This window comes from Triplophysa dalaica, chromosome 3 (genome assembly GCF_015846415.1).
Source record: "Triplophysa dalaica isolate WHDGS20190420 chromosome 3, ASM1584641v1, whole genome shotgun sequence".
Taxonomy (NCBI): Eukaryota; Metazoa; Chordata; class Actinopteri; order Cypriniformes; family Nemacheilidae; genus Triplophysa; species Triplophysa dalaica.
Genome location: NC_079544.1, coordinates 2,889,283 through 2,951,083, shown reverse-complemented (window position 1 = coordinate 2,951,083; position 61,801 = coordinate 2,889,283). Strand labels below are relative to the sequence as shown.

The 61,801-nt window shown below is 39.7% G+C and overlaps 5 protein-coding genes and 1 long non-coding RNA gene across 6 annotated transcripts; 3 read left to right on the top strand and 3 right to left on the bottom strand.

The window, feature by feature from the left end:
* Nucleotides 1-3,322: 3,322 nt before the first annotated feature.
* ccnl1b (cyclin L1b) lies at nucleotides 3,323-7,820 on the top strand. The gene is made up of 11 exons (XM_056743903.1): nucleotides 3,323-3,648; nucleotides 3,888-3,962; nucleotides 4,039-4,148; nucleotides 4,233-4,350; nucleotides 4,650-4,714; nucleotides 5,613-5,712; nucleotides 5,849-5,953; nucleotides 6,082-6,223; nucleotides 6,315-6,414; nucleotides 6,515-6,607; nucleotides 7,072-7,820. Exons 1-11 carry the CDS (start codon nucleotides 3,409-3,411, stop codon nucleotides 7,421-7,423), a joined length of 1,500 nt encoding a protein of 499 aa, XP_056599881.1. The 5' UTR covers nucleotides 3,323-3,408; the 3' UTR covers nucleotides 7,424-7,820.
* Nucleotides 7,805-15,632, bottom strand: klhl6 (kelch-like family member 6). Its single transcript, XM_056743899.1, has 7 exons — nucleotides 14,813-15,632; nucleotides 14,538-14,703; nucleotides 12,060-12,509; nucleotides 11,265-11,502; nucleotides 10,915-11,117; nucleotides 10,176-10,389; nucleotides 7,805-8,582 (listed from the first exon to the last, which is right to left on the bottom strand). The coding sequence occupies exons 1-7, from the start codon at nucleotides 15,091-15,093 to the stop codon at nucleotides 8,281-8,283; spliced, it is 1,854 nt and encodes a 617-aa protein (XP_056599877.1). The 5' UTR covers nucleotides 15,094-15,632; the 3' UTR covers nucleotides 7,805-8,280.
* A 137-nt stretch (nucleotides 15,633-15,769) lies between these two features.
* On the bottom strand, nucleotides 15,770-29,952 carry pak2a (p21 protein (Cdc42/Rac)-activated kinase 2a). The gene is made up of 14 exons (XM_056743902.1): nucleotides 29,559-29,952; nucleotides 22,262-22,494; nucleotides 21,298-21,401; nucleotides 20,895-21,039; nucleotides 20,688-20,809; nucleotides 19,800-19,923; nucleotides 19,599-19,662; nucleotides 18,825-18,873; nucleotides 18,640-18,752; nucleotides 18,415-18,532; nucleotides 18,236-18,335; nucleotides 17,956-18,152; nucleotides 16,461-16,598; nucleotides 15,770-16,372 (listed from the first exon to the last, which is right to left on the bottom strand). The coding sequence occupies exons 2-14, from the start codon at nucleotides 22,446-22,448 to the stop codon at nucleotides 16,286-16,288; spliced, it is 1,548 nt and encodes a 515-aa protein (XP_056599880.1). The 5' UTR covers nucleotides 22,449-22,494; nucleotides 29,559-29,952; the 3' UTR covers nucleotides 15,770-16,285.
* A 138-nt stretch (nucleotides 29,953-30,090) lies between these two features.
* On the bottom strand, nucleotides 30,091-32,262 carry ing5b (inhibitor of growth family, member 5b). The gene is made up of 8 exons (XM_056743966.1): nucleotides 32,118-32,262; nucleotides 31,705-31,776; nucleotides 31,452-31,618; nucleotides 31,267-31,378; nucleotides 31,061-31,154; nucleotides 30,773-30,914; nucleotides 30,584-30,645; nucleotides 30,091-30,473 (listed from the first exon to the last, which is right to left on the bottom strand). The coding sequence occupies exons 1-8, from the start codon at nucleotides 32,152-32,154 to the stop codon at nucleotides 30,434-30,436; spliced, it is 726 nt and encodes a 241-aa protein (XP_056599944.1). The 5' UTR covers nucleotides 32,155-32,262; the 3' UTR covers nucleotides 30,091-30,433.
* Nucleotides 32,263-43,262: 11,000 nt separating this feature from the next.
* LOC130418063 (uncharacterized) lies at nucleotides 43,263-43,993 on the top strand. The gene is made up of 3 exons (XR_008906270.1): nucleotides 43,263-43,375; nucleotides 43,478-43,563; nucleotides 43,670-43,993. It is a non-coding gene; the product is annotated as an uncharacterized LOC130418063 (long non-coding RNA).
* A 1,283-nt stretch (nucleotides 43,994-45,276) lies between these two features.
* LOC130418050 (NACHT, LRR and PYD domains-containing protein 3-like) lies at nucleotides 45,277-54,127 on the top strand. Its single transcript, XM_056743993.1, has 10 exons — nucleotides 45,277-45,452; nucleotides 45,730-45,791; nucleotides 46,156-46,266; nucleotides 46,445-46,496; nucleotides 48,952-49,156; nucleotides 49,509-51,276; nucleotides 52,559-52,732; nucleotides 52,909-53,082; nucleotides 53,523-53,696; nucleotides 53,861-54,127. Exons 2-10 carry the CDS (start codon nucleotides 45,766-45,768, stop codon nucleotides 54,036-54,038), a joined length of 2,862 nt encoding a protein of 953 aa, XP_056599971.1. The 5' UTR covers nucleotides 45,277-45,452; nucleotides 45,730-45,765; the 3' UTR covers nucleotides 54,039-54,127.
* The last annotated feature ends 7,674 nt before the right edge of the window (nucleotides 54,128-61,801 follow it).

Sequence of the window (61,801 nt, the reverse complement as noted above, 5' to 3'; positions counted from 1 at the left end):
ACATTTACGCTGTGCCTCATAGGGGGTGAGGTGGGAATTGTACTCAACATGACATGGGCAACACCAGATCTGAACTGTTTCTATAAATGGCTTTGGGATTATGAAGTATTCGGAAACTGTGTCCTATGACGCTAGAGTTTATAGGTCAATCACCCTATAATAAAGCACCTGTATACCAGAGGGAAGCTTTAAATATATATACCATCAAGAAAAGAACGTGTTTATAGTTTAGCATACACTTCATGTGCACTTGAATACAAAGCAGGCACAGAAAACTTTGCGCACCTTTTTCGCTTATATACCGCTGCCCACACCCAATTTAAATGGTCTCACCTTTGCTCCCACACATACATTAGAGAATGGAAACTGAACTCAGGTCTGAACTGTGGAGCACTGAGGAGAGAGGTGAAAGATTGATTATGTTTTCTGTCAGCACAGGAATATGAAACTATGTTTACAAGGTGGCTAATTCATATTAGGCGAACAATAAACAATTCTGAAGTCTCACTATTAAACATTACCATAGCTGGTACAAAAGCAAATCGGTAACACTTTAGTATAGGTACCAATTCTCTCAATTGACCAGTTGCTTATTAGATGCCTATTTTTAGCATATTGGCTGTTTATTATTACTTATAAAGCACATATTCAACATTACAATATTCTGCTTCCCTAATAGCTAAACCTAACAACTACCTTACTAACTATTAATAAGCAATAAATTAGTAGTTTACTGAGGCAAAAGTCATAGTTAATGGTTTATAAATACCGAGAATTGGACATTAAAATAAAGTGTGACCAATTCATACTAAAAAGTACAAATGTGACCATGGACCACAAAACCAGTCTTAAGTAGCACAGTTACATTTTTGCTAATTGCCAAAAATACATTGCATGGGCCAAAATAATAGATTTTTATATTTTGCAAGATATTTACATATATGTTCTATGAAGATGTTTTGTAAATGTCCTACTATTAACATTTCAAAATTTTCTTTTTGTGAGTAATATGCTATGCTAAGGAATTCATTCGGACAACTTCAAAGGCAACTTTCTCAATATTTAGATTTTTTTGCACCTTCAGATTCCAGATTTTCAAATAGTTGTATCTCAGCCAAATGTCGTCCCATCCTAACAAATCATACATTAATGGGAAGCCAATTCATCCAGCTTTTTTTACCCTTAAGACCAGGGACTCCATACAAATTAGCTTTGTAAAATGCTGGAAACACGAGAAACCTTGAGGTGCCGGCTCTAGCCAATTTCACAGAGATGCCCTGATGGCTGCAACACAAACCTTTCACACAAAACACTATATTGTTTTAATACTGCAGTGATGTCATTTCCTTTCTGTAGACGTAGATTTAGAAAACAGCCACCTAAAAGATATCTGAATCAGATTGATTTACTCTAGAATGTCTTGTTCATAATGGTGGTTAATCTCAGAGGGCTGTGTGAGGTAGACTAGCTTCGACAGTAAACGATACAAGATGTCTCATGGACATTGAACTGTAACATAAAGCACAGAGAAAGAACCCAGCCAGAGTATATAGACATATGGTTAAAGATGCAAGTAAAATCTGTCAAGTCAACAATCTTCTTAAACAAAATTTTCAGCCGAGTATGTCAGATGATAGATAGTGATATTAAATCGCACCGAGATCCCTAACAAGGATTCATTCAAACCCTCACTGTGGAATATGTTCTCCCCTGAAGCAGCGAGGTGAAACTAACCAGATCCCAATAGTGCCATTCAAGCGAGCAGATCTGGAGCGCATTATACATCCCACAGTCTCTGACAGATAGGATGAATAATCGCCTGCTTAAAATGTACCAGTGAGTGATTTATGGAAGAAGAAGATGTTCTCTCCTGGAACACTGTGCTGTTCAGCTGCCAATGATACATCATATGTGTGAGGGAATATGATACCTCCAGCCTGCATGGCTGGGTGGATTATACCTATTTTTAAAATGAGTTACAAACATTTGGTTTAATAGCCTCCATTTATAGAAAGACTTTCAATTAAATCATCTCTCAGTGCGGGTGCTTTTACCCGAAAGTTTTCTTAACGTTCGTAAACATTCCTGTCACAACAATGCATCTGCAACTAAAGCATTTAAACGAACTGCAGTATTTTTACAGGAATATCAAAATTCAGCCTGGTTTCATAGACAAGGTTTAGCCTAAACCAGGACTACGCCGTAGTTAATTTAGGTTATTTAAATCGCTTTTATTAAAATGCCTTATAAAAATATTACTGATGTGAGACAAAACAATGGCACTGACATGTTTTAAAATATGTCCGGGCAAGTTATTTTCAGTAAAGACAGCTCAAAATTAAGTTTAGTCTAGGACTAGCTCTACTAGTTTGGGGCATATTTTCTATTTTAAATTACCAGAAGAACATAGAATTGGGTTAACATTTTTGTTCGTAAGACATTTTGTGTACTTGTCTACTATGCTCCTGCCGACATGCATTTCACAAAACAACTCAACTTTATTTATATAGCGCTTTTTACAATTTTCATTGTTACAAAACAGCTGTACATGAGACATATTGACTATAAGCGAATCAACTAAAGTAATATACCTATAAAAACAAGAAAAAGATGAAAACACAGAAGACAGACATACCCACATACAAATGCTCCACGCAAACAACAACCACAGACAAATTACAAAAAGAAATTCAATCAAATATAGCCTTCTATTAATGTGTTCAATTTAAAATGTTATTTTCACATAGAAAGAGAAAAATAGAGCTTGCGCAACTTTCCGTGAACACATTCTGTGTCGTATAAGAAGGCAATTAAAACAATTATAATTTTTTCCGGAATAGTTTGTATTATATGTAATCAAACTTCAATCAATGTACATTAGTGGCCAACAGTGGTTTACAAATGCACATATTTGCCCTTTTTGTCAATATATTCCTAAAATATATGTTTTCTGTTTTATGTAATATTATGCATTTAAAATCTAAATTGATATGCAAGCTGTGCTTGGAGTATAAACTAAAGATCAACCAAATGAATGTGTGACACACAGACATGCGCAAAGCTTACTGATGCATGACACAGAATAGTTAGAAAAAAAAAGTATTTATCACAAGAGGAAATGTTAAGAACTAATACAATGGTAGTTTTTTTGTTTTATTACAGTTTGCCATTTTTCTAAATACATTACCAAGTTTCTTCAATTTACTCCATCTGTCCTGAAGGGGCTTTTAAACACGTCCCAGCGTGGGAACGCGAACCCTACAAGATCTCGCGAGACGGGATTTTGAATTTCGAAACCAGCAACGCACGTCACTTCCGCCGTTGAAATGCGTCACGCGAGACGTAGCCATTTCCGCTTGGCAGCAAGACGACAGGTCTACGTTTTGTGATCCTTTTCGCGGTATTAAGATGTCTTTGGGTGTTTTATCTCCGAGTCTGAACATTCCGCAGAGCAGCTACGGCATTCTTATAGGCGATAAACTGTATTCGGAAGTGTTTCTGGCCATCGACAACTCGATCGTAGGCGAGGAGAGACTCGGCACGACACCGTCCATGCTAGATGGCCTCGACCACGAAACAGAAACGGATCTGCGGATTCTCGGCTGTGAACTCATCCAGTCCGCCGGGATCCTTTTGCGACTGCCGCAGGTCAATGTGTGATTATTTATGTACGGTTTTATTGGCGATTAAGGTTATGTTCGTGATGATGTCATCAGGGTCGGCTAACTAACAATTAGCCGGTATGTCGAAACCGTCGGCCTTTGTCTTCAAGCGCGAGACCTTCGGTGACGCGATCGTGTGTTTTGTGTCGCATGAATAACTTTATTTGTTTTAATTGTGTGTAAATATCGTTTTTTAAGTGTATTGTTGTTTTCGCTATACTTTAGGTGGCGATGGCGACTGGTCAGGTTCTGTTTCAACGGTTGTTTTACTCGAAGTCCTTCATTAAACACAACGTTGAGGTGAGTGTGAAACACACGTGTAAACCGAATGATCGTATTCAGTGAGGTGACGATTTTGCTTGACACTTTTCAACAGATTGTCGCCATGGCCTGTGTGAACTTGGCCTCAAAGATCGAGGAATCTCCAAGACGAGTGAGAGACGTGATCAACGTCTTCCACCATCTAAAACAAGGAAAGAGTAAAAAGTAAGTTGCTGCATTATCGCAGTCAATGTTGTTAACAATGTTTTGTTCAACTTGGGTGTGTAACTTTTTCATGTGTTAAACCAGGAGCATCCCACTCATCCTTGATCAAAATTACATTAATACCAAGAACCAAGTGATCAAAGCCGAGCGTCGTGTGCTGAAGGAGCTGGGCTTCTGCGTCCATGTAAAACATCCACACAAGGTCAGTCTAGGTTGCTGATATGTTATTAAAGGGACAGTCGCATTACACTATTCATTCATATGTGCATACATGAGAATATAAACACACGATTGTGGAGAAGTTAAGCGTTTCGGGGGCTTTAAGTTAAAGTGCGGTCCGTTCGGATCGATCGTGTATCAAAAATAAGATTTGTACATCACAGTATGACCTTTTCAGGAAATTACACAAACTGCACATTTTATTCCAATGCCTTTAACCAAAATACATCTTATAAAGTCTGGAGTTTTACAATAATATCATTTCTCTCGCATCTCTTTTAGATCATAGTCATGTACCTGCAAGTTCTTGAGTGCGAGAAGAATCCGATGCTGGTTCAAACCGCCTGGTAAGTGTGTTTTTGTCATCATAGCTTATCAATCTGCCCTTACTTTATTATGACATGGAATTTTATTTCCCTTTATAGTGGACACATTGGATCAGGTTTATGGTTGGACTGGTGTTGTGTTTCCACTAGCAGAGTCAGATAGTTGTCATTGATTTGCTCATAAGAAAGATAGTTTATCTGAGACCAACCGATGTTTGGTGCTCAGGTATCAGCAGAACTAGTGGAAACGCTGCATTATTAAACATGAATTGCGTTAATGCTTGGTTTAACGGCAGGTAAGAGAGGTTCACATTATTCCGGCATCGACCCCTTGTTGTTTAAATCGTGTCATGTTCACGTTTGCTTGTTGCGCACATCATTGAGGTTGAGGCTTATGGAGAGCTCTGTTTAACTTTGTCCTTTCTCTACTCTTTGATTAAAGGGTAGCCCATGGTGGTAAGTGTCACAGAAAACGCCCAACTCCTCAGGCACAAGACCCAGGAACCCTTCCACCTCATTGGCCGGCCTTTGAGTCCCCCAGCCAATCCAATGAGAGCTCTCAGCGGAGGTTCTCTGGATGGAAGGCCGTGTCCACCAGGCAGCGTCAGCCTGTGTTGGACCTGGGGGGTCCAGGATTTGATTTGGTTGTTGCCCTTAGTTAGAATTTGAGCTCCGAATGCTTTTTTTTAGCAGGGAGACGGTATGTTACCTTCTTCATATGAATCAAATCAGTCTGTCTCTCCTCACACTTTTTGAAAAAGAGTATGAGATTGCTTCAGTTGGCTAAGATTAGTTTACTCCATCATGGGTACGTTTGAAAAAAAGAGAGGGAAAGGACATGAAGTTATGAGTCTCCCGATGATGATGTGTGAGAGAGAGCATTGCAGTTGTTGTATAGGTGTATCTCCATGTTTTGCAGGAACTACATGAACGATGCCCTCAGAACCAACGCCTTTGTGAGGTTTGAACCCGAGACCATTGCGTGTGCCTGTATCTTCCTCGCCGCCCGAGTGCTAGAGGTAAGACCTTGGATGAGAGTTCAAAAATCACTTTAACATTTTTAACCATGATTCAGCATACAAAACACTAGCTGTAATATTGGATCATGTTGTTTTTTAGTGATTAACATTTCATGTCTCTATTGTATTTCTTCAGATTCCTCTTCCCTCCAAACCACAATGGTATCTTCTCTTTGGAGCTACTAAGGAGGACATCAAAGAGATATGTGTCAGCACGATGAAGCTTTATTCGAGGAAAAAGGTACAACGCTCGACCAATAACTGACTTCATAAACTAAATATTTGCTGGACATCTGCGGTATTTCTTGTTTTTCGTATCTCTGCTTGCCGTTTTGGAATATCTTGTTAATACCTATATTTATTTCTCAGCCAATCAGTGAGCATCTTGAAAAAGAGGTAGAAAAGCATAGGCTGGCCATGGAAGAGGCTAAACTGAAAGCCAGGGGACAGAATCCCATCGGCACCCCAGCACTCTTTGGCGTCGGTGGATTTTCCCCAGCATCAAAACCTGGTAAGTTTGTTTGGCTGTTTGTCTTCCTGTTGACTATGATTTTTGCAAGTACTTGTCAATTCAAAGGCAGCTAATTTGTTTGCTTTTTCAGGTTCTCCACGAGAAGTCAAGGCAGATGACAAATCGCCAAACTCTAAACTAGCGAAAGAGCCTGAGAACAGACAGTTGTTTCCGAAAAGCCCTGTGAATGGGTAAGCATTTTAATATGTGGTTTTATATCTAAACATGATTTGCAGATGTTAGTTACGCTATGTAATTTGCAATATTGTTTTGTCTTTGCTTTGTTTATAGGAGCGTGAAAAAGGAGGAGAGCAAAGTGTTTCAGAATGGCAAGCACCACAGTCGGTCGAGATCTCGATCTGTATCTCGCTCTCCACGCAGACAGTAAGCTTTTTATTTGTGCTCATTTGATCTTACCGTGTCGTGCTGATAGTTTAGTGAATTTAATTTACATTAAAGGGATAGTTCCCTCCAAATTAAAAGGAAATCTGTCACTTATTCTCTTCTTCATTATATTTGTAAAGCCTCTTATTTTTGGAGGTGAAACACAAAAGATATTTTGCAAAATGTCTAATATAAGTCAACGGGGTTAAGTATTTAATTATCAAGATTAAGAATATATTGTTTTGAAAATCATACGGGTTTGACAAAACGGTAAATTATGAATAAATGACTTGTGTTTTATACTGACATTTCTGGGGCACCATTGACTACCATTGTAGAAAAAGTAGATTTTGGAACGGTTAGAGTAATTCATGACAGAATAAAAAAATTTAAGATTTTGTACCAGTTCTGTAATCTCACTCTTAATGCCGATTCAATAACACAAACATTACTGCTTTCTTCAGCCGAAGGAGCCACTCCGGAACATACAGCTCTCACAGCAGCCACAGTCCATCTCCACGGCAACACAAAGGTCGCAGGGCATCGCCGATTACACAGGTGGTGGCGGAGCACAGACAGAGTGAGTCCAGCAGGCATGGAAACAAAAAGAAGAGGACACGGAGCCGTTCTCGCAGCAACTCTCGCGACAAAGTCCGCGAACGTGACTCTGCGAAAAACAAGCATGATCGCGGCAGCGGTCACCACTGGGACCACCGTGATCGAGAGCGTGACCGGGGCCGATCGAACGATCACGGACGAAGCAAACATCAGAGCCGATCACATTCTGGACACAGCCATAGCAGACACAGGAGATGAGAGGCATCATGGACTAAACACTTGCTTCGAATCGTGATTTTACAGACTTCTTGGTTACCTCTTTGAGATGTGGATGTTCACAACGAACGGCTCTTGCTCATGACAGGCTCACGTAGAGTTCTTTAGGCAAGGCAGTGGTGCCTTTTATGTGTTTCACCGTTGCATTTTACTTTAAACTTGAAAGTGGGAAAATGACAGACCGCTAAAATCTGCTTATATCAGGGATCACTTTTGCACAGAGGAGCCTTACGAGACCTGTGCGCGTGTTTATTTTTCAAATGTACAGCTGTATTGTTTGTGCGGTGTATATACAAAGCTTATTTTTATGATGTCAGAAACGAAAAACTTTTGTATTCATGTCTTCACAAAATAAAACTGATGGTTATTACTTGAAAAATCTGTTTTTTACTTTAATGCTTTTTGGGTTTAATGAAAATCACAACAGCAGCAAATGAGTGACATGTGATTTTTTTCACATTTGGATGTTATAGTATTCAAAATTTTAACCACACAAATACATTTTTTATACAAATAAACAAATAAAATAAGCTTTACATGAGTTGTATAAATATTAATAAAATTGCGTAAAAATACTGTTTTATGTAGTAATGGATCTTGACCCGAAAGCAAATATTTGTTTGTATGCGGCTCAGATACTTAGCAATCCTAAAATCCTCCATTTGACAACTTTAACATATATTGTTATCATTATGATCACAACATGCAATCTTGCTACAGTTTTTATGTAACTTGCATTTCCGTAAAGTAGTCTTAAACTGATATGCATCATGAAAAACACTTTACAAATAAACTTCTTGTTAAATTTGAATATAATCTAATGTATGTTGTTGCATGTGTCATGCCGTGACTGTCCCTGGTGTTATCCTGCGTATATGTGTGTAAGATTTCCTGAGAGTCACGCTGCCGTGATGGGACACTCCACGTGGCAGCACACACTCCTCTGTTAACTTCTTCGCCTCCGGGTCCCAGCAGAGAACAGTAGCGATGACCTCATTCTTATCATCGCGACCGCCGGTGATGAAGATCTTGTTGTTGCAGGCAGCGATGCCACAGCTGGCCCTCTCACATCTCAGATGAGTTATGAGCATCCAGGAATCTTCAAGAGGACTATAGGAATATAATGCCTTCATCGCTCCACCTTTATCATAAAGTCAGACAGATTAAGATTCTAAATTTAATTCTCTGTGTGGTCTATTAAAGGGATAGTTCACAAAAAACAAAAGATTCTTTCAATAGTCACCCTCACATCATTCCAAACCTGTATAACTTTGTTTCTTCTGCAGAACTCAAAAGAAGATATTTTGAAGAATGTTGGTAACCAAACAACATTGTCCACCCCATTGATTTCCATTGTACGGACACAAAACCACAGAGAAATTTCTCAAAATACCTTCTTTTTCGCTCCATGAAAGAAAGATTCATTTATACGGTTTCAAAGTAAAACATAAACAAACATTACTGTGCATGCGCACGTTAGTGGACTAACTTCTGTTTTTTTACGTTATTTGTGATAACAATCAAAACCGAGAAGAACTGTTACTTGGCTAAACTTGTTTCTCCAATATTTTGAATTTGGACTGCTATACCAAGCTCAACCGCTAGATATCAATGTGCCATTCGGTTTGTTGAAATGCGACCAAACTACACTACCCGTTCAACAAATTGTTGATTTAATAAAATGAACGTACAACAAAATTCAACAAATTCCTATTATACAATTAAATAATAATTTAAATTCACATTAACATAATAAAATAGAAATCGTTATATTATAGAGCCTGTTAATAGACGTCACGCCGCCTTGAAAGTTGCGTCATCTTGGGAGGATGACTGCTCGCGCGTTTGTTTTTCTAGTTTAATTAGGAAATCTAACTGTGGTAGGTCTGTCTTGCTGTGTTAAAAACTGCAATAACATTACGCAGAGTCGATCAGGAAAAGCACATGGTTATTTCACATTTGAATTCTCCATATATCAAACAAAACAAGTAACGGTACATATCAAAACAATAATAGCAGTGGAGTATGTTCCTCCCAAGATGGCGGCGCAACATAGGAAATGACGTTCGCTTCACATTCTCTATTAGACACTAGCCAAACACAGGGCATGTTGGTGGGAACTGTCTGTCTTCTAACTCTAAAACTATAGATGTAGCCTATAATAAAAAAATGTCAAAGATTTTTTTATCTTTGCCCATTGTTCATTTTCGAATTGGTTCACAGATTGTATGGAATGGAAAGAGGTTTGGCTACTTCCCAATCGAGATTTAATCACAAACAAAATTAAGCAAGAATCGTTTAAACTTATTCATAGAATCTACCTCACAAAACATTTCCTTGTGAAATTTTAAAAAGATATAGATATGAATTGCACTTTTTGTAATAATCGCTTAGAAACTATGGTTCATTTATACTGGTACTGCCCATTTGTGAAACCTTGTGGGGACAATGTTTATCATTTTATTATCAAGAATGTTGATGGAGATTTTATTTATTTTGGAAGCATATACTTTTTGGTGTTTTGGAGAATCATCAAAGAATTTAACATACTAGCTATTGTATTTATGTGATTCATTTGATTCTCTTGTTAGCTAAATTTTATGTACACCGATGTAAATTTTCTTTCCTTACTTCCTGTTTTATTTCCTTTAAAAAAGAAACGAGAACATTTAATTTCTGGGTGAACTATCCCTGTAACTTTGATTTTCTGAAGTCCTAAAACGAGAGTACAAACCAACAACGTAGATATCGTTCTTAAAGGTCACAGCGTTTGTGCATTTGGCCTCAGTGGGCATTGGGCATTTTAAGTTCCATTTGTTTAGCTTTGAATCAAAGCACTGCATGTTGTTTGTGGCCAGTTTGCCGTTGGGCCCTCCACCGATCACAAAGATCATCTTGTCGTAGCTGGCGGCAGAAAAAGAGCTTACGCTGAGCATGAGTGGCGCTGCCTTTAGGAAGAATCAAAACAAAATGGATTAACAAGATTCCTGCGGAGTAACTCAAATTAACATGATAATGCAGAAATATAATTTCTCTATTATTGATTATTAAATATATATGACAAATATATAAATGAGTACATTTCGTATATGATGTAATTGAATATTACTTCTGTTAATGCACCACATGTAAACATGTAATATTGCCGTATAAGACGCCACATTCGACCAATCTTGGAACAAAAAACCTTTTAGCTCCTTTGTATTCCAGAGTAAAAATCCACACGTTTTCTAATACACGACAACATTGGCTGTAAAAACGGCAGAGAATTAACAAACAACATTTGATATTCATACATGCGTACAACAGTACAGACGGACACTCAGTTTGGTGTTACGCGCCAGCGACCTACATAAAGCGTCCCATAGATACATCAACTAATGAGGCATCTATGTTCATATATCTATGGCAGTATAAACATCACTAATGTAATAGGAAACAGTGATTATGAGCCACAGGTCATCCGCACTCACCTCCGTCCAGCTGTTGTGAAATGGATCGTAGGCTTCGACACTGTTCAATCTATGGATGCCATCGAAGCCACCCAACACATAAACTTTTCCTCCAAGAACTGCCATCTTGTGCCTCCAGCGCCCTGTGTTCAGAAACTCGATCTGAATCCACTTGTTTAGGGACGCATTATACTTCCACACATCATGCAGTGTTTCCTTGCCACCTGTCGCAGACGATCGATCAGATTTATCGAGAAAAATCGTATTTTGCATCAATGCAACTTCATAGTGACACGTGCACTTTGAGCACCTCAACTGCTGTATGACATCATCCAAGATGTGCAACAGTGTAATGCGTTATTGTTGCTCACCAGATATGTACACTTCATTTCTGAAGGTGACACAGGCAAACTCCACCCACTTCTTGTTTTCGTTCTCCGATTCCATGTCTGTGTTTGGTAGTTTTGCCACCTCTAAGCGGCTCCTGCGCAGCGGATCCAGACAGGTGACCTCGGATACAAACTTCTCATCCTTTGTGCATCCTCCGATGATCATAAAAACCTCCGACTGGAACTCCCGCACTCTCGGTTTGGTGCGCTCCGAGATCACCTTTAAACCAAGACACAGGGTGTTTCAATAAATGTAAAAGCGTGTTTAAGCGTGCAGCTGTTTGAACGGTTTGAACTGGAGCTGTGGTTGTGGTTTGTCTGCCTTGGGAAGTTACCTAACATTCTTTCCACCGTTTGTTCACGATAATACGAGAGGAACATTTCCTCTCACTAAGAAAGTATGGTGACACAGTTATATAGTTATGTACAGGGAAATTAAAAGTCTTTCATCGTTCACTCACCCTCGTATCATTTCAAATCTGTACAATACAAAAGAAGATATTTTGAAGAATGTTGGTATCCAATTGACTTCCATTCAATGACACAAGCCACCGAGACATTTCTCAAAATATCTTCTTCTGTGTTCCGCAGAAGAAAGCAGGTTTGGAACAACACGAGGGTGAATAAATGACAACATTTTTATTTTTAAACAAACTCTCCCTTTAGCCTTTGGTTTTACTTCCCATATTTGAACGTCACATGACCTGAACGCCGTCATGAGCACAGAAAACTTAAATGGCAAAGAAAGGTCACCTTAAAAAAGCCGTTACTACTGACCTCGTTTCCTGAGAGGTGATAAACTCGCGCCTCCTGCAGGAGCGGAAAGGCCTCGGCACATTTGCGGATCAAAGGATCTCCTTCCACTCTCTCCACAAAGTACCACGGATCCAACAAAGGCAGCCGCACGTGCATGAGAACTTGGGGCAGAAAAGGCAGTCGTTCCTGCTCCCGTGCCCTCACCCAGCGGAGGACAGTCTCAAAAACCTGCTCCTCTTCTGTTACCCCCAGATCATCCCGCTGGAGCAGACTGACCAGCACGTCTACAGGGAGCTCCAGGATCTCATCGTGGTCCATGACTTGAGAGAAGTTCTGCATGATGTAGCCGTGGACTTGAACTTTCAGAGGGTTCAGCGAGTGGACGTCAGCTAGATTCAGGATCCCTACGCAGTTTTCAGGGTGTAAGGCCTCCGCTAGATAACTGGCACAGGCATCAACCAAACGGGGAAACTGCAGGAAACGTGAATTTAAAGCTTTCTGCATCTATTGTTATGCTTTTATGATATATTCAACAGATTTAGGGTTGGTATCCATCTTATTATAATTAGAGAATCATAACTTGCGTCGTAAAATATACAATAATTTGCGCTTTGTATGACATCAAGCAATTAAACAATTAACATTAATTAAATGTAATATAAATTGTTTTTATGAATTGAAAAAACACTAATTGTATTAAAAGATATTGAAACCACTCAAGAGTTATTGATTCTTTGTTGAGGTCAACCAGAAGTTACATTTTGGCCACAAAACCTTTGTTTATGTTGTTGCAACCGTCTATATATAGCAAACATATGACCCACCCCAACTATCCATGTGTGACCCAGATGTGATGACTAAAACTGACTCTGAATAGAAATATATCCTCTTGGTAAACAACGTTGTTTTCACTTCCCTGTTGTACTTCATATGTTTGTGAGCTGTTTGCTTTCTTCTAAAAAAAGGAAGATAGAATAACAAATACCACACCGTGGCATTGAGGAGGTAAAAAGTGAAATCACTGTGATGTTCTCAACATCTTTTATAGAGATCATGTAATATGCATCCCACTAATAGTAGTTTCACAATATGGGCAGTCACAATATTAAGTTTTTGTAACCTGACTTTGGTCAAAAGAATGAACAATATTGTTACAATATTCATATTTGTAACAAAATTCGACACATTCACCTTTATTTTGTTTATTTTGTGTTTTCTTTGGGCCATGAAACAAACTTGGGGCCGGTTGCATAAACATGGGCCTAGTCACTAAGTTAAGAGATCCTCTTAACATCAAGTCTCACTGACAATTGTTAGGACTAATAAGTGTAACTTTTCAGATTTCAACAAGACCAAGCTTCCTTTTTATATAACTGAATTGAAGAAGTTAGAACCGGTCTTGAAGAAAAAAATTGATATGAATAACAAATAGTTCATGCAATCAGCCCTTCCTTGTTACTCTAGTTCTTAAAGTGATAGTTTACCCCGAAACTATATGATATTATCATTTATTCATCCTCATGTCATTTTAAACCTGTATGGCTCTCGTTCTTCTGCAAACACAAAAGAAGATATTTTGAAAAATGTTGGTAACAGATTGTTGGTTGCCATTAACTTTGTGCCCATACAACAGAATTGAAGGACCAGCATTTTTTTGTTGTTTGCAAACATTTTTCAACATATTATTTCATGTTTTGGAGAACAAAGAAAGTAAAACAGGTTTAAAATGACAAGAGGGAGAATAAATAATGAGAATTTTCACTTTGGGTTGAACTTTCACTTTAAGGCAGAATGTTAAACGGGAGCAAAACTGCCACCAACTACACGAAACTGAGGTTCATCATTTATTCACCCTCATGTCATCTCAAACCTGTATGACTTTCTTCTGCAGAACACAGAAGAAGATATTTTGAAGAATGTTGGTAACCTAACAACTTTAGACCCCATTGAATTCCAAAACAACTGTGACATTACTTAAAATATCTTCTTTTGCGTTTCACGGCATAAATAGCCGCATAAAGTTTTTTAATCAGTGTATGGGTAAATAAATGATGACCGGATACCTGCACTGGATTATTTATAAGATTATCATATATGTGAGGGATAATGTATAGGCAGCCGGTTGTTATCGCAGACCATGTGATCAGGACCTGAGGGTCTTGTATCACACTGAAGGGGCTTATTTTGTGATAACACCCGGCTGCTTGTACATTATCCCGCTTACTACACGGCTACTTTCCACATGAGAAAATAACTGGACATAAAATGTGAATTGTAAATTGGCTCATTTTTAGTTCATCATTAGTAGGCCAATTAAGCGGTTGTTACACCCCTTAGAATGTTGCGACTGACCAATCAGAATCAAGCATTCAAATGATCCGTGAAATAAGCAGCATTAACACATTATCATTAATAACACTTAATATCACAGTTATTGTCAATATGGTATAATGCGACACCCCGTTCTACAAAATTCTTTCTAGATGTTACAATACAAACCTGAAACAGACTGGCAGCCTCAAGCGTCTTCTGAACATTGTCTTTAGTGATGGTGACTTTACTGGTGTACGTATATTCAAGAAGAATTCTCATGGTGTCAGCGTCAAGACCTTTAATATTTACACTTTCTTCATGCTTCTCTCTTAAGTCATTGCAAAACATTGCTCTGCAAAAGGTCCAATGGTTTAAATAAATCGTTAAAGTTCAACAATAAACTTAAGCACAAGTGTAAAAACAACTCGTTTGTGGACTCGTGACACAGAAATCTCTCTGACCTGAAATAATGACTGGCTGCCGCAAGAACCACCCGATGGCAGCAGAAGCGTTGGCCCTGGACGTGGAGTGTCACGTCCGTTAGTCTCTCCTCGAGGTGAAGATCACATAGTCCGTTCTGTAAATGTCCTGCAAACCCAGAGTCTTCAAATACAACATGACCATCTTCCTGGTTGCCTTGCGTTGAGCTCTCCAGCATGCTGAGACCTCCGGCTGAAGCCTCAGCATCACTCTTAACAGCCGAAGGGCATTCAGAGTTATTTTCTAAAGCATCAGCCATCATGAGGAGCTCAGGGCGAACACAAAACGTACTTATTGTTTCTCTGAATCAAGACGAACACCATGAGACTAACCGAACCGAAGATAAAAGCTGAATTGATCTTTCCTAACGCGCAAGCTTCCTGTTTTTGAAACGGCTCTGAATTCACATTGTTGCGGTCTGGTGTAAAAGAGGAAGTCTACGAAGAACTCGGTGGCCACAGGAGTCACTCGGATGAGGACTGTGCCTCTGTTGACTTCCTCTTTAAAACTGTTAGTTAACGCGACGTTCATAAATGATCAGGACAACAAATGTGCATTTACAAAAGAATGAGATTCGAAAGAAGCGATAGTACAAGTTCTAAAAATGTTTGGTCCAAGTGTGTTTTAATAATAATTTACAAATGATGTCGCAGGAAGGTTTCATCAACCAAAAAGGGAATTAAGTATAAAACGCGTTCAAAACGTGAACATTTGAAACGTTTCTTATTGAAATGTAGTTTTTACTCAACAGGTTTTAGACTTAACATGCAGGGAAGATAGCAAAAACATTAGAACATACATTAGATTCCGGCATTGTGTCAGACTGTTAGTTAAAATATAAAACACAGTATACATAAACACATAAATAAGACAACAGCTTGTGAAAAATGTCCTGATTCCTGTTTTGTTTTCCGTTTCTGCATGCGAATCAAAGAACACAATATACAAAACCATTTAATACACGTCAGGTTATTCAGGCAACAAGTACCCGACGACAGAAACGGTTCATTTCATTTCATACAGCACAACTGTTCCTTTCCATTTTGAGACAACTAAAGGCAAACAGGTAGTAGGCACAAGTGACAGGTCATTAGGTATTACAATTCTTCCCACAAAAACTTTGTTAGGCCAAAATGAACTAATACTCATGTCGTAACTAGTACAATTCAACAGAATCGGGATAGAAATTCATGAAACGTCCAGACACGTACTGACGAAACCTGAAAGAAAATGAAAGACATCAGTAGAAAACGAGAGGGTTTACAGTTTGGGGCTCTTCTGGTAGTTCAGCCCCTTCAGGCACTTGATAAAAAGAGATTGGCATGATGATTGTGCAAGTCGGTCGCCCCCAGGTGGAGAGAACTAAAGTCCTCGGCAGAAAAAACGAAGTTCCTCTTCTAGGGCCAGATGAGAGACTGTGCCGGAGTGATGGAGGTCTTCACAGCAATCGGAGGCTAGCGACTACTCTTCATTGCCTCCTTGGCTGCTAGTATAAGAGGAGTGAGACTGGAAAGAGGCTTGGCCAGCTTGAGGAACGGATGCTACAAAGGAAACATGTCTTGTAAATCTGATTCTTCAAGTATGAGCAGATACAAACAAAATTGAGTAGTTGTGGGTTTAGAGTCTTACTTGGAGAAGTTCCTTTCCTCCACCTCTCTTCTCCACGTCCATCTCAAGACAGCGGTTCAGGAAGTCTCTAAATATGGGCGACAGCTTCTCTGGGTTCTGAAGTTCAGGGGTGCCGTTAGTGGCGATGAGGTACAAAGCCTGTAGACAGAAAGAATATGAAGCAAACATAGCACACGGCATGATGGCAAACAATGGACAGGATGTGTCCATCATCTTATTTGCAATGGAACACTGCAAAAAATGACTTTGTTTTAGGGCTGTGCGATATTGAGGAAAATGTGATAGCATGTTAAATAATGCGATATTCGATACGATATTTTTTTGTATTAAAATATACAAAAAAATCATATAACCAACATATGTTTCACATTATTTTAGGAAAAAGAAAGCATCATTACAACTTCTGAAAGATTGCTGAAAAATACTGCCATATCTTTGAGGTTCTTCTTCGTTTTGGCACTAAATCTTCAGCAGCAGCTGCGGATGGCTCGGGATGGCTCATCTTTGCACGCTACGAAGGCTTTGCAACGCAGATTGTTGATACACATTTGCGACATTTCTATATATTGCACAGCCCTACTTTCTTACTCAATATGTTTGTCTTGTTTTCCAGTACAAATGTCTTAAAATTCTTGAATCAAGATCCATTTTCTCGATGAGCAAGACGACCTAACAAAAGTATGAAATTTCATTGAATTTGTATTTAAAACAAGCAAAAAAAATCTGCCAACGGGGTGAGAGAAATAATCTTAAATTAAGGTTTACCTTTTTCTTAGTCACTAAATTCAAGATTATTTTTCTTACCTCATTGGCATTTTTGTGCTTGTTTTGAGTACAAATTTACTGAACTTTCATACTTTTGTTCAAAAAAACAAGACTTATTTTCTTGGGTCGTTTTGCTGATCAAGAAAATCAATCTTGATTCAAGAATTTTTTGACATTTGTACTGGAAAACAAGACAAACATACCAAGTAATAAAGTCATTTTATGCAGTGAAGTGCTGGGCTTTCCCAAACACTTTCTTCACATTTTCAGCCGCCCAATCACGGTGCAGGAAGGGGGGGCAAATACCACATCACCCAATCAGCACATCCTAATTGTACAGTAACTTAAAAACATACAACTTTCATACCTCAACAGAACCCAAAATAAGATATTTCGAAGAATGTCAGGAACCGAACAACTTCTGTACCCATTCACTTCTGTTGTATGGACACAAACCCAATGCAAGTCAATGGGTACCGCCCTTCTTCGGTTGCAAACATTCTTCTAAATGTCTTCTTTTGTGTTCGGTAGAAGAAAGTCATACTTGTTTAAACGACGAGAGGTGAGTAAATGATGACAACATTTTCATTTTTGGGCGAACAGCAAATTATTAATTTCAATGACACAAATTAAAACACATGATCTTTTCTGGTATTCACTCATATGAGTTTTACTATAAAATACACGCACTCATAAAACGGTTAAACAGTCCAACACAACAGCAGCTCACCCTCAGTGGATTCTCATTGAGGTAAGGCGGTTCACCCTCCACCATCTCAATGGCCATGATGCCCAGAGACCATATGTCCACTTTAGGCCCGTAGGCCTTACGTGTGACCACCTCAGGGGCCATCCAGTAAGGTGTCCCTACCATTGTGCTCCTCTTACTTTGCTCAGGGGTGATCTGAGCACAGAACCCAAAATCGGCTACAAACAAAACAAAGGGTGAACATCATTACATACTGTATACAGAACATATGCAAAAGGTGAAACCTGAGAGCGAGACTCACTTAGTTTGACCGATCCATCCATTCCTAAGAGAACATTGTCACTTTTGATGTCTCGATGGATGACCTGGTTTGCATGCAGGAACTCTAGTGCTTGTATACACTGTGGAAAAGCGCACCACAATATTCAGAAGATGACAGGAAAAATACCCAAATCCCTTAACTATGGTGAAAGATTATACCTCTCTGCAGACAGCAGCAATCTGTGCCTCATCCATACATGTTTCTGTCACAACATCAGTAAGAGATCCTCCGGCGAGATACTCCATTACCACAAAGAGCTCATCCCCAACAAGGAAGCTAGAATGACAGAAATGAAAATCAAATGTAGATGCATGAACTGGAAATACGTGTTGTAAGTTTTATCAATCCGTATTGACTTCTTTAGATTTTGTGAACAGTGCTACCTGTCTACGAAGTTGACAATGTTTGGGTTCTTCATCTCCTTCATCACCAGGATCTCATTGATGATCAGCTCCTTCTTGGGCTGTTTCTGGAGGTTGATCTGCTTGATGGCGACCTAAAAACACATTACGGTCAGTAAAAGAAGGCCCATAAGGACGAGAATGGAAAAAACTGGATGAACAATTACCTCTTGGCCTGTTGCAACATCAATGGCTGTGTACACTGTACCAGATGCACTGTGGAGACAACATTCATTTCAAGCAATCTTAGACCGTGTTCAGACTTGACTTCTTTTTTGAAGCTGCTAGCGTCTGTTTTACATTATAATCCCACGTTTTAAAAAAACGCCAGCGTCGGCGTCTTTTTCTGCAGCTCAGAGCATCTTTAAAGGTTGGAAAAAGTTTTCTGAAAAAAAAAACCCGCCCTATGACAGGGACCTGTCGTTTCCATATCAACATGCGTGAAACGTGATTGGTTGAGAAGGCTCAAGCTCTATAAAAAAATTGAGGCCGAAACGCCCGTTGGAGCATAGTTTTGTGTAAATGTAAGTTTAATTTTTATAATGAGTTTTTAGAGAGAAATTATTATTGTTGTTTTTAAATATGTGATAAGTTATTGCAAAGACGCTCTCTGATTATAATTCAAAAAGATTTCCGTTAGTCTGCCTATCTGCTTCTCTGGGCTGCCTTCTTGAAAAGATGCTGCCTCGGACATCATGACATTCGGCTGCTATTTGTTACCAAAATGTTTACCAAAAAGCGCTTTTGTCTACTTTTTCTTATCAAAAAAGAAGTCAAGTGTGAACACGGCCTTACCCCTAAACGCTAATAGCACTGTTATCAATTATACCTACTAACGGCAAACTAAATAGTAACTGTTCCAGAAACACTTAATGGAACTATTGTTGTAGACTTTTATCAAAAGATGTATAGTATATCTTTTATTAAATACACATATTTACCCTTGTCCAATTTTTTCGAATCTCGTGTATTTTTTCTTGGGGTCTCCAATACTGACGATTGTTCCTGAGGTTCAGATAACAGAGTGAAATGTCAAACAGTTTTTCATTTTCAACGACAATGCACATTTAAGCGTTGGTATGTATCTAATGTACCACGATTAACAATCTAATGAATGAATCAAAGCTGAGAGAAAGACATACTGAGTTTCTCCATGATCTCCTCATCGGTCATCTTGCCCTTGGCCTTCTTCTGTTTGTCTTTGGCATCTGTTTCGGCAATAGCTGCAGGTGCTGGAATTGGATCAATGACCGAGCGGGTGTATACCTATAAACACAATAAAGAAATTGTTGGATTTTAAATTAAATCAATAACATATTACAAATCTGCATTGACTTAAGCCAATCCATTTATATATACTTTTTGTGTATACAGCACTAGTATTGTTTTTCTACCAGTTATAACATCAAAACACTCCTATCAACATTTTTACATTAAAGAGTAAACTTTGTTGCTTTATTAATATTGTTATATATATATATAATGTAAAAAAAAAAATCAAATATATAGCCATTTCTCGTTTAAAAAAATAAACCTACCACTATGCTTCATAAAACATATATGCCGATAGGTTATGAAAACTAAGACTAATATGTGTTCTCTTAAAGTCTTTTTATCGTACACAAAACACAATAATACTTCAAGTTTATTTATATTGTCTATTTTAGTCAACAATATGACATTTCTAACAGGACATGTGATGAGGTAATCTGCTTGTTATGTATGATGTCACGCAGCACCACTTCTGGGCCAAAGGGAAAACGACAAATAATGCTCATGGCGTGCTGTAAAACTACAGATAAAACCTCCATAATGAAATCCCAGAAAACCAAACAGCGATACATTTTTTTCAAAATAAATGATTGAAATATTGATCTGGCGACTATAGTGTAGACCCGAGAGTTTAAAAAAGTGAAGCTTAAATGTGTGATATGAAGAAACAAGTGGATGACAAGTGGGGACTAGAACCTGGAAACTGTATTTTTAATGTCACGACTTTACAAGCGGATAATACGTTTGTGTCCACTCACAGATATGGTGTGAGGTGGGCGTGGTACTACAATAGGGGGAGGGGCATCATCGTCATCATCATCATCAGGGCTCTTAAGTGGTGATTGCTCTGAGCCTTTCTTTGCTGGTGGTGCATCTTTATCTGAGAGCCAAAAAACAGACAGACTTTTCAGTGAGGGGATACACACATACAACCAGAGTGGTGTTTTACGGATGTAGCAATATACCTGTAAAGCTGAGGTATTTCTGCCTGTTGTTGCCGGAGGAGTTGTAGAATTTGAGCGCATCCAGCACAGCTTGAGGGTTTTTCTCCTGCTCAGATTTTGTGATGTTGGAAGTCTGCAGGAGCCGAGCCCATTGCTCCGGCATGCCCTGTGAGGCCACAGAAACAGGATGAAATGGAGAAAGAAAGAACAAAACTTCGCCAGCAAATCTAATTACAGCACCGTGACAGGAGATGAACGTCATGAAAAATGGGGGAAACAATCTAATCCGCACGCTGAGCAATTGAATCAGACGCCCGCTGTATTATTGAATTATACGCTGACACATCTGATAGATTACATCTCAGATCAGAGGTAGCATGTGTAAATGACACCAGAAGAAAGCAGAAAAGTGGGTTTTACTCACAGTGAACTCTCCTGTGACGGAATCGAAGCCCACATGTATGGTGTGCTCGAAGTCCGAAGGGTTGGAAATCTCTGGACGCTCCTTGTCCTTGTCTTTTTTTTTTCCTTAAACAGAAATGAGGATTGTGGTTAGATGATCGGACCAATATTTGTTGGTTGCCAAAAAACTGAAATACTGTAAACACAATTTTCCTTACTGACTCGGTATAAAAGTACTCCGAAGTACTGGTAATGTTGACAACCTTTGTGCATTAAGACAAAAGAAGTGTATTTTTTACAACGTGTAAGGTCGTGTTCAGACTTGACTTCAGTAAAAAGAAAAAACAGCGTTTGGTGACAAAAAGCAGCAGAACGCCATGACTTTGTCGGCAGCGTCTGTGCACAAAGGCAGCCCAGAGACACAGCAATAACTAATAATTAATCACATCTTAATAAACTAGAATACTATTTCCTCGTAAGAAATGTAATGAGAAGTTGTTGAAAGTGAAAACTAAACTTACATTTATACAAAACTACGCTGCAATGGGCGTTTCCACCGCCATTTTAATTCTTTGAGCATATGCCTTCTCGACCAATCACGTTCCACCCAGGTTGTTATGGAAACGACAGGTCTCTATCATTGGTTAGCTGTGAAAAAGGAGCTTGACGTAGGGCATTTTTTTTTAGAAAAGTTGAACTTTTTTCAAACTCAAAAGATCCGCAGAAAAAGACGCCGGAGCTGGCGTTTAAAAAAGCGCTCGGTTAACTCCATAGGATTATAATGTAAAACAGGCGCTTGCAGCTTTTAAAAAGGAAGTCAAGTCTGAACACAGCCTAATATTGCATTGCAAAAGGACATTTATACCCCTTAAAAAAAAAATGAAAAGCTAAAGATGATTTTCTGTTTTAAATGACATTATGCCAAAATGCCTGTATTGAACCAAGTACCCTTGATTTGACATCTCGCAGTGTTCTGTCGCTCTTACCTTTGTCTTGTGAGAATATGTAGGGGATCTTGTAGCGGTGTTTGTCTCTCTTCTCCTCGGGGAGGGAGGGCAGGGGTTTAGTGCCGGGAAGGGTTGACATATTGTCCTTGTTGCCAGTGCTAAAGGTGCTGCTCATTCTGACTGGGGGGGCAGGTGGTTTATCCTCCAGCTCACCGTTGTCAGACATGACACAGAAACACACGCAGAGCAGTTAGAGGGTTTCAGAGATCAACCTAAAGAGGGTGGCAGAGAGACACAGAGACAACACATGAATGAACCGAAGAACAACTGAGATGTATGGAAGATCAAGGATGTCTGAAAAGACTCTTGGAAAGAAAGTTGCATCTGTAAAGGCCTGTTCACACCAAGCGCTATAACTAGGGATGTAACGATTCACTCAGCTTACGATGCGATTCACAATTCTGATCTCACGTGGAATTTAATCATGATTGTTTTACTGAATGAGTTGAGGAAAATGAAAATGAACAACTGCCCTTTTATTATTTCTCTAATGCTGCACAATTATTGGTGACTAAATAGCAGTTTTAAAACAAATTCAAAATCAAATAAAAATGAATAGTACAAAAGTCTCTTTAATTTAAAAAAACTAAGACTTTGTCTGCGCTTTTCCTAACTTTTTTAAGAAATATCAGTGTAGTAGAGTAGGCGGGGCGAGACCGTGGTTCGAGTCCGGTGAGTAATTGTGAATTAGCGCCAGCTGTGCGCACACCGGGCTCGAATCACATAGGAGATAGGGAGCATAAAAGGAACGAGCGACCGGACCGTCGAAGAGAGAGGACCGGGCCCGAACTTGTGTTATGTTTGTATTTATATTATGTTTTGTTCGCCGGCGGTCGTCCGTGAGGGGCCGCCGGCTGTTATATTAATTTATTAAATGTTTGCCGGTTCCCGCCTCCTTCCTTCCATTTTATTGAAGTTTGTTACAATCAGCATATTCACGTTTACCAAGTTTGCAAATATACAGCGGCCCGATCTGATCAAAACATTTTATAACGTCTCAACCGACTTCCTCTCATTTTAACCGGCTCACGGTGAATCTTTACATTCCTGGCGATAACTCATCAATAGCTGATAACATTATTTAAATTTACAGGTCGCACGCTTTCATGCTTCAAACATGCAAGGCCTTTAAAGGGATAGTACATCCAAAATGGAAAAGTCCGTCATGAGTGACAACCTTAAGTTGTCTTTTAGATCTTTTCTTTTGTGTTAAACAGAACAAAAACCAACTTTTCTTCTATGGTAGTCAATGATGCCCCAGAAATCTCATTTGCAAATCTCTTCCAAATATCTTTCATCTTGTTCAACCAAACAAAGAGATTCCTACAGGTTTGGAAGAACTTGAGGTTGAGAATTTTCCTTTTTGCGTGAACTATCCCTTTAAATTCTAATGGATTTTGTTTGGCCATCAATGTTTTACTGTTCATCTGCGAAAATAACAAACGCTCTGATTGTTATTCCCACTATTCCTTTAAATTAAGAAAGATTGTAAAAACTTTATTCTTGTCCATTGACAGCACACTCAACAGTTTTATAAAACCAGCCAAGTCCACTAATCCAATAATGCTTGGTTTCAAGTACATGTAAAAAAAAACAAATATGTCCACAAAATCAGAGAGGACCATTTCAGAATTTTATTGCCTTTAATGAAAGCTTTCCAACCACCACAACAGCCACACCAAGAGTCTGTTAAAACAGTGAAATGCAAACGAACCGCTTGCTAACAGCTGCTTCTGCAAAACCAAACAATCAACAAGTTCACAGAGACAGAGAGAGCCTGTGTATCACTTCTCATAGCTTCCTCCCTTTCCAGAAATACATCAACAATGTCCGTCCTGTGTGAAAGCCACTGATGCGTTTTGAAAATTACTATACATACATAACTATACATCGCTTCCTTCCTGATGAGTATAACAGCTATTAGTCTTTTATGACACGAGTCAACAAGAACCATGAACTAGCAAGTGCCTTCAAACAACAATCCCCGAGTTGTATTCTAAAGGGCTCATTCCTATGCATGAAATGCTTTGAAGGGTTACCAAAAGTGAGAGCTTCGATAAGGGATAAAAAGGGTGTAGGGGACCAAACTGTTTCTTGAAGTGGGATTCTGCGTCATTCCCGTGACCTTAAGGCGGCGCTGTCGTCACGGGGCCGCAAAGTGTCTATCAGTTGTACCCTATGAAAAACGCATAATGTTATTTAAAGCCAACACGTTAAATTGTGCAATTCTTTTAGTTGGGTGTAGTTTTATGAACATTTTATGAAACTGTTGTCCCCTGGCGCCTTCTGAGGACCCCCGTTTGAGAAGTCAAACGTCAAAACGGCTTTCGACTCACTGAACAAAGTTCTAATAAAGTTGAGTTAGCATGTTGCATCAATTATCAACAAAAACACAAATATTAACCAAACAGCCATTTTTTATTTAGACAGAATAACATCTATAACAACTTTAAAATTTAAAGCTGCAATCCGTACCATTTGCCTCTCTAGCACCATCTCAGTTTGAAACGTAATATTGCAGGTTACGTCAGAGCCGATAGCCTTGTGGGCAAATGCTCGACGTGTGGCATGATTACGTTTCGGATGACCAGATTTAAAATCCTGGCTCGAGGTGATTTCCTGATCCCACCCTTCTCTCTGCCACCTCACTTCCTGTCATCTCGTACCGTGCAATCCAAATAAAGGCAAAAAACTCCAAAAACAATTCTTCGATTTGCTTTACTTATCTTTATACGGGTTGATAACGAATGCCGTCAAACAGACTAAATCATTTTTTAACCTATACATTTTACAGGTTTCATGTAAATCTTTACCTACAGCTTTCAAAATGTTGCTACACACATGATTTTGTGCGATCAGCAGATGTTTGGTTGTCAGCAGGTTTTGAGGTGAAATCAGTGCCATCATATGGCTGTCAGCATGTCTCCACCCCTATCCCCAACATGTCCAAATAAGGTAAAATCCTGTCTCACCTCTGTGAGGTCAATTCGACAAATCAGACACATGCAACAAACTCGACGTGACCACAACGTCTTCCTGTTTGACAATACAGCTGTACAAAACCCCTAAACGTTATAACGCACAACACAAGACAAAAGAAAATCATTTAATCACACAACATCAATAAATGTCTGTAAATGAGAATGACAATAAGTGATGCAGAATGTGCTGCAAGTGCAATTGCAACTTTATACAAATAAAGCATTTCACTTCAAACTCTATTTTTTTAATGTTGTACCCAAGCCACAGCTTACACATTTAGCACATGTAGGTGACAAGACAAACGAGAGGTTAGAAAAAAATTGATAAAACAAAAGCGAACTATTAAGCAAGTCGTGCATGATCAGAGACAGTTCCTGTTCCTTAAAAGAGAACAACTAAAGCACAATTGGTGCATTTACTGTTGGAAACGCTGCTGATTTAACTACAAAGAGACTACACTTTCATTACATGAAACCACGAAAACCAAATACAAACCCTTAACAAAATAAACATACAAATGCACACTATTATTTTTGCCCTTAGGGAACGAACATAATGATCAATTGGATAAAGGTGAAGAAAAACGTAAATACATCTTACATTATGCCAAATCTTTCTTACAAAAAACAAATGACATCATACAACAGTTGAACAGCTTATGTCCCTATGTAGCTGATTTTCTAAAACCCACAAAAATACCCCACAAACATTTCAGAAAACACAGTGTCATCACTATAATCTCACCCTGAAGAACCCTGATGGAAAGATCCCGCAGACGCACTTGTCCCAGGTCTTCCACGCTCCCGAAACATCGAGTGTCTCTACTACGGCGTGTCCACTGTCCCTTTCTTCCTGTGCTTCCACAAAAGTGAGATACAGAGGCATGTCGATGCAGGCAAGCTTCATTCCTCAGCAGGATGAAATGCTGCGAGTGCAGTCATGTCTTTGTGCTGCACATTACTATGGTGACGGAACGGCCCTCAGGCTCGATGTACGGCCCAAGAGCGGAGACTGGGCATACCTTTACACTCCACTGCCTCCCGCCACCACAGCCTAAAATACATTCACACCACTGGATACTGGGCGTCCAACTCTTGTTTATGGAAGATGTTACTAGAAAGCATCCTCAAAACGTGTAAGGATACAAGATAAATAAATCTGTAAATAATAACCGTGTTGTGACTGTAATGATGCTTCCAAGACCAAAGATTTCAGTAGAAAATTCTCCATTTTCCCCTTAAGGAATGTTTTTTGGGATTGTCAAGTTTTAACTTGAGTTCCCATAATGACTGTGATTTGGAGAAGGGTGGGACTCCTTAGCACGCAGCACCTTATTGCCTCAAACACAGTTCATTTCGTTCGTTTTTTACAGCCAGTGTTTCAGGTTTCTCTGTCATGAATTGTTATCCCATCATCGACTCTTAAAGCCCCAGGCAACTAATTCCATAAACATTTCTGTCAGGTCACGCGTAACACAACTGTTCCTTTAAAAACCTGGCAGGCAAGAAGCATGCACCGCACACATGCACAGACTTATCGCCAGTTTCACTATTTTAACAACTGTGCAAAATAAACAACAGTGGGTACAAGATGTTTTTTACGCAATGACATCACAAAGACATCCTCTTACTTTTTCTATCCACAGCATGCATAATTTGGCTCAGCCAAAGCCTGAACCCATGTCCTTACAGTCTGCGTGATAAATAGGAAGCAAGATATAAGTTTATGGGAAGAGGGCCTGTGGACATTCCCATCTGCTCCCCTGAGCATCTGTGATTCCCCTTAACACCTAACCAGCATTATTTGTTTGGCACAGATGCATGCTTGGAAAAAGTAAAACATGACAATGCAAGCAATGACGAGCTTTCATAAAAACAAGAACATATCAATATTTAAGGGTTATTCATTACGTAGTACATCAAAAAATATACAGGGTTTATCAGGCATAGAGAAATTGGAGGCGGCCGCCTCCGTCAAATGTCGCGCCGCATCAGAATGTTGACAACATTATGTCTGTTTCTTCACAAGAAATGCTGCATTTAACAGTCTGTCATTTTAAATGCAGTTGCGGCATTACGCCACAGAAGAAGCGCTGCTTTGTTCTTAGCACACTGAGGCGCTTAAAAGAATTGCAGAACAAGAGCTGACGGTGTTTCGTGTGTTATTTTTTCATCCAATGACGTTTAATTTCTTGAAACATCTTAAATTAATATGACGTAAATCATTGTAATGTTTAGCTGTGCCGTTGGATCGTTGAATCAGCGAATACTGGACACAGTGAGTTTGCCAGTATAAAACGACTCACACACCCATGACTCATTTGAATCAATTCATTTAAACTTTTGAACTTTTCAGTCACTAGCGAACATAAGAGATCATTGAATCATTTAAAGTGAATCACAGAGAATACAAGATGTGAATGAGCTATTATCATGTAAGTCTGGTTTATTCAGTTGGCTATTGTGTGCTGAAAGGTTAGTCGAAAATGATAAAAAAGCTTTATTTGATAAAAACATTTCTGTTCGGTTGAATAAAGGTAATGTTTCATACAACTTAATAATTGTCATTTTCATCCAACTTTATTAGAACTCTTAATATGTCAAAGTCACTTTGGTTAAGTACGGTAGGCCTGATATATGATAAGTTAATTAAATATACTCTTAATGTGTCTACTGCAATTTTTCATTTAATCCTTGTATGGTGTTGATGATTTTGTTACAGCATTGTTCGTTCATTTATGTAAAGCATATGTGCTTAAATGGGTAATGTTTTATGTTGAATAAATCTAAATGTGTTAGATTGAAAAATAATAAATAATATACTTTTAGTAAGCACTGAAAAGGGGTCCCACAGACCCATAAAACACGTGAGATCTAGTGGATTTTCATTGGCTTTCAATGTTTTATGGAAAAAACTGCTCTCCAGGCGATTTTAACAATATTGTTCCTCTGTTAAGTTATTGTTGTAGTCGTGGTGTGGACTCCCCCACTCTCTTAATATACGTTTTAGTACATCTAAAATGATTTTCAAAGCTTTATCTTGATATCTACAGTTCTAGTCTCGGTGTGAAGATCCACTTAATCTAAACATTCCAGCTTTGACGCTTTAAACATTTCTGATGACTAATATATTCTAGTCGTGTTTTTGTGATGTCAATTACAAACCACTAGAGAGACGTTGAACAAAAAAAGCCATCAGTAGAGTGGCTGCACTTCCTATTACTCACATCCACTCGGCCTCTGATTGGTGGAAGGATGACGCAAGCGTTTCCTGATCCTAGGCCAGACACCACAAGTACAGGTCACATACTTGCACTTAATCTGACCAACTGGACCAAAACAAAGATACGGGAGCAAGCGTCTCCTTTACAGATGTGCAGTGGAACTGTTTACAGGAAGAGCGACCAGGGGCCTTTTGTATTTGCAGCTTCTATAAAAGGAAATACTGAGCAAGACTTCCTGGACTGAGCCTGCCGCCCCCCATCTGTGCTATTGGAGAATGTGGGCATGTGCTGGAGATGAGAGACAAGCATTCTAGCCACTTACTTCTTATTAAAGACAGTACAAACTTACTATTTAACAAAACTGGGGAAAAAAACTATTTTTAATGCTTATACCAGGTGTGAAAATATGCCATGTAGGCCATTAACTAAAAATATCTAATATTTACATCATAGAGAATATAGACATGTTTTGGCATGCAGTTGGAAGTGCTAAAGGCCACATAAAGTCAAACATAATCTTCGTTCCTTCAATTTGAGGCTAAAATACACTTCATGACTTTTGCTCAGATTTCAGTCTGGACTTGTTGCAGAAGGTCTGTGCCAGTCTGCAGATTTGATCTGTTAGTGTGTTTCTAACTTTCAAAAAGTGTCTGATGTCTGTTCAGATTTTGAAAGTCGTGTAGTGTGTTCAACCATAAGATTTACGTTTTGCCCTCTTAACAATTCCCTTGCATGCGTGGATTTTTGTGCTCAGACGTGCCTTTAGTTGTTTTACTTGTAGTCAATGCGTCTCATGTACAGCTGCTTTGTAACAATGAAAATTGTAAAAAGCGCTATATAAATAAAGTTGAGTTGAGTAAAGACGCGAATAGGTTTCATCTTATCCGACAGCATACTTGACATTTTTTAACACAACAACAATTCCAACCAACATCAGAGAGACAGCACTGCACAAACAAAACAAGTCTGTCCATGTTAAAAACGCACAAGTTCAATGACAAGCAAATTTAAAATAAAAGTCTCGACTGGATGTGATGCTGGCCATACAGATGTTCAGCGTTTCTAACTTACCAGAACTCCGCGTAAAACCTCTTCACAGTTTTAGCCCCGCCTTCTCCGCTCTCCAAACTGGTCTTGCTGCAGTTATTTAAGGACGATCTCCCCTGAGATTACGATTCGTGAGGTTTTATCAACGTTCTTCAAAGTTTTCGGAGTTCACGTTAACTTCTTGGACCCGGGATCTGTCTGCTATGGCGGAGGGGAAGCGGAACTGGCGACCCAGCCCAGTCTTTGGACTTCACCAAGCGTGTCTATTTTAGACCCGGATTTCTAGCCTAGCCTGCTATTTATTATAACGTTGAGCAAACATTAAAATCTTAAACCCAAAAAATTGTTGCCGTGGTTTTCTGCAAGCTCAAAGGACTACTGTTTCCGAATCGGCTGCGTCCATGAGTTTTGACGGCTGTGTTGCATGACGGGAAGTGTAGTGCGAACTTCCGTAAAGAGAGCCGAGACCGATCGCTCTGAAAACTACATTTCCCAGCATTATTCTTATTAACAAGTCGCCAAAACACATTTTACAGTACACTGGGGGGCGTGTTTAATAGGTATTTATTAAAGCTGTGCGAGAGGTTATACATGAATATAATCATTTAGATTAAAACGATACCAAAATGTTACCAGTGCGCAAATGTGATCTAGGAATAAATGAGGTGAAGTTATGCATCGTCATAAATTAACTTTATTTTGTAAAAAAGAAACTCCAAGGTTTTTGTTGGCACTAAAGGAAACATTTAATATGCGTTACCATCGTGACATTGATGCCTATGTTGTATACTTAGAAAAGACACTAATACACAGATTTTCCCAACACAAGGTCCACGGAGTAGTTTGTTGTTTAAAGAAAAAGCAGCTTGGTTGATTCAAAATGCATGGTTAACATAGCTTTACTTTTTCCTCATTTCTTGGATGCATCGTGGGCAGTACCTGTCGACAGAGACCATATTGATACTGGATTGATGATGCCGTTTTAATTCAACAGGAAAACATGTGTATACTGTACAAATAAGAGGACACAGTAGGGAGATTTGTCTTACCACTTTCCCTTTGGTTTAATTGTCAGGCCAACACAAGCGAAGTGAAACCATTCTATTGGACACTGTTAAGAGAAGAACACAATTCACTTCACGAAAGATTTAATTAGGTTTATTATAATAATGTCTAACATGTTCACTTGACTGAAAATATAGTAGATTTAATAACACACAAATAAATGTGTTACTTACATCTGTGTTGTCACAGCCGATCATTTCTCCATATGACACTTGAGTACATAAGCAGTATGTGGGTTCATTAGGGTCCACGGGCATATCGAGGACATCTGATGGGTGCATGGTGAGAAGAGCTTCACTAACATTAGGACTAGTACTAGAAACAAGACAACACACAGAGAAAAAGGCTCATGATTTCATGTAAACGAATACCAGACGCTGTGTCGATAGGATGTATACATATACGTAAATGTCATAAATAACACATAATGTAACATCAAATGTGACCATTTCTTTAGTTACCCATTTTTCTGTTTTTTCTGCTTTGGTGAGTCTTGATCTGATCCTTTCTTGTCTCTACCATGTGATCCCTTCTTTTCTTTGATATTTTTATCCTCTGAAACAAAAAAATCAGTCCCACTTTAAATGACTGGATTAAAATACAGTCTAATAAAATCACTAGGTTATTGTATATGTATGTATATATATGTATGTGCAAAAACACTTACTTTGAGAGTGCTTTTCATCTGAGCTATCCTGAATACCCGAATCCAGTTTCTCCTGCAGATCATTTTCAAAGCGCGCCAGATCAGCATCTAATTGCCGAATGTGTTTATCCACCTGATAATATAAGCACTGTGTTTTGATAAATGTATACGTAAGACAATATAAGACAAAGGATTCTGCAACTCACCATTTCATAGATCTGCATTGCCAGCTGAACTTTATCATCACTGTACTCTTTGCATTTCTGATATGCGTTCTCGATCTTCTTCAAATGCTGGACACGCTCCTCAGATGCCAGATTCCTAACTTTGGCAACATACTCGGCAGCCAATTCATTAATCTCTGCTTTTTTCTCTGAAAGAAAATGCACCTTATTTCAGATAGTTTGCAAAATAGCAATGTTTCCTGTAGAAGAATCTGAATGGCAGAAAGCACCATACCTTCAGTCCTGTTATCCAAATCACCCATCAATGCAAAGTTTCTCTGGAGCTCGCAGGGAAGTCCCTCTATACCTGGAGTGAATGATGGGGTGTAATTTTACTAAATGTAGATGGACAAGACAGTACAGGAAACTGTACATAATGCAAGCCAAACGAATTACACAAAATATAGACATTGCACAGACATTCATTGATATAACACATTAAACATAGTTAGAAACGCCAATATCGTTAACAGATTTAAATGCACGTTCATTCATTGCTGGTTAGTTTTCGCTGAGTGTTAGATGCGACGAATCCTGAACAACATGCGTAACACAAGAGAAATGCATGATATTCACACATAAACAACCTGACAGTATTTAAATTGCATTGCGCATTAGATTTACGACGAACAATGTGATTAAACTTACTGTCTAAATAATGCTCTAAGTACATTCCTTTAGCCATTCTGTGTTGTGTTGTCTTCTACACGAGGATAAGATTTGTTTAGCCCGCGCCGAACTTTACTTCCTGAATTCCCCGTGCAAGACATTAGATCTTTAAATAAAAAACGCGCTTGAAAACACGTCATTAGACTATCAACATGGTTTGTATATCACTGCTTTTGGAGTTTCTTTATCATCGTGCGTAAACTAGGTTATAGCTTGCTCTCTATCGCCATCTACTGCGGCGGAGTATGACTCCATATAAACCTATTACGCATTTGTGATTTATCTCCCTGAACTCTTTGAGAGTCGCTTTCGATAAATGACTAATTTAAATGTAAATGAAAGTATATTGTATAAAGAAAGTATGACTTATTTTACTTACGTGTAATTGAATCTACATAGATATTTAAGCAAACAGATGAATTGAGTGACTGTCAGAGTGACGATGCGATAAATAAACTTACCACAAGGTGGCATTGTTGTCACAGACAGAAATAAGTAACAATTTATCTAAAATGTATGTAGAAAAGTCTAGCGAGCTTGTTATTATGTAAGTTAAGATTGTGTTGCACAAAATAGGAGGAAGCACAAAATAAACAAAAGGAATTTAATTGATATTGTTATATATCCACAGAAGGAAAATGCAAAAGAAGGCCCCTGCCTGGTGTGAAAGGGTGGGCTATCAGATATCCTGGGTGGCATTTACACAATATATAGCCGCAAAAAAAGTAAGAGACCAGATTTAAAGGTGGTTTTCTGATAAGAATGTGTTTTGGTAAAATTATCATTTTGTTAAGGCTATTTCAGTGAACTTCTTACCACATTTCTCTCATTTGAAAATATTGTATTTTTTTGCTGAAAATGAACTGGAGAACAAAACAGGTCAAAACAACAGAAAAGACGATCTGCGTTTTTAGAACAGAACAATCGCAAAAAAACCTAAACAAGGTCGTATTTAGTTTTTAGCAACACAAAACTAATGTTTGTAAATGTTAGAAAAAGTAAAATAATGATGTTTTATGAAATAACCCATACGTTTTTACATTTTTTATCACTCTTTGCTTTTGTTGGAATTCAACAAACACTGCAAATATGACTGCAATACATGTAGGATTTTAATGATTTATGATGTTATGAATATTTAAAACACGCATTCATTACAGAAGACTGAGAGATTAAAACAGAAATAATTATTGTCCTTTTTATTGTTTGCGTTTTTTTTACTGATGTTTTACGCATTTAAAAAGCTGTCATCAAAACTGGACATAAATAGAAGCCTGTAAAGTTGGCCTAATCCCCATCAACGAATGATCTCTGAATTCTGTTTTATTTCACAAAAAACTCCCGTTATAATAACTAAATCATAATTTAATGCACAATTACTTTACATGCTGTTTATGCACCTAAAATAGCTTTGAACAGTAGCAGCATGTTTCTCTGTTACAAACTAAAGCTGCTATGTGAGTGAAGTATGGCCTTGCATATAGAAAAACACTGACATTTTTGGTGTTATTTTTTTATTTCCATTGGGTGGGCAAGACAGATGTTTAGTTGGGCTCAGCCCACCCCTGCCCATGCCTGGAGCCAGCCCTGGGGAAGTCTTTACTGTGCGAGTTCTTATGAGGTCTTTTTACTTCACTTTCATGTGCTCTTTAAGTAGATATTTATGAAGGAAGATCTCACTGTTCATATGTTGTTAAGATTTTCTTCAGTGTGAAATAATAAGTTGTTTACAAATGAAGGTCTTATCACAGTGATTACATCTTTTAGGCTTTAGGCCTACTCAAGTGTGAGTTCTCACGTGCACATTCAGGTTGTGTTCACGAATAAAAATCTTTCCACACTCATCCATGTGTAAGGCTTTCTTTTATAGTGAATGTGCCTTTTGAGTTCACATTTACAAAAAGAGATAACGTATATCTACACCCAGACCACGTCAGAGGAGCTTTGGTTGTTGCTCTGTCTTAGAGATTTTTTTTAAACCTGAGAATTTCTCAAGCTGTTCAAAGATTCAAAGAATCAAGAGAGAAAGACAGCAGAGACACCCTAAAAATATTACAACGGAGAATATAAGCAGAAAAAAACATCATGAGCTGGATATATGTAGGCTAAACTAGTATAAGCGCAATGTTTCCAGAGTGTCTTTTGAGTTTCATTGGTAATAGAAAGTTGATTCTTCATTCTTTAATTAATTATTAAAGTTTGTTAGATTTTTATGCATTTTTTTGCATAGTTGCGTTTGGAGTGTAAACTGATGCTTAGCTTTCAGCAGAATTTAATGAATTGAATCTTTTTGCCTTTTTTTACCAAAAATTTTCCAAGGAAATATTGCGCAAATATTCTTGCAGTAAATCACATTTGCTCACTACTCTATATTTGTAATGGAGGACCATGAGCTCTGTAGAAATAAAATTAAGAAGCAATTTATTAATTAAGTAAAACATAAAAACGTTAACAAATGAAACACTATTTAAATAGAGAAATTAATAGACTAGAATAGAATTTGTGTTTTTAAATGTAGTTTAATTGAGCAATAAAACAATAAATACAACAAAACATTTTTAAATGTATAAATAAATACATACATTTAAAACTGTTTATTTAACTCATGTCCAAAACGTGAAAAAAAAAGTTGGACATCAATAGCTGCCACAGACCACAAACAAGATATACATTAAAAAAAAATGGTCCTTTTAAAAGTACATAAAAATCCAAGAAACAAACAAAGAACAACAGATCACCAGGAAAAGTCCCGATATGCCAGATGACCATGCCCTGGCCTTCATTGTGTTATTCATTCATAAATAACTTCATTAGATCCCTTAAAGAAACACTTTATTCTTTATCAATGAGGGGTAACTCTGTTTTGAACTTAATCTAGACTCTCGCAGCTTCACTAGACTCGCACACATTGCAGCTGATTGACACATCTCTCTCTCTCTCTTTCTCTCAATTATGTGCAATCTTATCGCTGTACTTTCGGATTTAAAGCAAGTGGATCCAGAAAGCAAGCAAATTTGGGCCACATGTGAAAATCCTCAGTCACATCTGGCCTAGAAATGGCATGGCTGAACATATGTGGGCCAAATATTGACATAACTTTAGAAATGGCGGGAATGTTCAATTGGTCCACATCTTATTTTTTGTGGTATATGTCCCAGATAACAGCAAACACATGAGAACCACATATGTTTAAGACATGGCACACAGTGGGAAACATCAACTTGTGGCTGACATTTGGATTTTACTTAGAAAAACTCCTGAAATTTCGCGTCGAAATCAAGTGTGTGGACTACACAGCACCTTTCTCTTGAAATCTTTCCTCATAAGTTTTCATGTTTAGGTAATTGATGGTTTGACATTTTAGTAATATTATTAAAATATGTAGCATTTTGTGTCAGTATTAAATGTGATAAAGGATTTTGTAAATTGTTTAGATGACAAAGCTATCAAAAGCACAAAAACAGAGGGTTTCCTCGGCGATAATGGTCTAAAGATGAAATAATGCCCATTGGAAAAATCCGTCTAAAAGTGGACTCCAGACAAATCAAACTAGACTAATACCTGTTTTACAATACAGTTTTTGTCAGTTAATTGCAATATGGGCTGCTAAATGACCACGTAATGAAATGGTGTTGTGTGTTGTCATGCCATACGGGACGGGGGACACGGACACCGAGCTTGCATTATGGAGCCTCTGGGGCTATAACAGCCTTAGCCAACGTGTTGACGCATATGGTTTGTTTAAATATTTGTAATGGTATGCCATACGGGATCGGGGGCACTGAGCACGCATTAACGGTTTGGGTAGTCATGGCGTAATGGTAAGAGAGTGGGACTCATGACCAGAAGGTTGCTAGTTTGATTATCAGGGCCGCAGGGTAACAATGGTGGTGCCTTTGAGCTGCAGTGATACCTGCCCACTGCTTTTGCCAGATGACCTTGTAACAATGTGACACAAACCCAGGTCTGATCAACCTGCAGTGGGCCTTCCTTGGCTGAGGGTGTCTTGTGATAAATGGATTGAAACACCCAATGAGGCTGAGGTGCACTATCAGAAGCACCTCATCAAAAGGCATGTTTCACTCAGGATAATGTGATGAAATTGGGACACACAACTCATGAGACGTCTCTCTGATATTAGGAAGGAAAGGTAAGTATTCTGTGTATTTCTATAATCATTTATGCCCAAACACAGAGGATGCCTTCCCGACGAATCAGTGAATCTTCAGACCTCCTTTCCTCTATTCATATTCTTGACTGCTTCCACCTGCATAAGTCGTGGGAAATGTCCTATTGGGCAATTCAACTGTGCTGAAATAGTAGGATTTTAACAACTAGTCCTATAAAGCGAATCTGTTTAAATTCTTATATGATGGCCTTACCAACAAATTCAGTGTTTAAATGAAGTATGCAATAAACGTCTGTCTTGCCCACCCAATGGAAATAAAAAGATAACACCAAAAATTGTGTTTTTCCATTGGCTAGATGCAACACCACTCTTCACTCACAAGGGGGAAACATGGAGAGAAACCGTGACATTATATGTCTGTGTACTGTGCAGTTTCATTTTGTATTTATAAACAAAAAAACATACACATACAACTAATTTTTTTTTTTTTAAATATATGCATGGATGTGTTTGTGTTTATAAATACAAAATCAATATGAGCAGTAAGGGGGCACGGTGGCTTAGTGGTTAGCACGTTCGCCTCACACCTCCAGGGTTGGGGGTTCGATTCCCGCTTCCGACTTGTGTGTGTGGAGTTTGCATGTTCTCCCCGTGCCTCGGGGGTTTCCTCCGGTTTCCTCCTCTGGTCCAAAGACATGCATGGTAGGTTGATTGGCATCTCTGGAAAAATTGTCCGTATGGTGTGAGTGCGTGAGTGCGTGAGTGAATGAGTGAGTGTGTGTGCCCTGCGATGGGTTCGCACTCCATCCAGGGTGTATCCTGCCTTGATGCCCGATGACTCCTGAGATAGGAGCAGGCTCCCCGTGACCTGAGATAGTTCGGATAAGCGGTAGAAAATGGAATGGAATATGAACAGTATATCATTGTATTATGTTCACACTATCGTTTATCCTGGAGGCGACTAATCGCGGTTAATTTGACAGTCCTTATTATTAATTAATACTTTGCACAAGATATTCTTACAATTATTTACAGTTTTATGTTTGGAAAGTTGCTGCTTCACTGAATCTCTGTGCTTTGCAAATCAGTGCATGATAAAGACAGGACACATGTCAGATATATGATGTGTAACTGTGTGCTCATGTTGATCAAAGTCTGAACTATTTGAAAATTTTATTAACAATAAAACATCACATTCTTTGTTCAAGTATTTCATTATATAATGTTAATTCTTCATTAAATGAAATTAAAAGCCACAAAGGTGGCCATTGACCATGTAATAATGTATCGTGACCAGACACACACCAGACTTTAGGAGCTCAGAGACTACAGGATGATACTGATAGATCCAACTATGAGATATGGCTTGTAGATCTTATAGATCTAAACTTTGAGTCCAGTCTCACTAGATCTCTCTCCGTCAGGAACAAATTACACCTGGAGATATCAACTCCATTGTGAGTCAATCCTTTAACCCAACCACCAGGGAGATATAGAGCTGAAGGGAAGAACAGCAGGCAGGAGACAGAGTGATGTTAAATAGACAGACAAATGATTTATTGAATAATCTCAGTTGTGTGTTGATGCTCACTCAAGCTCTGCCAAACTTCGTCTGACTAGAAACAGATTCAATATGTGTTTTTAACTATTCAAGATTACAGTATCAAAACATTGTCTCATGACATTATTATGGACCTTGAGATGGAGACCAATGGATACTCATATCAGCATAAGACACAATACAACTCCCAATGAGGTTAAACAACAGGAAAGTAAAGAGCAAATAATATGAATAGAAGTGAATAATAAAATAAAGGAATGAATACATATGATTCTAGGGTGACCACCCGTCCCGCGTAGCGCGTGCGTGCACAGCGTTTGAAGCCCAATTCATGCGTCCCGCAAATTGAGAAGGTGTCACGCATAATCAAAGCTTGCTCAAAAAAAGTTGGTCGCTCTATATCATCGAGCCCCAGACAGCCAAACGAACATTACTTGACAGTTCAGCACGCTACTGTTGCCACACCCACCCCTCAGATGAACTGCTGACTAGGTTGTTCCGTTGTTGTTGTCATGACAGCGCGCGCACATTCACACACTGGGAAGGAACTTTTAGATGCGCGCTTCAATTTGAAAAATGGAGAAAGAAAGTCTGAGCCAGGGGCGATTCTAGGTTTTCAATATTAGGGGGGCTCAGCCTTCAATGAGGATATATATATAGAGAGAGAGACACACTCTAATCACCACATATTGTATACGTTACTAAAATAAATAATTAATAAAGAATATGCAGAAAAGCATAAATACAAGTTATTGTTATTCAAACGAATATCACATTAATCGGTCAATGTGCAACATTTATATTTCAAAGTGACAACAACAGTCACAAATCCATAAAATAAATGTCACAATCAACTGCTGAATCATTATTTAGTAAGAATAACTTAATATGTTTCCCTGCCATTCATTCTGTTTAGCACTAGCGCTGTCACTCTCTCTGCATGACTGTGTGTTCATCTATTACCTCCACAATATGTTTTCAATTAATGATGAAAATACTGAAGCGTCTGAAAAACGACATAGAGCTTCTGTACACTTTTATTTCCTCTGAACTCAGAACAATGAATAACACTGCCGCACCGGGCTGAACTACAGTAACTCTTATCTGCTCGTCCTCTTTCCGGAGCTGTCAAAACTACAGTCGACTCTCTATAACTATAGCACATCATCATTAATGACACTTTCTGTGCGCTACAATATCATCTTGATCGTGGAAGTATGCCGTCATTGGTGTTTAGTGCTTTCATTTGGCTTGAGGTAAAGTTAACAAATAGTTAACGAGGGTTGAACGCACATAAAACTTTTAAACAGTGAATGGGAAATGGTCTTGTATCGCTTCCACATCATATTAAGATGCATTTATAACAAAGAATGGCAAAAATGCAGATGTCATGTTAATGAACACACATTGTAAAGTTACTCTGCTAATGACGTTAACTCCAACGTGCTACTGTGTGAACTGAAGAATGCGCTAAATAACGCAGCCTAACGCCGTTTTCATAATAAGAGTTTTAAAGGGGGCTATAAAGTGATCTCGAATTCTTGTACAGATTACATTACAAACAGTATTTTAGGGGGGGGCTGAGCTAGAACTTAGGGAGGCTTTAGCTCCCCTAAAAAGGGCCTAGCAACGCCACTGGTCTGAGCCATTAATTAAAAAGAGAAGGTGTGGGTACAAGAAAGACTGGGAAAATAAAATAGCTAAAGTAAATCGTAAGTGGAAGTGCATTTGTCAATTCATTGAATTTTCAAAATATTGTGAATCTTTATTTAAAAAAAATATACATTGGCTGGCCTATTCATGAGCATACATCAGCAATAACACATGTTTAGGGGAATAGGGCATTATTAATATACCATGTAAGGTGGTATGTGCTAGAAATGGGTAAACCACTATCAGTGAGTCTGTCCGGGGGTTGGGGGCACCGCCGCGCCAGCCAGTGTCCCACATTGTCCCTCAGAAACATACCCCTTGTCCCCCCTTGGGCTTATTAGCAGGTGGTCACCCTAGTCATCATGTGACTAAATGACTGTAGGCTCGTTTGAGAAGTCACATTTCGCTACCCGATCCGTCCCGGTGGTACAAAATTTTCTGTTACCCGTGATATTTTGTGACCCTAGTAGGCGCTGTTGTCCCTATCGACAGTTCTCTACGCAAAGAGCGTAAATTCGGGCGAGGATGCGCTTTGTGCTCGTGCGCAGCTTTTTAATCTTGGGCAATAACGCGCTTTGTTCTCGTGCACGTTACTGTGAGCGGGCTTTTCAGAAAGTCTGTTTGAGAGTGCTCACGTGACGTGGGTAGCTGAACACGCCGATTGAACTGTACAAAGCAGGTTCATTTAATTCGTTTGGAATTATTGTGATTTCGATGGTAATTGTTTTATAGCCAATATGTAGGTGTGTGTATGTGTAGATGTAGATATATATACACACACATATATATATATATTCACTTTTATCCTAATAATAGAACAGCAATCACGACAATTCTAAACATTGTCCATTTAAGAAACATGAACATAAATGAGCTTCGTGTTATACATACATGCATTATAGGCTATAAAATGTACATAAGAACATAATATTATAAAATTATATGTTTATAATGTACAAAGTAACCTTTTAGTCCTACAGCAGGTCACCATATATCACGATGCACAGTAACGGGCCTAAAATATTCCGTTACCTTCCTCTGTTTTACACAGAATAGCCTTATTGTTCTTCATATTCACTCTTTAGACATCTTATGTCTTCTTGGTCTTATCCTGAAAAGCATTTAGCTGTGATGAGAACAGTGACTGTGGTACAGCAGGTCACCATATATCACGATGCACTTTAACGGGCCTAAAATATTCCGTTACCTTCCTCTGTTTTACACAGAATAGCCTTATTGTTCTTCATATTCACTCTTTAGACATCTAATGTCTTCTTGGTCTTATCCTGAAAAGCATTTAGCTGTGATGATATCAGTGACTGTGGTACAGCAGGTCACCATATATCACGATGCACAGTAACGGGCCTAAAATATTCCGTTACCTTCCTCTGTTTTACACAGAATAGCCTTATTGTTCTTCATATTCACTCTTTAGACATCTAATGTCTTCTTGGTCTTATCCTGAAAAGCATTTAGCTGTGATGATATCAGTGACTGTGGTACAGCAGGTCACCATATATCACGATGCACAGTAACGGGCCTAAAATATTCCGTTACCTTCCTCTGTTTTACACAGAATAACCTTATTGTTCTTCATATTCACTCTTTAGACATCTAATGTCTTCTTGGTCTTATCCTGAAAAGCATTTAGCTGTGATGATATCAGTGACTGTGGTACAGCAGGTCACCATATATCACGATGCACAGTAACGGGCCTAAAATAATCCGTTACCTTCCTCTGTTTTACACAGAATAGCCTTATTGTTCTTCATATTCACTCTTTAGACATCTAATGTCTTCTGTGTCTTATCCTGAAAAGCATTTAGCTGTGATGAGAACAGTGACTGTGGTACAGCAGGTCACCATATATCACGATGCACTTTAACGGGCCTAAAATAATCCGTTACCTTCCTCTGTTTTACACAGAATAGCCTTATTGTTCTTCATATTCACTCTTTAGACATCTAATGTCTTCTGTGTCTTATCCTGAAAAGCATTTAGCTGTGATGAGAACAGTGACTGTGGTACAGCAGGTCACCATATATCACGATGCACAGTAACGGGCCTAAAATATTCCGTTACCTTCCTCTGTTTTACACAGAATAGCCTTATTGTTCTTCATATTCACTCTTTAGACATCTAATGTCTTCTGTGTCTTATCCTGAAAAGCATTTAGCTGTGATGAGAACAGTGACTGTGGTACAGCAGGTCACCATATATCACGATGCACTTTAACGGGCCTAAAATAATCCGTTACCTTCCTCTGTTTTACACAGAATAGCCTTATTGTTCTTCATATTCACTCTTTAGACATCTAATGTCTTCTGTGTCTTATCCTGAAAAGCATTTAGCTGTGATGAGAACAGTGACTGTGGTACAGCAGGTCACCATATATCACGATGCACAGTAACGGGCCTAAAATATTCCGTTACCTTCCTCTGTTTTACACAGAATAGCCTTATTGTTCTTCATATTCACTCTTTAGACATCTAATGTCTTCTGTGTCTTATCCTGAAAAGCATTTAGCTGTGATGAGAACAGTGACTGTGGTACAGCAGGTCACCATATATCACGATGCACAGTAACGGGCCTAAAATATTCCGTTACCTTCCTCTGTTTTACACAGAATAGCCTTATTGTTCTTCATATTCACTCTTTAGACATCTAATGTCTTCTGTGTCTTATCCTGAAAAGCATTTAGCTGTGATGATATCAGTGACTGTGGTACAGCAGGTCACCATATATCACGATGCACTTTAACGGGCCTAAAATATTCCGTTACCTTCCTCTGTTTTACACAGAATAGCCTTATTGTTCTTCATATTCACTCTTTAGACATCTTATGCCTTCTTGGTCTTATCCTGAAAAGCATTTAGCTGTGATGATATCAGTGACTGTGGTACAGCAGGTCACCATATATCACGATGCACAGTAACGGGCCTAAAATATTCCGTTACCTTCCTCTGTTTTACACAGAATAGCCTTATTGTTCTTCATATTCACTCTTTAGACATCTTATGCCTTCTTGGTCTTATCCTGAAAAGCATTTAGCTGTGATGATATCAGTGACTGTGGTACAGCAGGTCACCATATATCACGATGCACTTTAACGGGCCTAAAATAATCCGTTACCTTCCTCTGTTTTACACAGAATAGCCTTATTGTTCTTCATATTCACTCTTTAGACATCTAATGTCTTCTTGGTCTTATCCTGAAAAGCATTTAGCTGTGATGATATCAGTGACTGTGGTACAGCAGGTCACCATATATCACGATGCACTTTAACGGGCCTAAAATAATCTGTTACCTTCCTCTGTTTTACACAGAATAGCCTTATTGTTCTTCATATTCACTCTTTAGACATCTAATGTCTTCTGTGTCTTATCCTGAAAAGCATTTAGCTGTGATGAGAACAGTGACTGTGGTACAGCAGGTCACCATATATCACGATGCACAGTAACGGGCCTAAAATAATCCGTTACCTTCCTCTGTTTTACACAGAATAGCCTTATTGTTCTTCATATTCACTCTTTTGACTGAGAGACCATTTAAAGGCTCAGGAAACCTTTGCATGTGTTTTAAGGTAATTTGCTGATTTCTGAAGACACTGGTTTTCATCATCTATTAGCCATTATTATCACATTTTTAAAAATGAATCACAGATTGGCCATTTGGGATTTCATTTGAAAATAAAGGTTGTTTTGAATGTGTTAACTTTTTGGAATTTATTAAACTTTCTCATATATTATTATGTTTTATTATAATTATTATTATTATCTCATTATTAGTATGCAGAGAAAATTCTTGCTGGAGAGCCTCTTCAATTTTCAAATGACCCCTCTGCGGCTGAAAAATACAGAAAACAGGTGGCGTTGACACTCCTAAACGAGACAGGTATTATTTGTTTATTTCTGTCATTTTCACGATATCGTATATTATTTCAATGATTAACAGATGAAACCCATTCCTAAGTTGTATTGTTTTATTGGTGACCAGATGACCTCAGTGAGCTTTGCCACTATTGTGGGGAGAAGGATGCAGGGCAAGGAAGGACAACTGCCAAAAAAAAAGAAAATGCTTGGGTAAAAATTGTATTAAGTATACATCTGTCATGATAGTATGCTATATTGTATTTCAGTTATTTATCTTAGAAATGTTGTTGCATTACTATTACTTCTGTTCCTACAGGTCCAGTGTGACGTGTGTGACCGATGGTTCCACATACAGTGCGCTAAAATGGTGGACCCCAGGAAGTACTTCAGCTGTGCTGCATGCCAGTTTGTGCCTCCAGATTAAAATTCTACTGCATTTTCTTTTGCAAACATGCAAAAAAGTAATAAAGTAATGTGCAAGACTTGCGCTTAATTGATGTGGTTACTGTGATTGTGTAGGTTTATGTACTTATTTTAAGGTACATGATAATCAAATGCTTCTGAAATGCACCATAATATATATTTTTTTAATAATTATTTTGCTGTTTTGAAAAATAAAGTTTAATAAAATACACTTAAATATACTTAAAGTCAAAGTCCAAGTTACAAGTTACGTGCATCGTGATATATGGTGACCTGCTGTACCACAGTCACTGATATCATCACAGCTAAATGCTTTTCAGGATAAGACCAAGAAGGCATAAGATGTCTAAAGAGTGAATATGAAGAACAATAAGGCTATTCTGTGTAAAACAGAGGAAGGTAACGGAATATTTTAGGCCCGTTACTGTGCATCGTGATATATGGTGACCTGCTGTACCACAGTCACTGTTCTCATCACAGCTAAATGCTTTTCAGGATAAGACACAGAAGACATTAGATGTCTAAAGAGTGAATATGAAGAACAATAAGGCTATTCTGTGTAAAACAGAGGAAGGTAACAGATTATTTTAGGCCCGTTACTGTGCATCGTGATATATGGTGACCTGCTGTACCACAGTCACTGATATCATCACAGCTAAATGCTTTTCAGGATAAGACCAAGAAGACATTAGATGTCTAAAGAGTGAATATGAAGAACAATAAGGCTATTCTGTGTAAAACAGAGGAAGGTAACGGAATATTTTAGGCCCGTTACTGTGCATCGTGATATATGGTGACCTGCTGTACCACAGTCACTGATATCATCACAGCTAAATGCTTTTCAGGATAAGACCAAGAAGGCATAAGATGTCTAAAGAGTGAATATGAAGAACAATAAGGCTATTCTGTGTAAAACAGAGGAAGGTAACGGAATATTTTAGGCCCGTTACTGTGCATCGCGATATATGGTGACCTGCTGTAGGACTAAAAGGTTACTTTGTACATTATAAACATATAATTTTATAATATTATGTTCTTATGTACATTTTATAGCCTATAATGCATGTATGTATAACACGAAGCTCATTTATGTTCATGTTTCTTAAATGGACAATGTTTAGAATTGTCGTGATTGCTGTTCTATTATTAGGATAAAAGTGAATATATATATATATGTGTGTGTATATATATCTACATCTACACATACACACACCTACATATTGGCTATAAAACAATTACCATCGAAATCACAATAATTCCAAACGAATTAAATGAACCTGCTTTGTACAGTTCAATCGGCGTGTTCAGCTACCCACGTCACGTGAGCACTCTCAAACAGACTTTCTGAAAAGCCCGCTCACAGTAACGTGCACGAGAACAAAGCGCGTTATTGCCCAAGATTAAAAAGCTGCGCACGAGCACAAAGCGCATCCTCGCCCGAATTTACGCTCTTTGCGTAGAGAACTGTCGATAGGGACAACAGCGCCTACTAGGGTCACAAAATATCACGGGTAACAGAAAATTTTGTAACACCTGAAACACGCGAAACAAATCGTGTTTCCGGGATGTATCGGGTAGCGACACAGCTGCAGGTGAAAGTGAAACTATTACAGCAGGAGCCATTTTACAGTAAAGCCTCATTCAAGAAAATTAATAATAAACAAGATAAAAACACAGTAAGTATAAATAGTCTAATGTTTATTCAGTAGATTCAATATTGTCTTGCTCTGAACATCACATTAAGTTTATTGGTTGAAGAACTGTCTTGGAAATATTGTGTTATTTTTGGAATATGGAAGTGTGTTTATAAACTCAAAACATTAAAAGTGACGTTTTGAAATGTATCTTCACTGTTTAAAGATCAAATGTGCAACACAATGTTGTGTACGGACTGGTTTGAAAGAAGTGTGTATTTCTGAGATGACACATAACACATCAGTATTTTATTTACAGGTTTAACTCTTTATGTTCTGACACTGTGTGTTCATCATGAATCTCTCCACAGAGACAAAAAGGTGAGATAATCGAAATATTTTGATAAACTAAAATTGTTTTTATTATAATTGAAAAATGTCTGTGTTTGTACAGTTAATGGCTAAATGTTGGTCTGACAGTAATAAGAGTTTGTATTTAACAACTTATTTTTATTTTAAATGGTTTCAGTTTAAAGTTCATTTATTATTTGTGGTTTTATATGAATGAAAATGTATGAAACTTTTAGACACATTTAAAAAATATATTTTTTGGAATGATTTTAAAATATATTTGATAATTGATATAAATTATTATCAATGGGTGAAATAACTTATTAATAAAAGTGCTTTATTGAAAAATGCATAACACTAAACATGAAGTAAACTCTGTTTAATGTTGTTTTAGTTTGACTCGTGGAGAATCTCCTAAACCCAGCTGTGTGTCTATGAAGAGTGATGAATCAATGGATATTCCACTTAACTTCAGTTCAGGAGACTGTGATGATACAGATGTGAGGTGAGAACAGTCTGATGGTTTAGACGAGTAAATCACTTCATCATCTTTATTCTCTGATCTGAGTCTGTGCTGTTGATGTTACTGCAGATATTCACTGAACACTTTACTGACAGATACACACATTAATACATGTGTTCACTGTATGTAAACAGATATTTCATTTATTGTTCAATTACAGTAACACAACAAATGGATCCTTCAAAGGGAAGCACATGGATTCAGTTTTCCAAGTAGGTGCTTTGTGTGTGATCATGTATTTTGTGTTTTTTTATTCATCGTCTTTTCATGCATGTAATGGGGGGTCTGATATTATACAATTTAACTCGGTCCTGAATTTCTATAAGTAAACAATTTAGAATAAACTCGCACCACATGCACATAAATCACAGATGTCTGGTGGCCTTAATAAAAAAGATGTGTTAGCATACACCATACTCTTTCTATTAATATACTTAATGTATTTAATTTAAATGTTTATCTGTGATATGTTACAGTGTTTTCGTTTACAAAAATGTCTTTTGTAGTATTTTCCTAAAATGACAATAATTTATTGCACATTGATTTACAGTCAATATCATGTTCATTCACACACTTTATTCAGAAATGTAGACGTTTTTTTTCAAATTATGTTTTAAAATGATTTTACTACAAAATATTTGTATAAGCCTAAATACAAATCTGTATGTTTAAGGGGCGTTTCATGAGATTCTTTTACTGGCAGTCATACTGCATCTTTACACAGATTACTGTTATCATTACTGATGATTATAAAACATGTTTAGATGTTTAGTCTCAAACTGATTCATTGTAGTAAGAAGTCACGATCATATTGATTTTAAATAGATCTCAGTGTGTTCTGTTAAGGCAGACACTGGAGTCAGACGCAGGAATAATTCACAACTTTAAAAAATACTCACAAGGAGAGAAGAAGATCACTAGAGTTCAGGTGGGGAGCTGCCAAAACGAGGATTTGTATGCCAGGGCAGTGAAAACAGGCTCGAGCGCTCGGGCAGTGGGGATGAGGGTGATGGACGGAGCCGGAGGGCAAGTGGCCAGGTAAGAGAAAGTCGGAGAGAGTGTTTCCTGCTGCGCTCAGAGTAGTCCACGCCGTGCAGCTCCGCGGCAAGCGAAGTTCTGGCGAAAATTCACGGAGACTCACAGAGTATATTCCAAGAGAGATGTCCACTGACGGCTCTCCTGTTTTTGCAAAGTGGTTGATATTCTTAGAGCAGCATCAATTTGACCCTGGGACATCATTAAAATCAACCAATCAAATTTCAGAAATAAGTTTACAGTTTATTTTAAGTTTAATCTTCCAAACAGGATTAGGTGCTTCTAGACCATTGTTTTCCACTTATAATTTCCATCTGATTTTAGGGATAAGTTATGGTTAGAGTAGGGGTTTGATGTGGGTTTAGGTGTTATTTATAAAAATGTTGTCCTGAGGACATCAACCACTTGGCAAAATCAGGTCGAGCTCCACAAGAAGCCACTGAGAATCTTCCGAGAGAGAAATCCACTAAATGTGATCCATAAGAGAAGTCACTGTGGACACTCCTAGAGAGGATTCCACTTGACGTATTCAATGAGAGAACTCACTGAGAATACTCTACAAGAGCAACAGAACCTCACAGGAAACACTGGACCCACTTTACGGCATAGAGAGGAGTGGTCATAAGGGCAGCAGCTGAAGACACAGAAGAGAGAGAAGACCGTGCAGGACACTAGCAGCTCTGGAGCCTAAACAAGACAAGGGATTACTAGAGACACCAGTACGAGCCCGAAACTAGTTAAAAAGCACTAGACTAGACTAGACGAGACTAGATTTAAAAATGAGATTTCTAGACAAAGCAGTCATGCAGGCTAGGTAAAAGTAACGATCTGACACCGAACAGAAAAACACGGGGGATTAAGTTAAGAGAGAGATGAAAGTGAAAATGGACCCAGGTGGGCTGTGATGAGAGAGAGGAGAAACCGGTGTGAGTAGGTAAGCGGATCACAAGAGGGGCAGAGCACACACAAGCGGACTCCGAGCACATGGTGAGCTGTCAAATAAAACCGTATGCTCGACACAACACAAACATAGAACGAAATGGAAACAAGCAGGTGCTCAGACCAGGGACCTGACAGATGCTTTGTTAATAATTTGATGACAATATATGAACTAAAGATAATATGATTTTGTTTGTGTAATGTTAACGAAAATCAGATTTTAAAACTGTCATGATCCCGCCTTCCTGGCAGTTTTTTCTCGTCCTGGCCAACGGGATCATGACAGCCCCACTTGTGTTTGTGTTGGAAGCACTTGGCCATTGATTGTGCCTTCTGCGCCTATCTTTCGTTTTAGCCCCGCCCCCTTGTTCCCTTATTTATTATCCCATTATCAAGTCACGCCCTTCAGCTGTTGCCCTCGTTTTGCCTCATTTGTTCTTCTCCTATTAAATGTCATTGTATTTGCTGTCTTGTGCTGGATAGTTTGTCTACATCTACGTCTTGTCTGTTTTTAAGTTTCAGTTTCATGACATAAAACCATTTCCTGCCCAGATAAGATAAGATAAGATAAGATAAGATAAGATAAGATAAGATAAGATAAGATAAGATAAGATAAGATAACACAACACAACACAACACAACACAACACAACACAACACAACACAATCCTGTGTGTTTGAACAATGATTTCAGGAGGTTGAGCACAAACTCGTCTCTCTGATGAAGAAAGAGCTGAAGATCTTCAAGAGTCTACTGAGTTCAGATTACCCATCATGCTCCGAGAGAGAAGAGGAGGATGATGAAGATCAGATCAGAGTCAGAGAGATGTTTCTGAAGATCACACTGAACGTCCTGAAGAAGATGAAGCAGACAGACCTCGCTAACAAACTACAGACCAGTAAGAGCTCTCAGTCATGTGACTATTACATCACTTTACCTTCAGATGAACAGACACAGTGTCTGTATTTACTGATGATTATTAGTGAAAATACATTTACAGTTAATAAATCAACAGAATAGAACCGTGAAGCTGTTTGTGTTCATCTAATGTCATGATCATCAAAATGTTAAAACACTTTTGAGTCAAATAAAATAACAGATTAGACAAAATATTAATTTGGTTAAATAAGCATTACAATGTACTATATTAATATTAAATAAGAAAAAAAATATGTTTGTTTTTACATTTTACATACAATAGAATTCAATAGATGTTATTTATAAATAAATATATTCCCTTTGTTTATCAGAATTTGCTCCTGTATACATGAAGAAACACAGATCCAGACTAAAAGAGCAATTCCAGAGAATGAATGAAGGAATCTCAGCTCAAGGAAGCTCAACACTTGTGAATGAGATCTACACAGAGCTGTACATCACAGAGGGAGGGAGTGAAGACATCAATAATGAACATGAGGTGAGACAGATTGAGACAGCATCCAGAAGATCAGAGACACAAGAAACACAAATCAAATGTAATGACATCTTTAAAGTCTCACCTGAACAAAACAAACCCATCAGAAGTGTGCTGACTAAAGGAGTCGCTGGAATTGGAAAAACAGTCTCTGTGCAGAAGTTCATTCTGGACTGGGCTGAAGGAAAAACAAATCAAGATCTTCACTTCATATTTCCACTTCCTTTCAAAGAACTGAATCTGATCAAACAGAAAAATATCAGTCTGATGGATCTTCTTCATCAGTTCTTCACAGATACAAAAGAACTGAGATCAACAGACTTTGATGATTATAAAGTTGTGTTTATCTTTGATGGTCTGGATGAGTGTCGTCTTCCTCTAGATTTCTCAAAGAATCTGAGTTTGTTTGATGTCAGAGAATCAGCGTCAGTGGATGTGCTGCTGACAAACCTCATCAAGGGGAATCTGCTTCCTTCTGCTCTGATCTGGATCACCTCTCGACCAGCAGCAGCCAATCAGATTCCTCCTGAGTGTGTTGATCTGATCACAGATGTACGAGGATTCAATGACCCTCAGAAGGACGAGTATTTCAGGAAGAGAATCAATGATGAGAGTCTGGCCAACAGAATCATCACACACATGAAATCATCCAGAAGTCTGTACATCATGTGTCACATCCCAGTCTTCTGCTGGATTTCAGCCACTGTTCTCCAGAGAATGTTGAGTGAAGCAGAGAGTCAAGCACAGATCCCCAAGACTCTCACTCAAATGTTCACACACTTCCTGATGTTTCAGATCAAACTGAAGAGTCAGAAGTATGATGGGGAATGTGAGGTAGATCTTCAGCAGGCTAGAAAGAGTCTTGAGTCACTGGGAAAACTGGCTTTTCAACAGCTGGAGAAAGGGAACCTGATCTTCTATGAGGAGGATCTGAGAGAGTGTGACATTGATGTCAGAGAAGCGTCAGTGTACTCAGGAGTTTGTACTCAGATCTTCAGAGAGGAGTTTGGACTGAACCTGGGGAAGGTGTTCAGCTTTGTGCATCTGAGCGTTCAGGAGTTTCTCGCTGCTTTATTTGTGTTTCTGTCATTTCTTCAGCAAACATCAGAAAACTTCAGCAGATTCACATCAAGCGAGAGTGATTTACTGAAGAGTGAAGTGGACAAGGCCTTACAGAGTGAGAACGGACACCTGGATCTTTACCTCAGATTTCTTCTGGGTCTTTCACTGAAGTCCAGTCAGACAATCTTACGAGATCTGATGACACAGAAAGGAAGAAGATCTGACAGTAAACAGGAAATAGTCGAGTACATTAAGATGAAGATCAGAGAGAATCTCTCTCCAGAGAAATCCATCAATCTGTTTCACTGTCTGAATGAACTCAATGATCATTCTCTAGTGCAGGAAGTACAAACATATGTGAACAGAGGAGATGAGTTTAGTCTTACTGGAGTCCTTCTCTCTCCTGCTCAGTGGTCGGCTCTGGTGTTTGTGTTACTGAACTCAGAAGAGAAACTGGATGAGTTTAATCTGAGGAAATATGATCCATCAGATGAATGTCTTCTGAGGCTTCTGCCAGTGATCAAAGCATCCAGAACAGATGAGTGAGTCATTTAACTGCATTTCACCTGAACATTTAACAGTCATATTACTGTAACAGTGATCAGTTAATGTTGTGTACATGATCAGAGACATCATTTAAAATATGAAGGAATTGTTCACTTTATCTATAGAGTGAGAGCTGCTCTCTTGTGCTCTGTCTTTTACTTTTTTGTTTATCATTTATTTAATTGTAATTGTCTGTCAGGGTTCAGTTCTTGCAGTAATTCTCTATCAGCTGCAGATGTTTCTTCAGCTCTTATGCAAACATTATCTCTTGATGTGTTTATATCTTGACTGTTGTGTTGTTATTTCTCTTTCAGTCTGAGTGACTGTAATCTGACAGAGAAAAGTTGTTCATCACTGGCGTCAGTTCTCAGATCAAACTCCTCAAGTCTGACAGAACTGAACCTGAGTCACAATAAACTGAAGGATTCAGGAGTGAAGCTGCTCTCTGATGGACTGAAGAATACAAACTGTAAACTGAAGACATTACAGTAAGAAAATCATTAAACCAATAATGTTAAACAGTGACTTAATTTATTATATATTGTAAAAAGGGACATCATTTGATAAATGTGATGGATAATAAATGATATATTCAACAATTTTACTCCTAATTATTGTCTAAATGTTAAAGACATTATTTAACTTCATTTTCTTCTCTCTTCAGTCTGTATAAGTGCAGTATTGGATCTGAAGGTTGTGTTGCTCTGACTTCAGCTCTGAGATCAAACCCCTCACATCTGACACAACTGGATCTGAGATATAATAATCTAGAAGATTCAGGAGTGAAGCTGCTCTCTGATCTACTGAAGGATCCACACTGTCAACTACAGACACTACTGTGAGTTACTGATTCAATTATAATTTTGTTTATAATCTCACTATTTTTAATAATCACAAGTGACTGTCAAGTATTTTTGCTGTTTCACTCTTGTTCTTGTGTAAATTGTATGTAGTTAAAATACTTGTATTTAGTTTTCTCATTGATAAACTCATTCTTCTTGTATTAATCTCATGTGTAAATCTCTCTGGATAAAAACATTTCCCAATTAATAAATATTATTGTATTATGCAGAAAGTTGCTCTCCATTTTTTTTTATTTAAGTTAAACATGACATACTTTTGTTGTGTTTCTGGACACACATACATTATGTTTTGCTGAAGTTCACTGTCACTCATAGAAGTTGTCAAGCTTTCATTAAAAATTAATGAGATCAATTTGTATGGTTTATTAAAAATTAGCAAAATTTTTACTAATTTATGTTGTTATTTCTCTTTCAGTCTGAGTGGCTGTAATCTGACAGAGAAAAGTTGTTCATCACTGGCGTCAGTTCTCATATCAAACTCCTCAAGTCTGACAGAACTGAACCTGAGTCACAATAATCTGAAGGATTCAGGAGTGAAGCTGCTCTCTGATGGACTGAAGAATACAAACTGTAAACTGAAGACATTGAAGTAAGAAAATCATTAAACCAATAATGTTAAACAGTGACTTAATTTATTATATATTGTAAAAAGGGACATCATTTGATAAATGTGATGGATAATAAATGATATATTCAACAATTTTACTCCTAATTATTGTCTAAATGTTAAAGACATTATTTAACTTCATTTTCTTCTCCTTTCAGTCTGTCTGGTTGCAGTATTGGATCTGAAGGTTGTGTTGCTCTGACTTCAGCTCTGAGATCAAACCCCTCACATCTGACACAACTGGATCTGAGATATAATAATCCAGAAGATTCAGGAGTGAAGCTGCTCTCTGATCTACTGAAGGATCCACACTGTCAACTACAGACACTACTGTGAGTTACTGATTCAATTATAATTTTGTTTATAATCTCACTATTTTTAATAATCACAAGTGACTGTCAAGTATTTTTGCTGTTTCACTCTTGTTCTTGTGTAAATTGTATGTAGTTAAAATACTTGTATTTAGTTTTCTCATTGATAAACTCATTCTTCTTGTATTAATCTCATGTGTAAATCTCTCTGGATAAAAACATTTCCCAATTAATAAATATTATTGTATTATGCAGAAAGTTGCTCTCCATTTTTTTTTATTTAAGTTAAACATGACATACTTTTGTTGTGTTTCTGGACACACATACATTATGTTTTGCTGAAGTTCACTGTCACTCATAGAAGTTGTCAAGCTTTCATTAAAAATTAATGAGATCAATTTGTATGGTTTATTAAAAATTACCAAAATTTTTACTAATTTATGTTGTTATTTCTCTTTCAGTCTGAGTGGCTGTAATCTGACAGAGAAAAGTTGTTCATCACTGGCGTCAATTCTCAGATCAAACTCCTCAAGTCTGACAGAACTGAACCTGAGTCACAATAATCTGAAGGATTCAGGAGTGAAGCTGCTCTCTGATGGACTGAAGAATACAAACTGTAAACTGAAGACATTACAGTAAGAAAATCATTAAACCAATAATGTTAAACAGTGATTTAATTTATTATATATTGTAAAAAGGGACATCATTTGATAAATTTGATGGATAATAAATGATATATTCAACAATTTTACACCTGATTATTGTCTAAATGATATTTGCATATATCTTCTCTTTTCAGTCTGTGTAACTGCTGTATTGGATCTGAAGGTTGTGTTGCTCTGACTTCAGCTTTGAGATCAAACCCCTCACATCTGACACAACTGGATCTGAGATATAATAATCCAGAAGATTCAGGAGTGAAGCTGCTCTCTGATCTACTGAAGGATCCACTACAGAAACTACTAGTTATTTTTTAAACCATTTTATTTCTAAAAACTATTACCACACTGCAAAAGTTTGAAAATCTTTCAAATTAAACCCAACAAAGTGTTGGACAAACTTTTAAGTTTACTCAATTTTTGGACAAGATGTTTGCATAACTTTTCTCAGTGAAGTCACATATATTTCAACACACACACCATTTTAAATTAATCCAGTTTTTACATTAAAGAGCACGTTCCCCGCAATCCCATTTTTCAACATTTAGTAAGTGTGTAATGTTGCTTTCTAGAGCACAAATAATACCTGCAAAATGATAAAACTCAAAGTTCCGTGCCAAGCGAGATATTGTCTTTATCAGAATTTGCAGCTGGTAATAAGAATTCAGCTACACACATTCTAAGATAACCAACGATCAAATAACAGCTTCCTTGAATTTAACATCGGCTTTGAAAGCTGTTCTGTGAAATACACTGATATTGTGTGTGTGTGCGCTTACCTCTTAAAACCCTTGTGAAACGTCCATTGAAGTCCTGCTTGCAAATGTCTCCTGGTCAATCTCCTGGTTTTATTAACCAACTCGGGTCCAATATAAAAAAGCAAAACTAACGCTTCTGTTATTAGTATTAAATAATATTACCGGTCTAATTCCATTCGCTCTGGTGTCGTTCCCCACACCATAGTAGGAATAAAATGTGCCATCCCTAACAGAGATTGACCTTTTCTCATCCACCAATATACATCCGTTACACTTCAATCGATCCGCGTGTATTTAACTGATAAAGTGAAGTTGACGCCATTGTTACTGTTTATTGCTAAAAGCCAATGCTTATGAATACACGTGGACTGAGAGGGGCACTGACCAATCACAACAGCCTGAGAAGCGGAAGCCAATCACGAAAGACCTGGTCAATTTTACCAATCAGAGCGTTTCCTAAGCAGGGACTTTATATAGACCGTAATAATTCCAGTCGTTTTGTTTAAAGTGGGACAGCGATGAACAATAGACTTGAAATATGTGAAATACAAAGCGTTTTTTTTAAATTAGAAACATGAACATCCATTGTTAAACACCCAAAAAACTCAATCAAAGCCTCTTAAACAGCCAAAGAGACAGAGCCTGACCCAAGTCATGAGCCATCGTCATCAGGAGCGACTGAACCAAGGATTCCCCCAGAGCCAGAGCCTCGCTCCACGTCCGACCAGGTGCTGGAGCCGGGCTACATTGCCTGTGACAGTGTATAACACAGTGGAGATCGAGGGCCTGGCAGAAAGTCCCGCCCATTGGATCACCGCTAAGGGTAATATTATGCTGGACTCGCGGGAAGATTGTGTAGTGCCTGTTTGTCCGGATCTGCCGGTCTGTCTTCATCTGCCTGTCTGTTCTGAACTGTCTGTCTGACCCGATACCCCTACGGAGGTAGTACCTCTGCCCCTTGAGCTTCCGATTCTGGGAGTCACATTATGTGTGGGCTGCACACACTATCCCAGAAACCCCTAAAAAGCCTGAACTCCCACTAGGGTGACCACCCGTCCCGCGTAGCGCGTGCGCGCACAGCGTTTGAAGCCCAATTCATGCGTCCCGCAAATTGAGACCGTGTCACGCATAATCAAAGCTTGCTCAAAAAAAGTTGATCGCTCTATATCATCGAGCCCCAGGCAGCCAAACGAACATTACTTGACAGTTCAGCAAGCTACTGTTGCCAGACCCACCCCTCAGTTGAACTGCTGACTAGGTTGTTCCGTTGTTGTCATCATAACAGCGCGCGCACATGCATACACTGGGAAGGAACTTTTAGATGCGCGCTCCAATTTGAAAAATGGAGAAAGAGAGTCTGAGCCAGGGGCGATTCTAGGTTCCCTTTCTGTCGGTCTCTCGACGTTGTGTCGAGAGCGACAGATGGGGTTCGCCCTTGAGAACCAATCAACTCTGACTACTATAGAAAAGGCCAATGAAATTTGGCGAATGCAATTTGCATGCCGGGCTCCGCCCCCGGAAATCCGGTATAAAAGGAGGCCGGCGTGCAGCATTCACTTACCTTTTGTTCTTCAGAGCCATCGCTCATGAGTACAACTCAGGATTCAATCCTCTACAACTACACTCTGGTGCTACGACGTGTTACAGCGGATCGTCCCTTCCTGCAGCGACCTTCCCCTGGGCGTCTCGGCGGTTCCGGAGGTGTTAGAGATTTTTTCTAAAAGCAAAAATCTTTTCTAAAAGATTTTTTGCGAAGCAGACAGTGGCAATTAACCACATTTTTTTCACGCCGCGACTCGGCCGCCTACAGGCCTCCGAGATCTCAAGTGACGTCTGCTTCCCTGCAACCCAGGACCCTTTCGACATCGGCTCCGGTTCCTGTGCCCCCACAGGCGGCACCCCGGAAGCAGAGGTCGAGGGGGAAACCTCCACCCCGTCAGCAACCTCCTCGCGAGAAGGGACACTGACGGGAAGACCCCAGGGAGAACAACATCGGTCCCGAACCTTCACAGCCACGGCTCTGATCGGTCGGTACGGGACGACTCCTGCCTCGTCACCAAAGCCGGGCCCTTGTTAGGGCTTGGCACCCACTTACTCACTGAGTTTTCTGTTCTCCCCGGGTTTACTTGCAGCCGATCGCACACTCCACTGGACTGTGCTCGGCGAACCGACCTCACACCCTGGCGAGGCGTGAGGTCGTACACATACGACAGCTGTCACCACTCTCTAGCCGACAGTGCGTGCCGTTGTCCCGCCAGGCAGGTAAGTAGGCGGAGCAAACCTTCCCTCCGGGGACTCCCCACGACATGGTTAGCTCCGCCAGCCGACGAACCACCCCCCGTGGGAATGATGAAGCAGACCGTCCCCTTGGTCACCCTGTCACAGTCCCTGGGAGCTCGAGAGCTGCCCACACTGTCTCGCTGGCTAATGAGGGCGGTCCGTCTTGGTTACTCGATCCAGTTCGCCAGAGACTCACCCAAGTTTCGTGGCATCATCTCTCCCTCTGTCAGAGGCAGGGACGCCTCCGTACTTCGGGTAGAGGTCACCACCCTTCTGGCAAAACAGGCATCGAGTTCGTCCCTCAAAACCAAGATGTTCAGTGGGTCACCACCCGCACTTCATCGTTCCCAAGAAAGACGGCGGGTTGCCCCCAAAGGCTGCGTACCCTGAACAGAGCACCTTCACAAGCTGCCATTCAGGGTGCTCTCACAGAGGCGCGTCCTGACATCTATGAGGTGTCAGGATTGGTTCGTGGCAATCGACCTGAAGGACGCTTACTTTCATGTCTCGATCCTCCTCGACACCGGCCGTTCCCACGGTTCGCGTGCGAGAGGCGGGCATATCAGTACAGAGTCCTCCCTTTCGGTCTGTCCCTGACCGCCCTTTCTCCCTGAGAGGAGGAAGGCGAGCGGGTACTAAACTATCTCAGCGACTGGCCTATCTTGGCACACTCGCGAGATCTGTTATGTACACAAAGGGACCTGGTGCTCCGGCACCTAGGTCGATTGGGACTCCAGGTCAACCAAGAGAGGGGCAAGCTCTCCCCAGTGCAGAGCATCCTCTTTCTCGGTATGGAACTCAACTCTGTCACCATGTCGGCGCACCTGTCCGCAGTTGTGCCCAACCAGTGTTGAACTGTCTGAAATTAACATTTTAGGCAGACAGCGGTCCCCCTGAAACAATTCAGAGGCTCCTGGGACACATGGCGTCCTCGCGGGTTAATACCCCTCGAGTTGATGCACGTGACACCGCTCCAACACTGGTTTCAGAGTCGAGTTCCGAGGAGAGCGTGGCACACCGGCAGCAGGCGCATGGTGATGCCGCCCTGCTGCCGACGCACCATAACCCCTAGTCTTTATGACTTTTTCGACGGACACAGGTCCCTCTGAGCAGGTTATGAGGCAGGTCGTGGTGACGACTGAAGTCTCCCTGCAGGGGTGCGGTGTAGTGTGCAACGGGCACGCAGGTGGGGTGTTGGACGAACCCCCGCCTGCGCTGGCATATCAATTGCCAAGAGTTGTGGGCTATGCTACTTGCACTGAGCAGGCTACGGCCTCTCGTGCGAGACATGCACGTGCTGTTCCGAGGACAGCACTATAGCTGTAGCGAATACAGATCGTCAGGGTGGCATTCGCACACAGCAGCTAAACACAACTTGCTCGACGCCTCCTCCGGTGGAGTCAACAGGTGACTCGTTCCCTGCAGGCCACACACCCCGGGCAAACTGAACTAGACAGCCGACGTGCTTTCTCGCCAGTTTATGCCTCGTGGAGAGTGGCGACTCCACCCCCATGCAGTCCAGCTCATTTGGAGGCTGTTCGGGTAGGCCCAGGTAAAACCTGTTCACCTCCCGTAACACCACCATTTGCCCGCTTGATAGTCCCTGCCCTCGGCACGGATATCCTTGCGCACAGCTGGCCGCGGGATTGGCGGAAGCACACCTTCCCCCCCCCAGGAGCCTTCTTGTACAGACTCTGTGCAAGGTCAGGGAGCAGGAGCACCAAGTGTTATTGGTTACACCACACCGGTCTAACCGCACTTGGCCTCAGAGCCGATGCTCTGGACAGCGACTCCCCCTGAACCATTCCCCTGACAGAGGACCTGCTCTCTCAGGGGAAGGACACGTTCTGGCATCCCAGATCAGACCTCTGGAACACCCATGTCTGGTCTCTAGACGGGATGAGAAGATCCTAAGATGGCTACTCCCCCTATACGGCTGAGACCATCACCCAGGCTAGGGCCCCATCTACTAGGCGGTTACACGCCTCTAGATGGTGCCTCTTCTCGTCCTGGTGTCTTTCTCAACGAGAACGACCCACTGAGGTGCTTGATCAGGATTGTGTTCCCCTTCTCACGAGACTGGAGACTAACATCTCCCTTCCACACTGAAAGTGTATGTAGTCGCTATTGCCACTCATCACGACTCAGTCGGTGGAAAGTTTCTAGGGCAACACGACCTGGTCACCAGGTTCCTAAGCAGCGAGAGGGCGGAATCCGCCTCATCTCCGCTCCATACCCTCTTGGGACCCTAGGTGGTCCTGGGGAGCCTCAGGGCCCCCCAAAGAGCCCCTCGGAGGTTCCGATCTTCCTTATAGAGTAAGACGGCCCTCCTGACGGCGCTCACTTCCTTCAAGAGGGTAGGGGACCACCGAGCATCCTCCGTGTCCCTGGATTGCCTTAAACTCGGCCCTGGAAACTCTCACGTTATCTTGAGACCCAGGCCCGGATGCGTGCCCAAGAAGTTCCCACTACTCCCTCCGGGGCCAAGTGATGAACTTGCAGGCGCTCCCCATAGGGGAGGAAGACCCAACACGATTAGTATTGTGTCCAGTACGTACTGGACCGCAGGCAGAGCTCTGAAGCTCTGACCAGCTCCGTGTCTGTTGGAGGACAGCAGAAGGGGAAGGCTGTCTCCGAACAGAGGCTGGCGCACTGGGTCGTGGACGCCGTTACGACGGCATTCCGATCTCAGAATCTCCCATGCCCATTGGCAGTGAGTGCTCACTCCACACGGAGTTTAGCCACCTCCTGGACACTGGCAGAAGCGCCTCTCTAGCAGACATCTGTAGAGCTGCGGGTTGGGCTATGCCCAAACACCTTCGCAAGGGTTAACAACCTTCGCGTAAACCCGGTGTCAGCCCACGTCCTGCGTGGCGACATGTAGGACTGGAATCCGGGGGGGCGTATGCCTGCGAAAGCACCTTTCCACCCTCTAACACGTTGGGTCAGTGTGCTATTTACCTTTTCTTCTTACCCGAACACATCGCTAAGAAACTGGTACCTCACCAGCCTCCCTTCTTACCCAGACACTGGTTAAGAATAGGCATTCCATCCATCACCAAACAAGCACCCCCTGGGGGCTGGCTGGGCAGAGCAGCCTTCCCCCTTAGGCCGGGATACCATGTGAGCTATCACAGATAGCTCTAACCGGACCTAGTGCTACCGGACGTCTGTAACACCCCCTCCGTGGGCTGTTCCGTCTGATGTATCCTCATGAGAATGGTTCCCACTCCTGGTAACCCATGAGCTTCCCCAGGTGGGCCTCCACCTCGCGGTTAACTACTCAGTCCGCACGTTCCATGCGTTTTCCTCCAAGGACGAGACCATACCTATATCCACCATATTCCTCCCCACGGGTAGGAGGTGGCCTCTGTAGCGCTTCTCTGATTAAGAGTCGCGCTTACCCGGTGTAAACTGATCTGGACGGCCTCTCGCCTATAGAGAGGTAAGGCCCCGTCCGTGAAAGTTACCGGTCAGGGCTGTACCCATCTTTCTCCAAGAGAGGTCTGGAACCCCCCGACCACCACACTGGAAGGTTACAGTCTCATGAAAGCTTCGAGATGACACGCCCAGGCTTGTTACCGTCGCTTCGCTAGAGAATGTGACGCGATACAGCGTTGTGGCGTTTTCCATAGGCAACCCCATCTGTCGTTCTCGACACAACGTCGAGAGACCGTCAGAAAGGGAACGTCTTGGTTACGTATGTAACCTCAGTTCCCTGATGGAGGGAACGAGACGTTGTGTCCCTTATGCCACGAACACGTATCGTATTCTGCTGCAGTTTGAGAGGTCTCAGGCTCTTCAGAACAAAGGTAAGTGAATGCTGCACGCCGGCCTCCTTTTATACCGGATTTCTGGGGGCGGAGCCCGGCATGCAAATTGCATTTGCCAAATTTCATTGGCCTTTTCTATAGTAGTCAGAGTTGATTGGTTCTCAAGGGCGAACCCCATCTGTCGTTCTCGACACAACGTCTCGTTCCCTCCATCAGGGAACTGAGGTTACATACGTAACCAAGACGTTTTCAATATACGGGGGGCTCAGCCTTCAATGAGGATATATATATATAGAGAGAGAGACACACTCTAATCACCACATATTGTATACGTTACTAAAATAAATAATTAAGAAAGAATATGCAGAAAAGCATAAATACAAGTTATTGTTATTCAAACGAATATCACATTAATCGGTCAATCTGCAACATTTATATTTCAAAGTGACAACAACAGTCACAAATCCATAAAATAAATGTCACAATCAGCTGCTGAATCATTATTTAGTAAGAATAACTTAATATGTTTCCCTGCCATTCATTCTGTTTGGCACTAGCGCTGTCACTCTCTCTGCATGACTGTGTGTTCATCTATTACCTCCACAATATGTTTTCAATTAATGATGAAAATACTGAAGCGTCTGAAAAACGACATAGAGCTTCTGTACACTTTTATTTCCTCTGAACTCAGAACAATGAATAACACTGCCGTACCGGGCTGAACTACAGTAACTCTGTCCGTCCTCTTTCCGGAGCTGTCAAAACTACCGTCAACTCTCTATAACTATAGCACATCATCATTAATGACACTTTCTGTGCGATAGAATATCATCTTGATCGTGGAAGTATGACGTCATTGGTGTTTGGTGCTTTCATTTGGCTTGAGGTAACGTTAACAAATAGTTAACGAGGGGTGAACGCACATAAAACTTTTAAACAGTGGATGGGAAAGGGTCTTGTATCGCTTCCACATCATATTAAGATGCATTTATAACAAAGAATGGCAAAAATGCAGATGTCATGTTAATGAACACACCTTGTAAAGTTACTCTGCTAATGACGTTAACTCCAATGTGCTACTGTGTGAACTGAAGAATGCGCTAAATAACGCAGCCTAACGCCGTTTTCATAATAAGAGTTTTAAAGGGGGCTATAAAGCGATCTCGAATTCTTGTACAGATTACATTACAAACAATATTTTAGGGGGGGACTGAGCTAGAACTTAGGGAGGCTTTAGCTCCCCTAAAAAGGGCCTAGCAACGCCACTGGT

Excerpts from the sequence above, each read along its gene's own strand:
- ccnl1b (XM_056743903.1), top strand. The coding sequence starts at position 3,409 with ATGTCTTTGGGTGTTTTATCTCCGAGTCTGAACATTCCGCAGAGCAGC. Across the intron at positions 4,351-4,649 it reads ATGTAAAACATCCACACAAG|ATCATAGTCATGTACCTGCA; the intron begins GTCAGTCTAGGT and ends CATCTCTTTTAG. Across the intron at positions 4,715-5,612 it reads ATGCTGGTTCAAACCGCCTG|GAACTACATGAACGATGCCC; the intron begins GTAAGTGTGTTT and ends CATGTTTTGCAG.
- klhl6 (XM_056743899.1), bottom strand. The coding sequence starts at position 15,093 with ATGATGGCTGATGCTTTAGAAAATAACTCTGAATGCCCTTCGGCTGTT. Across the intron at positions 12,510-14,537 it reads AGGCTGCCAGTCTGTTTCAG|TTTCCCCGTTTGGTTGATGC; the intron begins GTTTGTATTGTA and ends CGTTTCCTGCAG. Across the intron at positions 11,503-12,059 it reads ATCACCTCTCAGGAAACGAG|GTGATCTCGGAGCGCACCAA; the intron begins GTCAGTAGTAAC and ends CTTGGTTTAAAG.
- pak2a (XM_056743902.1), bottom strand. The coding sequence starts at position 22,448 with ATGTCTGACAACGGTGAGCTGGAGGATAAACCACCTGCCCCCCCAGTC. Across the intron at positions 20,810-20,894 it reads GAAATACCTCAGCTTTACAG|ATAAAGATGCACCACCAGCA; the intron begins GTATATTGCTAC and ends TTTGGCTCTCAG. Across the intron at positions 18,336-18,414 it reads TTGCTGCTGTCTGCAGAGAG|TGTATACAAGCACTAGAGTT; the intron begins GTATAATCTTTC and ends GCTTTTCCACAG.
- ing5b (XM_056743966.1), bottom strand. The coding sequence starts at position 32,154 with ATGGCTAAAGGAATGTACTTAGAGCATTATTTAGACA. Across the intron at positions 31,379-31,451 it reads CAATGCAGATCTATGAAATG|GTGGATAAACACATTCGGCA; the intron begins GTGAGTTGCAGA and ends TTATATTATCAG. Across the intron at positions 30,915-31,060 it reads CAGAAAAAACAGAAAAATGG|TACTAGTCCTAATGTTAGTG; the intron begins GTAACTAAAGAA and ends TCTTGTTTCTAG.
- LOC130418050 (XM_056743993.1), top strand. The coding sequence starts at position 45,766 with ATGAATCTCTCCACAGAGACAAAAAG. Across the intron at positions 51,277-52,558 it reads AAAGCATCCAGAACAGATGA|TCTGAGTGGCTGTAATCTGA; the intron begins GTGAGTCATTTA and ends TTTCTCTTTCAG. Across the intron at positions 53,697-53,860 it reads TGTAAACTGAAGACATTACA|TCTGTGTAACTGCTGTATTG; the intron begins GTAAGAAAATCA and ends TTCTCTTTTCAG.